This window comes from Fringilla coelebs (assembly GCF_963513975.1).
Source record: "Fringilla coelebs genome assembly, chromosome: 1".
NCBI lineage: Eukaryota > Metazoa > Chordata > Aves > Passeriformes > Fringillidae > Fringilla > Fringilla coelebs.
Window position 1 is genome coordinate 18805162 of NC_140028.1, and position 72089 is coordinate 18877250.

General features: G+C 38.7%; 1 protein-coding gene across 1 annotated transcript; it reads right to left on the minus strand.

The window, feature by feature from the left end:
* Window positions 1–22403: 22403 nt before the first annotated feature.
* EMC2 (ER membrane protein complex subunit 2) lies at window positions 22404–58269 on the minus strand (the record flags this gene model as incomplete). The annotated part of the gene is made up of 11 exons (XM_084221616.1): window positions 22404–22812; window positions 28745–28849; window positions 29735–29845; window positions 30992–31073; window positions 33523–33582; window positions 33753–33838; window positions 44415–44472; window positions 47240–47325; window positions 51510–51574; window positions 52222–52335; window positions 58182–58269. 11 exons carry the CDS (start codon window positions 58267–58269, stop codon window positions 22726–22728), a joined length of 942 nt encoding a protein of 313 aa, XP_084077742.1. The 3' UTR covers window positions 22404–22725.
* Between the last annotated feature and the right edge of the window lie 13820 nt (window positions 58270–72089).

Sequence of the window (72089 nt, forward strand, 5' to 3'; positions counted from 1 at the left end):
GCATCTGAGTGTGCAAAAACATTGTATTTGAATGAACCACCAAGAAAACAAAACTATCTTCAGAAATATCAAAGACTTACCTAAATATTCTCTTTTAGAAGCAAAAAGAAGTGTTTTGAAGGCTTCACAAAAAATGCCTCATGGCAAGCTGGCTTTGGGTGTGTGATTCAAATCAGTACAGGGGAGACCAAACTGTTGTTAAGCTGAACTGAGCCATAGTTTGATGTGACAGGTTTTGGGGTTCAGCAGGTTGTCTCTGCAGATACCCCCAACTCCTTCTACAACTGGAGGGAGAGCTAGAATAAATGAGCATGGCTTTTGGCCCCAAAATTGGAAGAACCCTAATTCTTGCTGTGGATGAGGAATGTGGTCCCTGGGGTGAGGTAAGTCATGGCTAAAACTCTAAGGCAGAAACACTGAATGTTTCAGATGCTTCTTCTGTCTGTGACTATCTGTGAATACAGTAAATGATGTGCTAGCTAATGATGCAAATAGGCCTGGGTGTGCTCTCTGGCAATGAGGCAGTTCCACTTGCACTATCAAATTCTGGGCTGTGCACTGGGGGTGATATCCAGCCTTTGACACTTCCTGCATCAGCTGAAGGGGCCTCCCAAACTTTTCTGAGGCAGGGAGAGCCTATTTACCTTTTCACTTGCACAGAGACACATGTAGACACAATATGCTGCTCCAAAAACACAGTGTGGTTCCCTTTGCAGGAGACAGGGCTGTGCACACCTGCTCACCAGTCAGTTCCCTTGCAGACACACCTGGGATCAGGGAAAATCCAGGCAGGATTTAAGGCAGCATCACATCAGGAGTCACACTGCAATCTGGGTGTCCTCACGCTTTGTCTGAGCCAACAGGTGCAATGTGATTAAGGGATGTAAAGTATCGTTCCAAAATGTGAGTGCCAGCAGACATGGGGCAGCCGAGGAGCAGCAGAGAGGAGATGCATCGCCCCTTCTGCTCCCTCTCAGTCCTCAGCCCTGTCTCTGTGGGACCCAAGCAGGTGTCCATGCTGTGCAGCTGCCAGGCTGCTCCCACCCCATGAACACACACCCGGCAAGGTCGGGTCACACTGTGGGGCCAAGGACTGTCCCAGTAGGCAGGAGTGGGGGGCATGGAAAGAGCCTGCCTGGACACAGCCTGGGGCTGCTGCTCACCCTGGGATTTGGTTTCTCAATGTGCTGTGAGGATGGGATGCAAGGCACTGGTACAGCCCTGCAACCTGTAGGCGAGACGGGGGTGGCACGGTTGGGACGGACGGAGGCGAGAGATCTCTGCAGCCAGGTCAGGGAACTTGGGGTTTATTGCAAAGGGCCTGGGTGCAGGGCCCTGCTGGGAACTGCCAGCCACAGCTTGGGGCAGGCCTGAGAGAAGAGAGGGGTAGGGAGGATGAGAGGGTAAGAATGTAAAAGTCAAGAGCAAAGAGCATAGAAAAGTAAAGAGTAAGAGAGCAAGAGTAAGAGTAAGAGAGAGAGAGCGAAGTTCCCGTTACAATACAATAAAGCATCTTCTGTGTTGAATATTCTGACTCTCACTAATCAATCCGGTACAACATACAAATCCTATAGCATTTATAGCCTATAAAAATCACTACATTACCATACTGTGCTACATTTTAAACCCTAAAAACTACTCTTCAGACCCCTTCTGCCAAGCTGGCAGGGTCTGCTCTGACCCTTGGACCTGTCTGCAAGCAGAGGCATTGTTTCATCAAAAGGTGATCACCTTCAGCCAGCCACACCATTGTTTTCCTGTTGTTCAGTAACTAAAGGATCTCAAAGCTTGCTTTCATTTCAATCTCACTTATAGTTCCTATATTCTCAAAATCTTTTGCCAGGCAATCATATTTGTAAGCAACCCTCCTGCCTCTGGGCCCCGAGCCTCTTGGAATTCCAGCCCAGGGAAGAGAAAATGCCCACCTCAACATCTACAAGGAAGTCAACTGAATGTCTTCAAATGCTAAATGCACTTCAGCTTGGCTTTGCCAGTTGTGCAGTGCTGGCACAAGGCAGGTTTTTACAAAGTAACATGGTTTTAAAAAAATAAACTTTATCCAATTAGTCTTCTTACATTTATTAAGGCCTTTTTCTGAATAAATTGCATTTATGAATTTTCTGAATAAATTGCATGACAGAATGTTGGATTTTGGGTGAAAAACTTTAAATGAACCAAATACCTTGGAAAACTCAGTGATTAATTTTTTCAACCTTTGGGAGCAAAAACAACGAAAACCTTTTTCTCCCCTGTTATAAGGCGAAGTTCAAATATTGGAGCAAGGTCACTTTTAAACAGACACATTCCACCCAATCATTGTTTAGGTGAAACAAAATGTGAAAGTCTTTGTAGATTTATGCAGTAGCCACCAATGAAATTCTACTCGATATAAATCAAAGAAATTGGATCTATGCAGATTGATGGGGATAGGGGTCAGGGAAGCATGCCCGTTCCTCAGCAGTCAAAGTGACAGATTGTGTAGGTTTTCCACAAATCTGACGTGGTTTCTTAATTGGAAACATAAAGGAAGCGGATATACAAATCCCACTGGTATCCGGTGGAAATGAGAGGAGAATGCCAAATGATAAACCAATATTTATAGGGGATTGTTTCCAAGAATTTATTGCATTGTTTTTCCATTTAATTACCTTGAACTGGTCCTATAGAAATACTATAAAAAATATAAATGTGCTCTTCTTTTAAAAAAATACTGAAGTCCAGTTAAAAATGAGCTAATTAGTCTTATTTAATGCATTTGAGATCTTCTGTAAAATCCCAAGGTTTAGTTTGCTCACAGCATAATCACCTTAGCTGACATCTCTCAATGGGAAAGTCTAAGCTTTACAGGGCACTGGGAAAGACGATCTCATATATTATTCAAACATTTACCAATCTCTAAGGCAACTGGTTACATTTTTAGCAAAATAAATCATATATATTGTATGATTTGTGGTTCATTATTTGCATTGAAGAAATTAATTGTAATTGCAAAAGAAGGAAGCAAGCAGCAAGAAATCCACTGGCCACAAAAATCACCTTTTTTTAAAATAAATTTTTTGGGTAGATTGGCTCTAGATTTTTTTTTTCTCTCAGCAGTCAGATTTAAACAAGAGAAAATATGTACCATTTCCTCTCAGTCTTATCTTTGAACCAGATTCTGTTTGGATTTTACCTTTAAAACAGACATCTTGGGAAATTGTTGGAATCAATACCCATTTTGAGATCAGAAATAGTAGTCAAGTGCTTCTATTCCAGACCAACAAAAGTATAACAGCACATACAAAACCATGCAAACACTGTGAGGCAGCAGAAGATAGGGTATATTTCCTGCAGAATGAAGTAGGGTCAGGTATTTTTCCAAGCAGTGCTATTTTTTCAAAATACTCTGTGCTACAACAACACCTTAGAGTTTATTCCTAGACCTGTCTGATTTAAATAACACACCAACCCTCTTCTAGAAGAATTTAAAGCCAAATTCAGAAAAAAAAAACCCCATTGAGCTTCATATGTCCTATTAAAACGCATAATTCTGACAAACTTTTGCAAACCTCCTTTTTTTCAACCAAATTTAAAGCCAAAGGCAATGGCTTGATATAGATTGGCAAGACAGTGTAACTATGAGGTATGGATAGTCAGTGACACTTGACATTCCTCTAGTTTTCCACAGGCAGCAGGTAAAATGAGGCTGTAAGGAATGGGGCTGGGGATAGGGCCCTGCCCGTGCTGCAGCACAGCAGGGCAGAGAGCTTGGCAGTGTCTGCCTGAAAACCTCTCACAGGGGTCATGGGAGTGGAGTTCATCCTTTCTGCTGAGCAATGGGCAGGATGAAGATTAAGTTTGGAAAGGTTTTACGAGCTGAGGGAAAGGAGCTTATTTTCAAAATGCTAACGAGAGACCAGGGAAGGATTACAGAGAGAAGTGGCACAAAGCAACAAGGCTGAAGGATGACCCATGCAGCAATATGCTGATGGAAGCGATGAGCAAGGCTGTATTCATCACACTTAGAAAAAGCATGCAGATATCAAGACATGAGCTGGTGAAAGCTACAGGTTGAGCTTTAGCCTTGTCTTAGAGAGGCTAGGCATCGTCAACCCTTCTTTCTCTCTGAAAACTCAGTCCTCTTTCCAGGAGTGAAAACTCTGAAAGATGTGGGGAGGTGATAGGTCAGTTAGATGGGTGACAGCAGTGAGGTGCTGCTCTCTGCAGAAGTGATGACCGAGGGGAGACTCAGAGCCTGTCAGGCTCCTTTGTGGTATAAAGGGGATAAGATATCTCAGCTAAATACAGTCTAAGTGAAGAATCAGGTTACAACCAGAGAACAATTTTTTGTCCCCAAATGTACACATATCTGTTGCTTATTTTATTGCATATAATGTGCCAGAGTGTGTTCTGACTTTGCACAGCACAGCTCATGTCAATGCAGCTATACCCTGCCCCTCTCTCCTCCAGGAGGGTGCTCTCATCTCTTCTGGCTTTTGGAACAGTTCCTTGGCTGCCCTGTTCCCCAGACTGTTGGGGTTGTCTTTTCTGTGGGCATACTTCCATGGAGAAACAATGGTTGTCACAGCCCAGGTCCAGCTAGAAAGTTCTACCATTCATACTGTCTGACTGCACAGCAGCGCTGTGTCTTGTTTAGTTTAATAGGAGTTGCTCAGACTAATTTAGTTTGCCAGACTAATGTTACTGTGCTAGAGCCAATCTGAAACCAACCCTGTTGCTGGGGAGAGTGGAGAGGGTGGAAGTAAACATGTAGAGGGGGGAGTTTGCAAAAGAAACCTGCTGAACAAATCCCAAGATTAACTAACTCACATAATCTCAAGAAAAGGTTCCCCCATGGCATATGCACTCCTAGTTGGGAAAATTCTACAAGGCCAAGTTTCTGCATTAAGCTGTGGGCCTGGCTTTACACCCACTGCAGGCTGGGGGGCTGACCACATCCTTTCAACCTGTCCTATAACACATCATGCATATGAATCAATCAGTACCAGGGAGACGCGTGCAAGCCCATCGCCCATTTTACTGGACAAATCAGGGCTGGCTTGTTCTGCAAAGCTGTCTGCTCATTGCATGGTCCCACCTTAAAGCTCTCCTGAAGATTAGTGTTTATTATCTGCACCACAGTACAGCCTGTGCACCCTGAGCCTCAGCATATGAGGTGCTACATACAAAACCAGCACGAAAAGACGTTCCCATGCTCCAATGAGCATATTCCGATCTGGCTGCTTAGCAATATTGAAATGTTTTGTTGAATATTAAGATTGAATAAGCAGACAAAGTATGTGGCATGTACTCAAATATTTTTTAATGAAAATTTCTGACCCAAATGACCTTTGAAAGGTAGAAGCTGTCATTCCAAGAAATACATAGGGACAGGCGTCATCTTTTATGGTGCAGAATCTGACACGCTTTCAAAAAGCTGGCACCAAAAGGGAGACTTGGGGACAATTTTTGGCATAAACTTTAAGAAAAAGTGCCTAAACACTGGAAGAAACAGAAAAGCTCACACCTTTTTGTGAATTTAAACTAATCTATGGTGCTTCAGGGTATTTTTCTCTAGAATAAGTATTTTGTCTTCCATGGAGCTATACAGTACGTACAGCAGGGAATACCACTTTTGAGAAGCAAAATAAGCCTCATGACACAAATCCTGCTCACTGCACTTAAGCAAACATTCTTCATATTGAATCCAATATGACAACTTATGAAAAGTAGAGGAGAGAATTTGGTCCATTATGTGGCTATCAGATTTAAATTACACCAATAACTGAGACGCACGGGGTATCAGTGACAGGAATACTGGACCCAGAGTGTATGATTACTCAATTACTTCAATGTCTGTTGGATGCTTAAAGGCTAAAACAATTTTGGGTTCCTTCCAGTCAGTGCATATCACTGTCAGCTCTTCAGACAGTTTACCTTTCCCAAGAAGCTTTTGCTTACCTTATCACCTTCCCAGATCTGCTGCCTGCATTCTCCAATTACTGCACTTAACTGCAAGCCACGTTACATATACTTTACACTTCATCTTTATCTGTTCCATTTCGGTGATGTGATATTAGGCAAACATCTTAAACTTACAGCACTGGGCTTCAAGTCACTGACATCTTAGATTTATTTTTCCCAAAGCTTTCAGCTTTAGCAGGAGCTCAAATGGAGCACTGAGAAAGTGGAGCAGGGAGCTTGTAGCCACAAATGTGAAGGCAGCTTGGGAAATTCTTGAAGTGCAAGACAAAAGGAAGCAAAAATCTTCAGTACTCTGTAATTCTGACTCATGAAGGAGATCACAAAATTTAAAGTTGAAAAGAAAGTTAAAACAGAAGATAATATGAATCAAAAAGGAGAAACATGAGAAGCAAGGGGTCTAATTAATGTAGGTTATAAGAAATCTATAAAAGAAAATATATTAGCTGGAAATATTTCTTAGAACCGTTGTTATTTCTATTTTAAAATCTGAAAGAATAGAAGCTATTCACAGAGTGAGACAGAAATATCTACTTCCTTCATTAACCACTTTTATCTGATTTAACTTTACCCTGCAGTACCACTACTTGAAATGTAATGGATCATTCAGGGAAATAACAGCCAAGACATAGATTACTTTATAAAAGGAATGTGTTTAATACCTAATATCAAAATCAAATGTTTATTTATTCTAATTTGTCACACAGGTCTTGCTTATGTGTGCTGACAAAATGAATTCATAACCAAGTGGCTGCTGTTTCCATCAATTTCACATTTTGAGCATCAGTCATCACTTTTTACAAATTCTCACTAATATTTTTCTTGGTTTGTTATTTCTCTGAACTCTTTCCTGACCCAAAACTAAAGGAACAGTTGTGTAAGACAAATAAAAAAATGCAGCAAAGACAAATGAGGTAGTCAATATATGCAGAAAATTCATACCAGTATAAAGGAAAATACTGAGAAAATCAGCAATGACTACAAAATAACCAAACTATTAAACTTTCTATTTTTGTCATAATAAAATATGGTTGTAATAGGAGATAATAATCCATACATTGAAAATACTGTCTAAAGAAAGTGGGGCTCTCCACACAACTTCATATTTCTTATCCTTCTGCTTCCAGGGCAAGGGCTGAGGCTTACAAAGTACAAAAATCCCCAACAGAGGGCTAGTAACCTAAACAGCTCTTCAGAGTCAGCCTACAGTCTGAACCAGGGCTCTGAAAGAAACTTTACAGGCACTAAAGCCCCAAATTTAAAACCATCTTTGAGTGACTGGCATCTTCAGGGAAGCACTTCAGCATCCATTTGATTATATGCTAATGCTTAAGCAGGGCTGATTCAAAAAATTTGAGAAACTTTCTTTCTTGAGAGGGTTTCATCAGCACTGCCAGTTGCTTAGCAAGTCTGTAAATCAGGTTTTTTAAATATCAAGTCCAAATCATACACACATACCCCACCCATGTGTACATAAAACAAAATCATATAAATTCATGGACTGCCTTCCTCAATAAGGCCATATAAACACACTCCATTATTTAAAAATTAAGAAAAAAACCCCTCTTTAGGTAATTATATTAATCATTGATTTGAACTTTGCATAATTCAGAGCTAGTAACCCAAAACCTGTCTCAAATTAGAAAAAACCCCATGATATGGTAGCAGTTATTGTTAAGGTGGAATTCTTGTGATTGAACTATATATCTGGTAGCGTTTCAGATAATTAAACTGACCTCTAAGTAATATGAAAGGGTACAGTTATGGTCAGTTTTTATCTTCTAGCACTGCAGGGCTGTTGGGACTTGAAAATTATATGCAGGCAGGTTTGGAATGGGTCCAAGGTAGACCACACTGGACTAAGTAACATCTGGTGTATACGGCTTAGGTTTTTCAGAAGTGTGTCTGGACAGCTGTAAAATAGAAATTACATACATCTCTGACTAAAGGCTGCATGTAAAGCTGGCACAGTTTACTGTGTGTTGCTTGGAAAGGCACTGCTCTCTTCTCAGAGCTGGGTACAACCATCCTGGAACACGTGCAAAGACATTCCAGCTATGCTGTAAAGAATTTATTTTACATCAAGTGAATGAGAAATACTTGTAAAACCTTCATCTTTGACTAACATTTCTCCTACCTCTCTTTCATGTTTAACACGTTGAAAATAAAACAGAATCAAGACACTTGTAGGAGCCTGGTCCAGCCTCAGGACCTTACTGACATGGACAACGTGCAGATGACTTCAGAAACTGTTCCTGTGGTATCAAGGGCTGCAGAAAGCCCCTCAGCCATCCCATGCCTTGGGTTCTGCTGTAGTGACACTGTGCAAGCAGGAAAGAGCATCTGACCTGGCATAAGCCTAAGAAGGTTTCTCCATTTAAAAAGAGGTAGAGGGAAGAAAAACGATGCATCTAAGAAATTAAAGAACAAACATGTCAGAGTACAAGTCATGATTCTTTTTTTAAGATAAACTAAATGGCACAAAAACACAAAAACCATTTTTTTATCATTTGACATGCAAATTTTTGTTGGAAGAAATATTTCGGCAGAAAAAATGTAATTGATCTTTAGTGAAACAAGTAAAAGGCAGGAAAGCAATCATATATCTGAAATCATAGGCTGTCTTTAAAACAAGCTAAATATTTAGGTCATTTTTACCATTCCCCTAAGAGAGCTGTTTGCTCCTGGGAGTGGCCACAAGACAAATGGGGCTGTAAGGGACAGCCTAAACCTCAGCTTTCCAAGATAAGCTCCCCCTCCCAGTTCAGTGTGCTGAAGCCTCAGAATTCACGACCACATGGTTGGTTGTGTTTGTTTTTTGGTAGAAGCAGCTGAAATGCCTGTTGATCAAATTTGACCTCTCTGTGCCAGGATGGGGATGCTGGCTGCTTTGGAGTGACTGTAAGAGTGTGGGAACCCAGCACATCACTCCGGATGTCCAGAGCTACCAAGAGAACCCCTGGGGGGCTCAGAGGTCCTGGAATGTGGCTAAAAGCTCCTGGTGGCTTGACTTTGACCCTTCTAGGGATGTGCCACCTGTGTATGAGGACATGGGAGTCACTCAGGTTTGAATGGTGCAGGAATGATATATTTACAGGGAAAATATAGATATTAAGGTTTTGGTACAGGGGGGTTATGGAGACAAGATGGAGGAACCAGGGCCGTCTTGTGGTTCTTCTTTCTTCTTCTTGTCATCCATCTTCTGTGTGATGTTGGCACTTGTGGATTGGTTCTTGGTGAAGGTACACTTGTTAACAAGGGTGAAAGGTATTGGTAATAAAAGGTAAATATAGTATACATAATTTTTACTATAAAAAGACACGGCTGTCCCGTGGGCCGTCAGAGTGCCTTTGGCTGCCTTGCTGGTCAGATCCCAGCTGGGCAGAGAGAAAATTCTGTAGATAAGAAATAATAAACAAATTCAAAGACCAAAAATCAAAGAGTCCAGACTCGCCCTTTGAAGCCCAACCTTCACCAAAGCCATCCTGCACATGTCTGGGCAGAGACAGACAGCCCAGACCGGACATTGGAGCAATGCTGGTCCTTGATGGATGAGCTCTCCCTCCACCAGATCCCAGTGTGTCAGCCACTGCTGCTGGGACTGGAGGTGTGAGCACAGCATGGGACTGGGCTCTTAAGGAGGGAGAGGTAGGGCAGCGTGGCTCACACAGAGGGCTCTACTTCTTCAGTTGTAGGGAAAGGAAAACACAAGAATTTCTTCTAAGGATCACCACAAAAAATATGATTTTTCTTTATAATTAAGCTCATAGCTAGCCCAAATGCACGCGCGAGACAGTAAGAATAATATATTGTTATATATAAATAAATAATAAATATGTGAGATGGTGGTGTCCATGGGGAGCTCCTGCTAAGAGCAGACCTCTCCCATTAGTTTGGGTGCCCAGCAAAGTTCCAGTTGCAGTAACTAAGTCCAGTCAATACTTCAATAAGATCAGGCCACATATGTTCAACATGCCAAGCCATTATTAGTCTTTGAGCCTTTAAGATCTGAACCCTTTTCCTTCTTCTTTGTACCAATACAACACATTTTTTCCAAAGGGATATCTGAGTGGTGTCTCCTGCTGCAGCCACCCCCCAGCATGGTGAAACACTGGGCTGGGCAGGTTGGTCACACTCTGTCAGGGGGACTGCAACACCAGCAACTTCAGCTGTCACTCCTGGCTGGCTGGAAGCCACTTCAGGAAGGCTTGTGACCTGTTGCTTTCACAAAGAGTCATACTGTAAAACTCCAAGAGACACCCCAGGACAAAGCACCTGCAAAATTCACTTACTCCAGAAATATTTTTTTCATTTAACAGCATCTGAAACCACTAAGTAAGAAAATAATAGTGTTCCTGAAAGTGAAAAAAAATAAGCCAAAGCATTTTCCTTCCAAAGTCTGAAACATAATTCCTAGGCTATGAGTATTGCCAACTTTTATCCCTCAATTACATTTTTGCTCATTTTAAATCTAATTCGAATGCAAAGTGCAACTGAGATTTTACAGCATATCACCTCCATATTTAAAATTCTGTCACTAATTCCAATATGTCAGATTTCTTGCAGCAGGAAAAACGGACCTTTAAAAGCAATGGTTTATATTAAAAAGGGCTGGAAGGGCTAAGGAACTCTTTACAATAGGAATGCTCATTGTAAAGCAGAGAAGTTAGAGTGCAAGAGTAAGAAATAGCATGATTTTGTCTGCAGAGCAAAAGGCTGTCTATGCAAATATGCCCCTTTGCCTAGCAAAACATTCAAGGGACCAAGGTAAAGAATGAGAAAAATTTTACTATCAGAAACGAGACCCACTTACCGGTCCTGTGGATGCTGAAATGACAGCTGAGCCACCATGTGTCTGAGAGGTGGGGAAATGCTGAGAGGTGAAGGACTGAAAACATGAAAGAAGGGGCACACAAAACTTTGTGCTCAACAATGTCACTTCCAAGTTTTTTTCTAAAAACTCTGCCTTGCTTGAAGCCATGCTTCCACTTCCTAAACTGTTTCGCAGCCATTTCAGTGTGGCAGATGTTAACACCACAGCCATGCAGCAGTGCATACTGACATGCTGAGCTGCAGTGATTTGCTGGCATTTACTCCTGGTTCACCACCTTGCACTGTATGTTTATGCTAGATATCCTAAAATCCACTCAGCTCAGAGTCTTTAAGCAGAGATAGCAACATCCACCATGCTTCAGAGCTACCCACCTGCCTGTTTCTGCAGTGCCAGTGCCATAAAATACTTCCCTCCAAGCTTCCTTGGCAATAGCTGCTAACCTGGGGGGGAAAATTAATCCCTCCTTTGTGCCTCTCAGATATACACCAGCTCAAAGAAGTCATTCTTTAAAAAACTAAAACAGCTTTGTATTTCACTACTTTTTCACTTTTACATGGAAAATACTATTACTTGCAAAGTACTCTCAGCTTTTCTTCTGCATCTGAAACTATTCTTTCTGATTGAAAATACAGGGAGCACAGAAGAGGTCCAGCTGCAAACTGAAATTCAGACAAGCTTCTAAGTAACACCATGGCTTCACACTGACCTGTATTTCAATAACAGCTTGATCAATTTTCATAAGGCCCAAATACCTAGAAGGTCAAGAAAATGGCAAACATACTCTTTATAATAAATTTTGGAAGTTTACCTACACCCACATCCCTGGGTGACCTGTAAGTGGATTCACTCAGGAACTGTGCGATGTAGCTGTGGACTACCGGAGGAAAACCAGCAGGCTTCTGCAGCAGAGGTCCAAGGCTGTCTGAACCTACTCATTCACTGGAACTTGCCTCACATCCATGCTGGGTGGACACAGGCTAGGAGGCAACTTTGGTTTTTTGTGACTGAATGTCAGGAGCAAAACCCCTGGCAGTGTGGGTCTAAGCACACACCAGCGTGTACCCACCGCACATGGAAACATCAGGCAGGCACTTGTCCCATGCTTCCAGGGTCCCTTCATTTGTATGGAAAAAGCATGCAGCAGGTGACACAAGGAGAACCCAGCAACATCTCTGACTGACTTTTGCAGAAATACTCTCCTTATAATTGAAGCTTGCTATTCAATTCCTGCTAAAGCAATATTCCCAATAAAAAAGTGCAGGAAAGGAGGATGAAGGCAATACAACACCAGAAATAATGCATTGTAGAAGCTTATGGTTGCACCAATATCTATACAGTATTCACAAAGAGGTGGTGAAGCTTAGCCCAACTTCAGCCCAAAAAGCGTAAGGCCTGCGCTCCACTCCTGCTGAGTGGAACAATCCAGTTCCCAGTGGATTCTCTGAGATACCACAAGCAGGCACAAAGAAACATCCCCAGCCCAGTGTGGCATCCTGGGCCACCACGTGTTCCATGCACCCTGACAGGACCTCTGGGGCACGTTCCCCATTGGGTCTGAATGTAGCAGAAGGCTGGCAGTCAAAAGTATCCCGAGCCTCTGCACTTCACAAATGCAAGTGGGATTTGTCCTCCAGACAAAAATCTTCTGTACAGTCTGGCTCTGGGGAGGGCTCTCTCACAATGAACAGGCACAGCAAGTTTGGATACACTTTCCCTCATCAGGTAGATGGTTTATCAGGACTTAAGCCTGACTATACCTCATAAACATGTCCTTTAAGGAGTCACTCATAAACTGGAAACAACACATCCTGCGAAGGAGAAAGTGTGGCTTACAGTTAACTTATTTATTCCTATCTAACATACCACAGACGTCCTGATTTTTACAGCATTACATGTTTTGAACCTTTTCAGTGAAGTGGAGGTTTCTCATTTCAGCCTAACTGCTGTTAATCTGTTCCAAATGTTAACATTGCAAATAAGGTCTGGTTACCATCTCTGCCCCAAGTCGATAATAGGAACAGAGCTGATCAGCATCTGGTTTAGTTCAGAGTACAACTTGCTGCCTAATGCTGCAGAATTTGGGTTGGAAGATTGTTGCATTTCATGAACACCACAAAAAAAATTAACTAACAACACTCACATACAGTCATGTGTCATTATTTATTGCTCTATACTCTTGCTAAAGATGGAATATCACATTACCAATTTTGGCAAATTTCAGCACACATAAACAGGCCAAAACTTCTTAACATAAATTTTACCGGAGCTGCCTAATGACAATAAATAAAAAATTCAGTCACTTACTTTTCTGACTTGTGATGAAAAAGTAGTTTAAAAATAAGAGAAAATTTTTGATCAGTTCCTTATTTCATCATGCACTTTAAACACTTGACTTGTTATGTGTCCCATTCATTACAAGGTATTTGGCAATGCAGCACCTTCAGTATAGAGAAACCTATGATTATAAATGAAAATGGTATAAAAATTATTTACAAAATATAAATTAGTATTTTAATGGAATAATATTTGACCTAAAGTTCAGAACAACAAGTTCACATTGAGATCAAAATAAAAACTCCTGCTTAGCTAAATCAGAGCTGATCAAATTCTCAGTATACAGAATAATTAATTTCAGGATTAGCTGTGTCCCCACTAACATTCAGAACCACTTCTCTTTTTTTTTCTTTAAGGTCTTTTTATACTTAATTCTACATCCCTTTACTGTATGATCTATCATTTTGCACTTGATCATATAAAAATTCTGCATACAACATGTTTCAAATATATTTCTCTTGTTACTCTAAATGGTAGATTATCTTTTATAAATGAAGTCATGTACTCAATGAAGATTATCTTTTATATATGAAGTCCTATAGTCAATGAAGACTACAGGATCAAAAGCTCTTGACAACTACAGAAAATAAACCATAGATAAATAAGAAAACTTTTAGGTTAGCAAGTCATGCTAATTTATATCCCTCAAATACTCACAGTAAAGTTCAGTTTGAGCAGAAAAACTAATAACTACCTCAACTATTAAAAGACCATTTGTAAAAATGAATGCATAGAATGCTTAAAACATCTGGAGCTGGTATAAAATGTACATGAATTCTGCCAAATTTACCCTACACTCTCCTGTCACTTGAAGCACTGACTGGAATGACCCACATGACATAAATTTCTTGTTACCTGTGAGAAATTACTTCTTTCCCCAGACAGATTTAGCTTGTTGATCAGAAAACCGGTAATACAACATTTATGAAGTAAAGCAGGATGAAACTGATAAATGCTGTATTAATTTCATAGCAACACCTGTGAGCTGAGATTTTTGGGAGAGCAAAAGATTTCATTGATTATATTTTGCATTTGAGAAATATGAAGGAGAAAAACCCTAAATTACTGAATTGAACCATGTTGAGAGCCCAGTCAGTAACAAAACTCAGGAAGTGGGAGGTTGCTTCAAGCTGGTTACAGAACTCTACCGTTACCCACAAGATTTTTGTTATTAAAAGAGATTAACTCCCACTACATAAGGGAAAAATCACTAATCAAAGAAAATTTCCAGTGAAGTTACCTATTTTCTACATACAGACTTCGTCAGAGATATTTTAAACTTCTTAGGGAGGGGAAAAAGGAATAACCCCACAGACTGAATGACTGGAGAAAAAAACATTACTAATGTAACAAAGAACAGCATTTACACGTGTCTTTTATAGAGGATCAGTACAATAAGGAAATTTATCTACATAACCCTGCTAAAATAATATAAAAAATGACAACCCACCATACTTAAACAGGTAAGAAAAATGAAATTATGTTTAAAAATGTCTTTGCAATGGTATGCACCTTCCTTGCCAGCACCAGTTACATCACTTGAGGTCTGAAATGTGCTAAGTTAAACTTAAAGATTTGAGGATGCATCTGTATGTCTGAAAGATAATTTACTCTATTAAAGCTCAGTTAACCTTTCAGTAGTTTGCTGATACAAGGCAAAGTTTGTCTTTTCAAGCTGCCAAGAGAAGTTGTCTCATACTGAGTTCTCCCTTTTTTCCAACCCTCTCTGGGCCAGAGACTTGACTCACACATGATGGATAGGTCACTTGCTGGGAATACAAGAAACACAAGTTCAAATTCTCCTGTAATCAGGTAGACAATATAAACCCTCACCTCCTACCACACAAGGAAATGACTCAGTTGTTGGGTTACTGGTAATCCAGTGTGAAGTAAACCTTGCGGGTATGGCTTTTTCAGCGGTGAAAAGGTTTCTTTTGGCTTTTTCTTTTTCTGCTATGGAACAAAAGCAGCAGTCAAACCTCATTTTTTTTGTAAAATTAAATTCTTGCATGCTAGCCATTCCTCAGTAGTATAACTTCCCATCTATTTAGTCTTCTTTATTCAGGGCATTTGTGCTCATCTTCCTTCTGCTCCCAGGGTGGCACTGAAATGCTGGTCCCACAGACTTCTTCTGATCACTGGGTCTGCAGCAACAGACAGACATCCTTCTGACATTTTGATTTCCCTGGCTCATACACCTGAAATGACCAGAGGTAAGTGAAAACAGCCAATACACGGTGTTTCTTCTGGTGTTTCTTGTTCACTGCCACAGAACACACTCCCAGGTCTCACCCACCACTGAAAAGGAAACAGGGCAAAACAACAGACAAACCACCCAGACATCATCCCTCCATCCTCATTTGTGTCACAGCTGGCCACAGCACATGCACAGGAACCTGACCCAAAGAACCACCACAAAAGATGTAACTGGTGGGAGGCAACAGGCAAGAGACTGTGGGAATGGACATGGAGACATGAAGAAAAAGGACTAGTGCTTCTCCAGAACCCAGCAGAGCACAGCCTTTGTTACACCTTCCATACTTCAAGCAGACCTCTAACCTCACAAACTCCTACAATTTCCCTTATCTGTAGCCTTTATGCATTAATTTCGTTTAAAATATTGATCTTATTGCTTTAGTCAGCACTCACTTTCATTGCTTTCTTTCTCCACTTGAGGTGCAGATGGCTGTCTATGAAAAGTTACTCTGCACATGCTTACAAACAGAGAGCCTGGGTGATTCAGACAACTATCTGTTCTGCTTCCACTTAGGAGTCTGGCAAATGAAGGACACAAAATAAAATATTTTTTTTTAAATGGTGCCTAAATTTAAGAATAAATTCCATGTCTAAGCACTTAAGCACTTAAATATGTGGTCTGATTTAAAAAAAAAATTGGAATCAAGAAAGTGCCAGCAAGGCCAACTGGGAGGTGACGACTTGGAGAATTCCATCCCTAATTTTGTTGTCTAAATAGGAATCCAGGAATAGGGCCCAGGATCTCATTTTGAACAAAATATTTGTATGTATGCTGCCTAGAGCTGGAAGGAATAAATTGGATCACTGATCTCCACTGAACTGGGAAATCACTTGAATTTTTTTTAAAAGCACTCCTCAGGTTATATGGGCATTCAGAAGATCGAATACGACGGTTGGGCATTGAAAAGACACAAGAAAGTTTGTTCTCATCCTCAAGACAGATGTTGGAGCAGAGTACCAGGCCCTACTGCCTTGGCATAGAAGGCACAGGTGTTACCAACCTGGAACCAGCGTAAGACACTGCTCCTTGCACTGACTCCAGCCACCCACCAGCCTGTCAGGCTCACAGCCCCAAAATTCACTGCTACGTAGTCAGCTGAAGCACCAAACTTCCTTTTTCTTCAGCAAACCTCACACTAAAGAAAAGGGTCTAAAGCAAATCAGATGTAAGTCTCTTGCTAAGCTTCTCCATCCAATTCCAATGATGGTACCATGTATTGATTTGCTCTCAAAGGTGCTCTCAAATGACCACACCTACACCTCCACTGAGAAGATGGTTTGTATGTGGAAAAGCCTTGATTTTCCTTGAAACTACTCTGATAGTTGTAGCTGTTTCTTTCATATGGCTCTCAGGCTCAAAATTACCTGAATGTGGGAGCTTCCCAAGAGGAGCAAATTATCTGCATTAGCAAAGGCTCCTTTCTAAGGCTGGGTGGTGCCTACACTTAACTAAATCAAATTTTACTTAAAAGCTTATTAGAGCTTTTGGCTCCATACAGACATCAAATTTCTGGGAAGTTTTGATCAAAAAGCTTGGCATGACTACAATTACAGTATTGTTACGAGGCACTAAATGGTATTGATATGTTTAAAACAGAAATTCTGTGTTCATTTTATACACAATTTATCTCGATTGCATAAATACCAGGGTATTTATAGATTTATCAGAGTTTTCATCCTCTCCTTTCAAACATTCAAGCTTACAATAAAGCCTAATAATGGCCAAGCAGCCTAAAGAATAATCATTTAATTTAAAAAAGGAGTAGCAACACTGATTTCAGAATTGAACAGAAAGCAGCTATTGACTTTTAATAGATTTATAATAAATTTTTATGGTTTTCATTCTTGATTCTAACTTAAACAGAATAAACTACAACAGCTGTCCAGGGAAAGAGATACATTTCTACTGGGTAGTTTTTTTATACTGCTGCCCACCTCATGATCTATCCACATTTACACGGTTTTCAGTGTTTAAACTGAAACAAACATTCTCAGATGGACAGTGACAGCTATGAGTGTTGTATCTGTATTTAATGGAATAAAAAACACAAACCAACTTGTCAGACACACCATGGTGTCAAGCTCAATTACCTAAATAAACAGAGGCAATGGTTAATTTTACTTGCTGCTCACTTTTTTGAAACTGCTTCACTGTTGATTTTTGCAGTCTCTTCCTGGGAGGATTACATCTGCCTCGTTTAAAATTTCACTTCCAAGCATCATGTCCAAAATCTAAAAGCTGCTGTATAAATTTGGGAAAAGAGCTTTCCTTCTCTGGGGAAAATTAGCCTGGATCCTAAGAGGAATATTATTTAAGGAAGCCCCATCTATGAGACAAGAAGTGCAAACAGGTTGTGGCCTGCCATGATGGAAGCCCACCAGAAACTTTCCATGTGAGCAATCACTGTAAATGTGTCTTTCTCCACTACCCTGAGGTAGATGCCTACATGCTACCCAAATGTCATGAGGAATCATAATATCAAGTTCACACTGAAAGCAGTTAAAATGCATGGATGATGAGAGAAACATTTTTGCACAGCCATTTTTTAAATTTATTTTAAACACAAGCTAGCACCTATCATTATTTTGGCAATGCAAAAGTGCAGCAGATATTGTCACCTTCTACAGGGCAGAGAGCTAGTGGACCTCTGCTCACTCACTCAAGCTGAAAAGGTGGCTCCTCCTCCTTCCAGCCATCCCTTTGACTTGGATAAAGAGAGAGCCTCCCAGCTGGAACTGCTTTCCTGGAGTGATTCACCCCATGCTGTTTCACACACACACACACAGAAAGGCGCAGTGACTGTGAGACCCAAGCTGCAGTCACCTCAGTAACACTGCCAGGTCGTTCAGCACGGACCACATCCAACCCCAGGCACTCTTTGTCAAGCACCCACAAAGGGTTTGAGCAGACTCAGTCCAAGGCAAAAACTTACACCCTGACCTTCAGGGGTGCACTGGTCACCAATAATGTTCTCTGATGCCAATAATGTGCAAAACCTTCACAGAGCCAGCATCACTCCAGCAACTGATCCATCTGCACCCTCACCTCTATGCCAGTCCCAAAGCACAGATAGATCTTCTGCAAGATTCTCCAGCTCTGGAGATGGCAATGGGAGAAGAGTAAAGGACAGAACAGTCCTTAGCAGAAGCAAGATCCTGTGGGGAGACTCAGGGACCCATGGCAAAGTGCAGCCCTAGTGGCAGCTGGGCAGAGCTCAGGTGCTGGGTCTGTGAGCACATGGCCCTGAGCACCAGCTCGCAGGCTCTGGGCTGTGCCAGGCCAGGCTCATTTAGTCCTTTCCACCAGGACTGCTCAGCTCTGGGGTCCTGAGTGCAGATGAATGGCACGTTCTTTGCAAGATGCCAGTGGAAACCCTACTATGGCATTGGCCTGAACAGGCCTGTGTGCTTCTCCAGCCTTTCTTCCGTCCTGATAAGCACTGAAAGGATTGCACTGCTTTGTACAGGGGACTTCCTCATCACAAGGCAAAATAAATTCACCCATGAAATGCCCTGATTAAGGTTTTTCATTTCACATACAGCAGCTGAAAAACAACTTCACCACGTGATGTTGGTGGGGGTGATTTCTTTTTGTCTTTGGGTTTTTTTTCTGTCTTTTTTTGTGTGGTGGGGTTTTTTTTTCTTTGTTGGTTTGGTTTTTTGGTTTGTTTTTTTTTTTGGTTGATTGGGTTTTTGTTGTTTTGGTGGGGGTTTGGCATTTTTTTCTATGTTTTTTGGGGACAGGGGTTGGGTTTTGTTGATGGGGGTTTTTATCAGTTTATTTTTAAGAAGCAGACCCATTTATTCCTGGTAACTACTCTCTGGGTAGACTCAAGTAGTCTGTTGTACTACTGCAGACAGTAGTAGAGTAGACTACTTGCTGTAGTTAAGCAATAGTCCTGACATTCTGCTCATACACTGAACAAGTACTAAGCAATATTTTGAGAAATAGTAAGCCACATTAATTTTATAGACAAAACCACATCAAAAACTGTACAAATGCTCCTCTACTCTGACACCAACTTGAAGGAGGGTGGGTGTAGTCCTTTCCTGCATAGAGGTATGTGCACATCACATAGCACTGTTTCACTGGAATCTCTATGGTTTAGATTATAACAGAGTTTTGAGTTTAGAGCTGAATATATAGAAGCTCTTAAATTACAAGAATTATTATTGCAAACCTGACTGCAGCTACAGTTGGTGTTCTTGGAAGATGAGAGTGCAAGTAACAAGAAGCTAACAAATTCATGCCAGTAAGTCAAGTTTAATTTGCTTTCCTTTTCCCCTCCCTTCTAAATCTGGCTGAAATACAAGTTCCACTGTAAATGCAGTGACTAGCAAAGAGGGATGCCATTACAAATACAGCACTGCCAAGAGGAAGTCCTTCGTTGACTAATAACAGAGTTTCCAATAGCAACTGCAAGACATTCTGGGCACTGAACTGAAGAGATTTAGGGATACATTCTAAACAAGATGTGCTTTTTGCAGCTACAAAATATGAATTGTATAACATTTGGACAGAATGTTTTGAAGAAGTTACCAATAGCTTGTATCACAAAGGCAGAAGTGGAGGTTTTGGTGGCTCTTCAATGACTTTTACCTCATCAGGTAGCACTGAGCTCTCCCTGTGAAGCCTATTACCAAAGTATGGTTGAGAAAATAAAGACACAGCCATTGCTACACAACCTGGCATTGCAAAGGTCCCAAGCTTTTGCTGTCAACTGAAACAATATGAAAACATGGCCTTTTATTTTGGAAAGAGGAGACTGAAGGCTTGATAATATTTTTGTGTAGCATTTGTCACTGTCAGAGCACAATACAGAACTTAATGAAGTTCATTTGTTAATTAAGTAACCCATTCTCTGAAAACCTATTCTTTAATGCAACACAGCATCCGTAACATTACAAAATCATTTACTAGAACTGGAAAATTACTTTTACAAAGATCATATTATATGACAGCTTCTCTTCTCAGCAAGCCCTTTCTTGCTGAGAGTGCAGGACATTTCAAGCAGATACTTCCCCTGCAGAGGATTTTTAAACTTTATTTTTAAATTTCAATATGAAAAATACTCTCAATTTCCATTGCTGCAATTCAATAGTTCTGTTGGAGACTGCCCATGCATTTTCATTGGAGTAATTTATTTAACCTTTGAAGTAAACAAAAATTTGTCAAAAATATTTGAAAGGTTGACTTGTAAGCTCTATGTTGAAATTTTGCCAAAATAAAAGCACAAATCAGAGTGCTAAATAGTAATTTCAAAGAGACGCTAAACAGTAATAAAAATAAGAAGGTGCTAAGCAGCCCTATGACATGAAAATTGTCATCAGATAACTGAAAACAAGAAATAGAACAAATTTCCATAGAGAGAAACTGATATACTAAATACCCAAATCTGACACTGCTACATTAAAAACTGCCTCTGAACAAAGCTTTACAGCATATTTCAGCAGCAGGTGCCTGCTACACAAAAATACTGCACTGCTGGTTTTGAATAGCTTGGAGGTAAAATGTTATACACTAAGTAATTTTAACCTTCAGTACAACTTCCCACCATTTTTAATTTTGAAATGCAACCAAGTTACATGAGGTGTAGGCACAACAGAAAAAAATACTAATGAGGGCTTAAAACTCTAGATGGCACACTCATACAATCAAAGGCTACAGCAGAAATACACAGGACCAAGTATGATATGTTTTGACTATGATGTTTTCCACCCAAAGCATATATACTCTAGCCACACATACTGTTCCAAGGCCAGTTTGTGAATTATTATTATAAAAGGATGTGCACTATTTCCCCAAGTTAGAGTTGGATGATTTAATCTAACACTATGCAGTACCTGCAGTTTTGTATTTCAACAGCAGTGAATTAAGCTATTTTATGATTCCACATACAATTAATTCTCATGGCATGGCATCCATTCTGTCACACTCCAACTTACTTCATGAATAAGAGTCAGATCCTACATGTTTCTTGAAGGCCCAGTCTCATGCAAAAAACAGCTCAGTTATACAAATTTACAAGCTTTGAAGGAATTTTTTGTTGCTGGTTTGATTTTAAGAAGGAGCTCAGCTGTGTTTTATTACATCAAGTCCAGGATCATAGGATTTAATACACAGCCTTTAACCAATCCATCTATATAGATTAGGCAGTACAAAATCTGAAAGTCTAATCATCTTGGATGTTGTAGCAGCCATGAAAACAACATTGCAATACTGGTACTAGAATTTGCCAAGGGTATGCTGATGCTGTTGTGCAATCTTACTGAAGCTGTAGTAAATGAAATGATAGCTGTAAAACTGAACTGCCACAGTGCACATCTGAACAACATCCAGAATGATCAGAGGTGCAAAATGCTTGAATAAGAATGTTTGACTCATTGTTTGAGTAAATAAAGAAGTGCCTGAAGACAAACAGAACAGAGTTTTACAGTGTGCTAGATGCTTCATGCTGATGGTATAGCAAACACTTATCTCCCAGTAAGTGCAAGGCAGCTGAACAAGCTCTCATGTCACTCCTGCAGTGCAGAACCCCTGCTCCACATGGAGAAGCCAAAGCACCACAGCGGGGGTCCCCATACCAGGGACACACAACAGGAGAGACCAGCAGAGAGTCCCAGCTGAAATTCACCATGTGGAACACACGGAGAAAAAAGGACACAAAGAAGGAACAAAAAAAAAAGGGAATATGCATACCAATCAGAGAATTACGTGGACATGGAAGCATTTGCCCACAAAGCCACGTAGAAGAATGTCTTTGCCCTTAATCCAGTACAACAGCACCTCTGAAGCAAAGTCCATGAGTATGTTTTCTCCATTTCCACAGCACTAGATACGAACCCATTAAGAAAACCCTTAACAAACTTTGTTCACTAATAAAGTGTACTAAATAATCACTCTTTGATGTATTTTCCAGAAAGTGTACCTCTGTAGCATGTTTTTACTCTTAAATGTGCAAATAAGAAAAATACTTAGCATATGCTATTAATCTACATATATAAATTTAAGTCACTGCATTTTCTTAATCATTTAACAAGTTTATTTCTACAAATTATGGCTTAGAAGCAGATACTGTATATACAAAAATCTGAGGATACTGATGTGCAGCATCATTTCTCCGTGTTGTTTATGTGGATAAGTTATTAATTTCAGTGGGTATTCATCACATTTCTTATAGCAGCAATAAATAGGCATTTTACTTTTCATAAAATGTTATTTTATATAGCACGTAATCAATACAAAATTAACTTTTAACAGCACGAGAGTAACATAACCCACAGGCCATTACAGGTTGAGTGTGGTATTGGAAAATTTCGTATTAGATCTCTGTGCCAAGCTAAGACTGAGTGATTTGCAGGGTCTCCAACATGTCTTCCACTGCCTTCAAAGAGTATTTAGTTTCTTTCTTACTGCGACCTGCAAACTAAACAGGAAAGAAAGGATTGTTATTTGTCATATATCTGAAATTCTATGTCTAAGTCCTGTGAAAATAACAGTTCTACACACCAAATACCAATAATTAACTCTATTTACTAAAAACTTAAAAGCACAAAACTAAACCCCAGAATTTTTACCAGAATACAAGCTATATCACCTTCTTCTACGAAGTAAAGAAAAAATACTTTCTGTTAAAGTAAGACAAAAAATTCTACTTATCAAAATTTACTATAAAATAATCCAGACAACATATAATTATATTTTATGGTTGAGTAACCATGTGGGATGACATTGTACTTGACTGTAGCTACCATTAAAACACCAGTTTCAGAGAACATTTGAAATTAAGTCTGTCTTGATAGAAGGAAAGATACAGCTAAAATACTACCAGTGGCTTTAAAAGGGAAGGGGTAGAAGGACAGGAAATGTTGACCACCCCATGTTGAATTCAGAGGGGTTTTTCTAATGACACTGACAATTGCCATCACCCGTAAGCCATACCTAACAGAGGGGACTCACTGACCAGGTTGGTCTTCAGGCAAATGAAATTCCTAGCCATTTTTAATACACCTGCACTAAAAAGTTTTGCATTTCAGGTTGGGAGGGGTGGTAAAGAAATCACAGAAACAGTAACTAAAACTTGCTTTTAGTAAAACAACCTATCCTCTACTTAAATGTGAACATCTAAACACTCAATAAATTTTCAATTTGAAGTTTTTTATTTCAAATACCACTGGTGTCTTGCATAGTTAGTACTTGATTTATAATGTGTCCCTTCTCTCTTATAATTAACTTAATTTAGCAAACTCTTCATGACCTGTTAAGAAAGATTAAGTCATCAAACTCAGGTAATATCACACCAGCAACAAGCTGCAGGACCTGTTAACCTGCTTTTGACCTCTAGGCTACAATCTAGCATTGCAATTCCCAATCAGCATTGAGGTTTTTTTAAAAACAGTTTTGGCACAGTAAATAATAAAACTATCTCAAATCAAAGTTAGGAGAAATTTTGTTACTGTAACAACACTTTACAGCTTAGAGATGTACTGAAAACACTGTATTTTCATGTTTTATATTTCCTGGTCATTAACTGGTGTACCAGGTTTTGATTCTAGTAGTATATAAAAACCCATTCTTCAGGGTGTGCAGTTTCCAAAGGGACATGCAACAGTCCACTTCAGAGGAAAATCCAAGATTTCTTAAGATACTCCAAGGTGAAAGCAGCAACTTATGCTTTTATCTGATTGAATAAAATATCCTTTGTCCACATTAAACAGACACTTGGAAATTCCAAATCCTTTCACAACAATAAGCAAGTTTAAAAAACACAAGTCAAAAGTTTAAAGTGAAAAATTATTTCAAACTCAAAGCATTCAGCAATTTCAATAAAAAACACAGAAGCCTAAATATACTGCGGCCAAAAAGCACTTGGCAAGACATGCAGAAAGCATGCAGAGAAAAGCTTCAAAAGAAAGAAATATTTTACTTATTCTTGACATGGACACTGGAAGCAAAATTGACATATGACATTAGTTTAAAAAAATGCTACTTGCTAATTTCAAGAGCAGTTGCCTTCATGATACTGACATGTAGTTTAAACTGAACAAATAAAACTGAACTCTACGTCATAACAACCAGAAGCACACTTGGAAATGTAATCACTTCAAATTTGCCCTGACGAACAATTATTTTGTCTATTCAGCCATTACACAGCAATTTGACTGATTGAGCTGGAATCCATTTCTTAAATCATGACTTAATTTTCTGTTTCCCAAATGGTTAGTAACAAAATCACCTCTCTCCAGCCATAAATAACATGTAGATTGCTAACACAGAAGAGTTTAGCAATGTACCCAAAAAGCATGTATCTGGAAAATTACTGTGAGTAGGATCACATTAAAGATTTTTGTGAGCATTAATCAAACTTGCATGCCTCTGCTGAAATGCTTCTACCAGAGGACATGCTAAACCAATTACCTAATTGAAGAGGACCAGGTAGCCTTGTTTTGTTTTGGTGTTAAAGTAACAGTGACTCATGTCCACAGTTAGAACAGACAGAAGTTTTCCTCAGGGTTTGCATATGAAATGATCCCGTTTCCCAGTCATAAGGCAAAACAAAGCTTATAATAATAATAAACTTAAAAACTAATTCTTTGAATAAGGAGTACTTCTCTAGCTTCTGAAATAAAAGATTAAAATTAAATTTTATTTGGGTCTTTTTTCCACCCAGTCAATTAAATTAAAGAAGCCTGGAGCATAATGACTTTTTTTTTCAGAGGATGTGTTAGCAGCCAGGAATTCCAGCTCCATACATCAGCCCTAGTTACAAAACCTTTCTGTCTTCCTAAAGAAGTTTACATTTCTCCTAGATTAGACACAGATGAGAAGTACTAATCAGCATGGATGGTTACATATTTAACATCAAAATAAGTATATTAACTAGCTGGAGTGTCAAATATCTGTGCATTTCAGAAATTTTTTTAACTATTCTTTATCACCATGTTTTCCTGTAAAGACAGTGCTGCACAGTCTAACCAACACTGTTGAAGTAAGATTTTCTTTCTGTACTCAAACACTGCTTCCTTTAAATGACAATAAACTAAGAAGTTCCTCTGCTTTCATAGAGGAATGCACAGGAAAAGCAAAACTCAAGTGCCAAAGCACACTGCTTGAATAACAGAATAAATTGAAAGAAAGGGACCAGTAAAAACATTTCAAGTAAACTGCATGTAAAAGAAATTTAAAAATAGTTACACAATTAAAAAGCAAAAATAACGAATAGTCTGAAAAAATAAAGGCAGTTTTCTAAAATTACTGAGCAAACTGCTGGTAATTCAAATTCAAATCCAAACTGGAAATGGGGAATAATCTCACTGCAAGACAATTGCTCAAAAGTAACATTTTGCATTAATAACTTGGAAATTAAAGTCAGAAATTCATATCATTTGTATAGACATCCAAATCAGGATTCTAAATTCATCTTGCTCTCTAGAACATGACCACCAGAAAAATATCATTTAGCAGTATGAGAATGTTCAACCAATAAAACAAGTCAATGTCAAACCCAACAAGCTGTTTAGGCTCTTTACTGCACTTTACAGGTGGATAATGCATGGAAAGTGGGGCGAATTCATCGAGATCATTTAAATATCCAGCTTAAAACCTGTCTAGACATACCCTCCCACTAAGGCAGGAACACTGTAATGGCTTCCCCTGGCACAAGTGACCAAGGTTTCATCCTCAGGTCCAAATGGTGACAATTTCCAACTGCTCAGCTCACTGAGGGAGCAACAAATCAGCACTGACTCACAGGGTGACTGCCACCTACTGCATCATCTAACACCCCTGGCTGTAGCTGCTGGATGTTCGAGTCTCTGACACAGAGACTGGAGTAGCCAAATGCTTCTGCAGCGCTGTAACAACCCAGGGGGGTTGGGCTGGGGATGTCCTGCCCAGCTGTGCTCACTGGAGCTTCTTGTGGTTCTTCTGGGAAGGGGAATGGGGGTATTCGCCCCATTTATTTGCCAGATCCTGGCTGGAGCTTCAGCACTTTCATTTTCTCAAGAGCTGAATTTCCCCTAAGATTCTCATCACATACAGTGCTCCTCACTTTATATCCCAAACAGCTAACAAGAGCAGAAAAGGAGGCTATATATGTATGTGTGGTTTTTAATATATATATATATATATATATATATATATATATATATATATATATGTACACACACACACACACATATGTATGTATGTACGTTAGTTGTATTAACAGAGCCTGTTCTGGTAAGCAATAACCAAAAATGCTTAATGTAGGATCCAAAAGAACTCCACAAAAACAGTAACAGACATTTCAAATGAAAAGAAAAACAAACAAACAATCCCCCCAAAACCCCTAAAGCCCCTGCACATAAAAATGCCCCCATCACCACACCACACCCAATAAAATTCATGTTTTATTAGAGACATTATGAGGTCAGCAGAAAGCCATGAGGAGAGAAAAGAAAAAAAAAATCCAAAACCAAACAGGTGTGCTTATCTGGATGGGAATCAGTTAACTAGAAACTGTCATAATTAAACATCCATTATATTTAGAACCAGGGGATGCCTATTTCCAGGTCTTCTAGGCCATTCCACAGCCCTCTCTGGTTTTAAATTTCCACCCTGATGCACCCTGCAAGGGACTGTTTCCCAGAAGGGCTAGCAAGTCTCTACCAGTACTTTGAACTCCAGTCAAAATATTCACTTTAAACATATGCAAATCCACTCTAAACTAAGCAGCTGATTTTACTAAGATGTAAAACATGGAATACTGGTTTTCACTAAAAATTCACACTTCTTTTAAAACTTGTTTTGTTCTGTCAATTATGAATCCATGGTGTATTCCATTCTTTAATTTTTTTTGTAAGTGGTTGGTTGTTTTGGTTGGATTTGTGTTAGGGTTTTTTTTTTTGTTTCTTTGGGTTGTTTTGTTTTTGTGGGGTTTTCTGTTGTTGTTTTTGGGGTTTTTTGGGTTTTGTTTGGTTTTAATCCTGCAATACTTGAATTTTCCATCTGCACTGTGCTTACAGGAATGTCAGGCATACTTCAAGTCAAAAGAAGCCCTGGTTATTTATGAAACATCAGACAAAGTAGTTAATTCATACACACCTTACCATCATGAGTGGGTAAAGGGTTTATTACTGAAAAGCAGGGCGATTTAAAGAGCAGAAGAGAAACAAACTTTAGGCACATATTAAAAAATGCTTCATTATATCCCCAGGGATACAATGCTCTTCACTGTACAGTCAGAAGCTACAGGGCCAATTAGGAGAAATGGAAAATAAGTTGGAATATATCAAAAACACATCAGCCACAAGAAGCTGCACGCTTGGCAAGGAACTGAAATGCAGTTAAGTATTAAGAAAACTGCACTGTCTGTAAAAGGAAAATCTAATTTAATTCCATAATAGATGCTGCTTGTAAAAAGGCCATTTGGTAGTATTAACTGTGAAATAGTAGCAAGAAGAAAAAAAATTCAATCTTGGGTTCCAATACTGAAATATTGCAGGGAGAAGAAAGAAGAGCTACAAAGTCTTTGCATTTAATACCAATACTTTTGCTCAACAAAAAAGCTGTGGGGTGAATTGGACAGTAGGATGTTGATGTCCAGGATTACTTATATATAAACTTTGACTGGCAGATCAGTCAGAATAGCTGTAAGGGAGTTAAATAGACATATCTGGGATACACAGACAACAGACCCCATGAGCTAAAACATGTTTTTTCCTTCATTGTTAAAGAAAGAAATAAAGGCATAGAATAAAACAGGAAATACAAAAGCTTACATATAACTTTTCAAAAAGTTGGAAAGACTCCCAATGACTTCAGCAAGCCTTGATTGTGTTCTACAAAGTCTATGTTTCCACAATTCAGTGAGCATTTCTCTACAAAACTACACAATATCAACTTCAGTCACAAATATTAGGGCAATTAAATATGATTTTAAAAGGTTAGAGTAAACCCAAGAAAAACAAAATTCCCAGAATTTTCATTTGTTTTCTAGTAAAACAGAAGTGGATAACAAAGTCACTCTAAGAATTAAGACATACCAAGTTTTACCAAAGTAGCTGTAGAGCCAAGTCTTGAAGGTCAATATTACAATAATGTACATTCAGTTAATGTTAGTAAGAAAAATCAGTTTAAAGCTATTAAGTAAATGATAGTAATTAGTAAATGTAAAATTATTAATTAACGTTTCCAGGAAACCTTAACCTTTTATTAATTAAGGTTTCCAAAAAATCAAACAGAAGCAGAATGTGAAAAATCCAAGTAGATTATGCTGATTTACATGCCATATTTAACCTATTGAACAGCAGCTGATAAAACTGCAGAAAAGAACTATAGAGCATGTTAAGAGTACCATAAAGCAAGGAAGTACTAACCTGGTATGCTCTGTTTATTTGGTTTGCTGCCCAGCTGGCATATTTCATATTATCTTTTTTCATTTTTGCACTTGCTTTTGGATTGGAAGCAATATGACTGGCAGACTAGGAATACAATAAAATAAGAACAAAACTCAGTGTAATTATAAAATTTATATGCATGAAATAAGCTGAGAACATTGAGCATTCTTGTAGTCCAAGCCCCATGCACAGTGATAGTGGAAATAGATTTAAAAAAAAATTTAAAAGCTACCAGCAAACAGCATCCACACAAAAATCAGCCAGACTTTTTTAAACTATTGCTTGTTCTATTTAAAGCTACAACAGACTTCAGTTCAGTTTTGTACTGAGCTAAGAACCAAACCTGGACATGATCAGCTAATCCAATTTGCTTCTCCTAAAGTGAGAGTTATGAATTAGTTTTCCACATTCCATTTTTTACCAGAGACAATACAAAATACACCACTTGCATGTCCAAGCTGCCATTAAAAACATGAAATTTTTCCCTGTAGCATCAGAAAACACATTTTAAAAGCAGATAAGACTCTACATAAAATATGCCCACCCTCACCTGAAAGAAGAAAAAATATTACTTAAAAGCCAAAAAAATTTTTTTACTTATATAAAGAAATCCGCTGTGCAAGGAATCACTACTACTGTGCTGGTGTTTTTCAGCAATTCATCATCTTCTAGAGAGGATGCATAACTTTAAATCCTCTTTCAACAAGTTACCTTCCAGTGCCAATAACAATAATTCTTTTGAAAATACAGGCAAGATTTAAAGGTTAAGAGAACTTCAGTAAGGAGTAGTTACTAGCACAAAATTATCCATACTCCAAACGTATGAAAAATACCCCATATTTTAAAACAGTGTTAACAATCTGAGCTATTAAGCTAAAAATCAGGGGGAAACCAGCAAATAGCAAAGGATAATATACATGCATAAACATATTCAGAATGATAACATGGAAAATACATAACCATGCTTACCATGTAAAGTCCAAACAGAGCTCTCATATTTCTGTTGTTAAGCTTCAGCGCTTGTGCAAAATACTTTCTTGACAGCTCAAGGTTTTCAAGCCCCCCCTGAGTGTATTTAACCTGTAAAAATGGTAAATGCCTGACACTTGCATGCCATTCATACCTCAGGCAATCACTTTGAAGTAATGATATTACAAAAATTCACCCCAAGTTTGTTCACATGACATTTCAAATCAGGTGAGTCCTATCAAAGGCCAAATACTGGCCTGGGAGAAACCCAAGCTCTTAGCAGTATATACATTTAAAAATATTTAACTACAGGAGAAAAAAAACCCAGCATTAATTTCATTAATGCATTGCTACAAGATTAAAAAGTGATTATTTTTCACCTATAAATACTTGAAACCTTGGGATTGTCTCTTATGAAAAGTAGCACAAACTTGAAATCCAAATTCTGACTATTAGAAATCCATACTGACACTATGCTCCCACAGCATGCTTGAAAACAGTTCACAAAACAACACAATACCTTTCATTATGTATTCAAAGTAGCACACAAAGTTTCGAGGATTACTCCATTGTTTTTCTATTCATTTTTCCAGATATTAGATCAACAAAAAGAGGGGTAAATACTAGAAGATATGCTTCAAAATCTTTCTATGAGAAAGTTACTTAGGCTTTCAAGTTTTAATGTCAACGCAATTTTACCCATGTTAACTAAACAAATTAAACCCATTCTAAGCAGTTAACAGTATAATTTAGGAAAAAAAAATCTGGAAAAAAAAAGACAAATTCAAATGGCTAAAACCTTGAGCTGAAACTTCTAACTTCACCTGCAGCTTTTACCTCTCTTCCACCAGTGCTCCTTCAGGCAGAATTTAGTACATGGATTTCAAGATCTGAGTCCACAGTGACAAGCAATATATCATAACTGCCTAGGCAGCACTGTTGTAGAAAAGTTTAGCTTCTCATGCACTTAATTTGAAAAGTGCATAAAAACTTCAATAAGAAGAGTTCATTTAAAATTAGCTTTTTTTCTTGAATAATTCCTCCCTTAACTCTTATATTTAGCTTAGTCACACTGTGACTGAGTCACTGAGTAAGAAAACACAGTTTTCAGAACATGTTCAGTTCTATGAGATGTTAGCATTCTCTGTGAACTCTTAAAATCTCCTAGGGAAAAATTAAAGAAACCATTTTCACCACTTCTCTGACAGAAAAACAGAAAATGTAATCAAACGTAATTGATTTTTCTGAAATACCTACTTCAGCATATTGTTGACAATATAAGTGGTTGTGTGGATTAGTCATCATAAGCTCCTCTAAGCAGAAGGCTGCCTTTGCATAGCTGAGGAATAGAAAAAACAGTGATAAAATGAAACACAAGTACACAGCTCTTTGCTTCAGTTTCTTTACAGCACAATACAAGCCTTACTTTTCCCCCCATAAAATCACATTATTCACAATTAATTAAAATGCTTCATTTTAAAATAAAGTTTAGAACCAAGTTACTTTTTTTATATCATAGATAGGGGAAAAATACACAAAATCTCATGGCCTAGGTATAACTGAAACAGCTCATGAAAAGCACAATATACAGATCTACAATTAATAAGTGCCATTTCTTATCAGCACGAGTGATGAGTAGAAACAGGTATTAGGTACTGTAAGACACTGAACTAAAACTACAAAATAATTCCTTTTTTTCCTAAGAAAATTCAACTACCTGAGGATTCATAAATGCAGCTACTGATCACAGCATTTACACTGTCAATTAACTTCACCTGCCAACAGTCAACCACAGAATTGAGACAAAAAAAACAACATGCTAAGAACAGTTCTAAAATTCAAACAGTCCAAATCTAGGTATGAAAATAGCATCAGACCTCTCCAAATAGGCAAATCCTTATCATTTGAGAAGGCTAATCCTTGAGTTTTTTAGTGAAAACTTTCAGAAATAATTAAGAAGTCAGGCTCAAAATGCAGGTTTATTGAGAAGAATCTTAGCTTTGTAATCTTTCAAATAATAGAACTGTCTGCAGAATTTGCATCATTTAGTTATATGTGATAGCACTATTGCACAGTTTATGTCATAGGATTCCAAATTTCAGAGATACAAGGTTTATAATGACAGCGTGGGTAGATATTTAATATTGCAGTAAAAGTAATTTAGTAATTATGAGACCATATTAAGCCATATTATCTGTAAAATCTTGTATCCTAAAATAAATATGCTGTGGTTTTCTTCAGTGCATGTTATGATTGTCATGTATCTGTATCATTTATTAATCTGGAGATAAAAGGGCAGCCACCTCATTCTCCAAATGCAGACGCCAGAGTCCTCATTGCAGAACAGGGCAGAACTAAGAATTGTGTAAACCTTGTACATCTACATGTGTTTATGAACCAAAACGAGAGCATGGTGATTTCACAAGCCCTGTGACTTGTGAGCCTGATAAAACATATAAACTGATGAACTGCCTAATTTTTAAAACTTAACTTTTAGTTGCTTTTAGCCAAGAGCCTGATTTTTCCCTATTATCAAAATAATAATAATGATGCTTATTGGAAGTATAGTGAGGACAGTGAATTCTTTCCATGAACTGAAGTTCTACATATTGCTTTTTATTGGAATTACAGACCACAACAAATACAAGCAAAAGCAATTTCTTTCTCAGGTTTTATTGCACAATTTCATAATAAAGATTATATCAAAAAAACCCCAACTCAATAATGGACTACGTATGCTTGAACCACTCTATCACTCACTTTCAAACTGACAGATTTGACAAGCTTAAATATCTTTCCAGCCAAATTGGTTTTTTAGTAGCTATTTTCTTGGAAATGTGGCTGGTAGATTTCCCCAAACAAATGGAAGTCTGGGTATCAAAATTCTAGTTTATTCCTGAAGTCATCATTTAAAAGAGTTTAATAACTATTTTCTTTGAGAATGGGGTGTAAGGAGAAGTGATTGGGGAACAATTTTTTCCTCACAGTGAGAAAGGCTATTTCTTCCTTGACAATTTGATTCTTTTACCACCCTCTGAAAAGGAAAGAAGGAAACAATGTGATATAATTCAGGCTGGCCTGAAGAACCAAAGAAAGAGGGGAAAAAAAAAAGATACGCCTTTTGGTGGAGGTTTGAATTAATGCTGTGATATTAGAAAACTTGCACTAAGGCTTTGGAGCTAATCCTCTCACACTGGGATTTCCTCCTGTCACTACAGCAATAAAAAAAGCTAACAAAAACATTAAATATCCAATAAGCAAGTTACTACAACATTCAGCATTCTTCATCGCATTGGGTTTTGTACCCAGGCGACCAGATGCCTCCAACACTGGATCCATGTTTTGCTTTGTGGGCTTTTTTTAAAAGGTTACTAAAAGTTCTGGGAGAGATAGGCTAAAAGAAAATTGGAATATTGGTAGCTGTGATCAATTAATTTTGGAAGTAGAGAATTTAACATCTCAAACAAGCAATGAACAAAAAACGATGGGAAGTATGTGCTGTTCTCTGCTGCACTCAAACCACTTCTTTTAAATATTAGATTTTTAAGAAATACTGAAACATACAGATAATTAAGTAAGCCTCTTTTTGTTTGAAAAACAAATGCCTTCTTAAAGTATTTGGTAGCCAAATAAGCTTGGTAATTATTTCCAGTTGAGGCCTAGTATATTGGAAATGAGACAGCATACTTTGTAATACTAGTCCTTAAAAAAGATCACTGTGGTTTTTGACTTACACAGAGTGGGTTTCAAATTAACATTTTTTTATGCAGACTTAGCAAACAACTTACTCATGTTCATTGATGTAAAGTTCTGCAAGTTCATGCCAAGCTTCTTGGTCACCAACAAATCTGTATAGAGAATACAAGAGAAGGAAAAAGGAAAAAAAGAAAGAATGTGCAAGGGATTCTGTAAATGACTAGCACTGAAGCAAGAGCGTAAATTAAATGCAAATTCCACTTTAATTAAAAAGATTTATCAGAATAGCAAAACACAATCCGTATTCTTGTAAGACACTCACTGTTCCAGATACTCATTCAGCTCTCGGATGGCCTCGAGATTTTTCCCCTGGGCTTTTCGAATGGCAATCTTACGCTTTCTTGCTGCCTATGGGTTGACATTAATAAAGGATTAGGCCTCATAATTCCCTGGGTTTTTGTAAGGAAAGCAATTTGACTGTGCAAATTATTATCTCAATACCAGTGGAATTCCACTGCAGAGACACTGCTAGGTTGAAGTTTATAAACATACCCTATCACATCCCACTGAGAGACTGAAAACCTCTTCTTACAATCACATTATGTACGCTTTTCTTTGGAGGCACAAACTGTATGCATTATTTCATTCAAATAAATGACTGTCCAGATTCTGATAATTACAAAACAGCAGGGGATGCTAATCTTCAGCCATTCCAACTACCCCCACCTTGTCATTCACAAGATCTATGACTGTAGAGGAGAAATGGTGACTGAGTCCTAGAGAATGCCACAGATGCATATTGGCTGTCCCTGTGTAACTATGGCTTTCAGCCACTATAAAATATTCTTGTTGAAGTGCTGAATGGCACCTTTCACTAATGCTAAATACACACCAATTCCCTAAACAAGTCTCTCATCATTCTTGGAGCACAAAGTAGGCTCTGCAATGTAAAGGGAATACAAAATCTCTATTTCAATGCCAAAAACTGAGCAGGACTGTGATATGTGGGTAGAAAATGTAATTCAACTTAAACAACATAAAAATGAGTTATAACAATTATAATGTATTTAAATTTTGAAGTCCATAAAAGTTGTCAGAGACTAGAAGGAGGAAAGATATAGAGGATTGTAATAGCTCATTATTCTGTACTTTAATCCAGTATTCCAGCTTCTGAATGATGCTGGTTACAGGATTTTATTGAGTCCAGCTCTTAAAAGAATGGTCCTTACAGAGACTGAACCTCTGAGCTTCATGTTACCAAGGAGCACGCTCAAACCAACTGAATATCAGCCTACACCTGAGGTATGATTCAAAAGAAAGGAATCTTCCCAGCTGAAAGCAAACAGCACACCTCAGCCAGCCTGAAAGTCATCAGATCAGAAATCTGACCAAATGAAAGGGAAACACAATTCCAGCAGAACAGAACTCAAAAAAGGAATGCCATCAGCCTCCTTCCTTGCCTCTAATCCCAGTGCTCTTGGGTGACTACAACCACTGTGGTCAGACACGAGACAACACAGAGTCTGGTGTCCGTGATGTCAACATGTACACACGCCTTCTTGTTTGTCATTTCTCCATGATGACAAAAAATATAAAGCACACTTCTCTGGTAATTAAGTCCCACTGTTTATCTCCTTCATAGCTCTCATTCTATTTCATATCTTGTAAAGAGTACATAGTTGGGTATCATCTTTCAGAAGCCTTGACAAGACAGCACTTCAACAAAATAGTGAACTATTTTAATCTTTAAATTTCAGACAGCTCTGAAATCACTTTCTTCATGATGTACCCTAAGTTCACAGTCACATGTACCCTACAAGAGTTCTTGTATATCTACAGCATTTTAAACATAATTACTGTCCTAAATAATTTTTTATCCTTTAATCCATTATGAACAAATCAATTGCTTCCAAAACAAGAGACTGGTAAATTAGTTCAAGCACCAAAACAGAAAAGCTAAAAATGCTTTTGACATTTAATTAATTTCTTTTTAATTCATCCCCTTTATCTCCCTCACAAACAAGTATTCAATGGAAATTCAGTGAAAACAACTCAAGTGAGGAAAAAAATATTTCACCCTTCTGACTAAATGTAAGACACAGACAGAGAGAAGGCTAATCAGAGGCCAAATTAGAAGACGAGTGTGGTTTCCATGGCTTCTTTGTCAAACTGTAACCTGTGAAGTTACATACATCATTCTACTTTTACTGGGAGACATATGGCTAAAAGCCATAACAGGAAATTTTAACTGCTGACACATTTATTAATGCAACAATAACATACTCTCTATTTTATTTTTGCTTTTCTAAAAATAAAGATAACAGCGTAATTAAACTTATTTTCTTTAAATTCAAAAAGAATAATCCCACATGTTTATCATGCTGCTACAACAAACAAAACAAAATAACACCACAAAATGACAACCAAAAAAACCTCAACCAAACCATTGTTTGCTGTCACGTTTTATGGAGTTCTCAAAGCATTTGTAAAGCAGGTCACCCCCTTCTATGGTGGGAACACCAGGGGGGTGTTAACCCACTACCCAAAGCTGACATTATACACAGCCCAGTGACCTGCCCACTGAGCCTGAAACATGAAAGAGGAAAAGTGGGGATAACAATGTACACAGCCAAAGGAATGCATCAAGCAGTTACAGCCTAGGAAGACAGAAGGGTTTTTGCAGGTAACAGACTATTGACTTTATAAATGCAGCTTTTTAAAAGTAGCTCTTGGATTAACAACTCAGTTATTTCCAAAATTTAAAGACATCAAGAGCCTGATTAAAGTAAACCCTTGAGAACTAAAATAATCTATTAAATATATAAAATCAATCAATGCATATGAAAACTTAATTTGCAATGGCAAACAGAAACAGTCTACATAAGTCACTCTCCTCTCTGTTTCTAATGCAACTCCTTCAATTGCATCCAAGTCAGTCCTCCAAGAGAGTCTGGAAACAGATTTTTTTCCATAGCTGCTTTATTTCTTAACCACAGCACTCACAAGTAACATAAATCACAGGAGCCTCAAGACATTAATTTATGAAAAGCTACAACTATTTCTAGTCACAAATATAAGCTGATGTTTACCTATAGCAAGCATGTAATCTAATGCAATCAAATAACAAGGACAAAAGCATTAGATACAATTAACATATTCTGGTGGTAGCACTTAGGAATTAAATGAGTTACATTTACACTCAACAGAATCTCCCTGCTGCACCAAGTCCCAAGAAATTTCTTCAAAATTACACTTTTACAACTTTTAAAACTTCCTTTTTTTGTCTACCTTCCTCATCACCAAAAATATAGCAGCATCTGGGCTTGAAATCTGCACTCTCTTCACCCTCAAAATGTTGGGAGATAAGTTTATTTACACAGAACTCCAAGTTTACAAAAGAGAGTCTCAGCCTCTCAAAACAGTGCTAACATCCTGAGGAAGAACAAAACGTTGTCTAGTAGCACAGAATTTCTGAAAGTCTTTTTAAAAGCACTGGGAAGAATTCAGTGAGGATGCAGAGTTTTTTTTTAAAGCAGATTCTAACTTTTTCCATCACATGAATAAAATCATAAAGCCAAGAAATATGCACAGAGGTGTTCAGCAGATCTGTGATTCACAGGATTGATACGACAGGTGAAAAAAGGAAGACATGAAAACCAACTACTATTGCTTTTAATGGTATTCACTACTCTCCTATCTGACTGCCTATTCCTAGTTTTTCTTTCAATCATGAAGTCGATCAGTTTTTAAATAAAAATAAAATTTAATAATTCCAGTAGTTGGTATGTTAAGAAAAATATATACAAAAAGGCCTGCATTACAAACAAAACATGGACCACAGTTTGTGAGCTGTAAACTTCTAATTCTAATGTTCTCATTTATATTGCTCCTGAGCTCACTGTGTGAGTCAGCTTAAGTGCTGCTCTATGAGCTGGAGCTCACACAGTTTCCTGAGCATCCTGAGGACAGCAGCATAACTAATGGCAATTTACACTCATGGCATCAATTTTTCATTATTCCCATACAAATGAAACAAAATGCTTTACTGCACAGAACCACTGCCAACACTAATAACCACTTTAGCATACAAAAATAGTTATTTTTTAAGTAAAGCCAGACTCACACCAATTCTTCAGAAGCTTTACCTAGCATTTATACCATATTTCCTATTTATCACCTGCCTTACAATCAGCTGATTAAAAAAGCAAGTAATTTCATATTCCAGTATGTTAAAGGCTCTCTTTACCAAAAACCTCACATCCCAAAATACAAACTAATTTTTAGTGGACCTATTGCAAGATACTAAAAAACTGCAAAATGCAGAGTATAAATTTGTTCAATTATTAATTGCAAGTCCATCAAGAATATTCTTGAGAAATTATTTTTTAAATACAGGGACTTGAAATTATTTTGAAGTCTAAGAAGCCTACTAAAATAGTCACAAACAATTACATTGATAAAGATTTTAAAAATAGCATTCAAGGGGTACATTTCAGTTCTTCACATCACAACAGTAAGACTTCCTAGAACAAGCCTCAACAAAAATTAACTCAATCTTCCTTCTCCTTCCACCTTAAGTAAAAAGGAAAAGGCAAAACCTCCAGTGCTGTAACAAGATCTGCAGAATTTGACCATGCAGATACTATGACACAGATTTCCCCCTTAATTTTCCAGAGTTTAAAGCAAAACATTAGAATGGTTATTGGCTAATTCTGTAAATCCATAATTCTTTATGGAAAGATATATGCATCTTAAAAGAAATACTTAAAGAAATACTTAAAGAATCAATATCATATGGAGTAAGCTACTTCAGTATGTACAAATTTATTAAGGAGTGAACCTTGCTAAGGTATTTCTTTAAAGACTAGTAATCCCCAATCTAGCATAAGAACAAATCCTGCATTTGTCATGATTCATTTTAATTAGCATTAAGTAGACTCAAAATGAAGTGAGGACTTGAACATTTATCAACTTCTGCATTTCATTAGTAAAACATACCAAGAGAGAGTCTAACATTGTTCGAAATTTCATGGCTCTAAAGAAAGTATTAGTAGGAGAATTTTCAGTGATTGAGACCCCCTAGGAAAGAATTTCTTATCTGTATAACTACTACAATATTTAACACATGATACTTTTCATCTTAAAAAGAAATTTTTCTTTCCTTTTAACATTTTAGAAAATGTTATTTGGTCTAAGAATTTGATCCATTGAAACATTTTCCTTCAAACTGTAATATGCAAATCAAAACAGAAGCGTAAACAGCTACGACTGAGATACAGGGAAAAATTACACAGATGTCAAAAAAGCACATTATCAAAACCAGCACATGATCAAAAACAACCCCAATAACAAATTTATTCCTACCAGAATCCAGACTTTTTTCAAAGTTAGTCATGCAAGACAGTTAAATCTTGCAAACCTATGCAGACACAGAGCTACTGAGTTGGAGCTACTGAGTTGAAGCTGCCCTTTTAGGGATAACCTCAAAGCAAAACATAACTTTTTGTATCCAATAAATAACCTATAAAGTTTAACACCAGCATAGAGCAAATTGGTAGGAGCTGTACAGGCTGAAAAGCTAAAGCCTGGAATTGGTAAACATGAAAATATGTTATATACCAACAAAAATAAGAACAGTTTACACAGAGGAAAGTAAGGCTTCCATTATCTAGTGGAGTTCTTCAAGGAGTCCTTAAGTGTAGGTGAAAAACAATCCATGTAAAAGTCATCTTTGACTTAAAATACAATTTCAACAAGATGTCTCACCTCAAAGCTGAAAGCTCTGAAGGAAACTAGAGTTACCACAGCCTAACAAGGGAAGGTCTTCATATGGATAAATAACAAAGTCAAAAGATATAAAAGAGAGAAAAGAGTTCTCTGCGCTGAGAATCCCAGAATCACCTGTATTAAAAACTACTGCTCAGCACTCTTGAGTAGGAGATCTAACAAGGGAATTAATAGTGATATAAAGTTAAATGTTGATAAGGACTTATTAAAGTAAAAAGAACAAAAGACAACTGCAAAAGACAGCATTCACAATAATGAATCATAATGAATACTTTTACCAGCACAATAAAACAACCCATGAAATTTAATCTACATAAATGGCTGCATATAGAGCCAAACAATACTAATTTAGTGTACACAAAAAACCTGTCTGAATTTGTCTGGTTAGGAGGGAGACACTGGACTTGCAATTAACAGGTCTATAAAACACCAATTCAGTGTTTAGAAACCATCTCAAAAAAATCAAAAAACCCTGCCCCAAAAACCCCAAACTGAAAATACTGTGGTATTGGAGTGATCGAAAAGAATACAAAAGAGACATATCTGTGGCATCACTTTGCTATTTGTAAGTCCATAATGCTCCTGCATTTTTAATACTGACTGCTATTCAGTCCTCTCATTTCTCAACCAAATATAGAAAAACCACAGAAATGGCACAGAGAACAGCAGCAGAGTTTTAAGGTACAGAATGGCAACAAGAACAGCTGAACATTAGGACTTAGCTTAGAGGGAAGAAAAGTGCAGAAGATCCCTAAGTCATGAGTATTAATAAAGTGAAAAGAACTGCTGACAGTAACAGATAAATTCAAAGGCATTAAATAAAATCATTAGATTGAAGGTGGGGGAACGGAAAAAAACCCCACAAACGGGAGATTTGCACAATCCATTTAAAAATTACAATATTTAATTTCTTCATTATGTTGCAGACGTAGTCATGGCAAACTTAAGCAAGTTTAAAAATACATCTATGCAGAAATTTCATGAAAAGCTATTAAAAACAGAGTTAACACTTCTGGCACAGGAAAACTGCAACATGAAGATGACTAGAAACTGGCAGAACAGACCACAGCATACTGTCATTGCCCTGCTCTTACACACTTCTGGCATCTGCAGTAAGTCAAAGCCAGACACAGGACAAGTAAAATGGACTTTTGCCACAACTGCCGTACAGCTGCTCTTCTGTGCTCAAATACTTAATTTAAAGAGACAAAATCTCCATCAACATTTAAAAGTGCCACGCTATGCTCACAAAACATGGGACAAATGGTGGAATGCACCCTGCTCTCTCACTTCACTGATCATGACTGAACGAGAAGCAAAAAAACCTTGCAATGGCAAATTACACTCTGTCAAAAGCAAAAAACCCTTTTTTTTTTTTTTTTTAGGACCACAGAGTGCATTTCCATCAGTTCTCACTGGGAACTAACAAGTAGCAGCAGCCGTTCTTCACAATTCTCACCAACTCCATCCTGTGTCAGTCAGTGCCAAGCTATCTTTCAAACTCCCTTTAAAACTATCACTGTATAGACCTATGTTTAGGTCTAGTTCTGTCTTTCCTGGCAGTGTGGCCAATATATTTAAGGAAACACACATGTCACCTCAGAAAATTCTGCCCATTAGTAGATGCTTCATTTGGTGGAGCAGTTTTCCCTTTTTCAACTTAGATAAATTGTAGATAAATGTACAAAGCTCAAGATCTTCATAGGAGGTTCCTGTTAAAAATTAATTCACAGCTACTGCAGCAGTTCAGATGATAAACAGATATCCAGTGCTCAAATTCAGTGCTCATTATTCTCATCTTATTTAGTGGAGACAAGGAGGTAGGGAAAGAAAGGTTACCTATACAGTCTAGATGGCAGTAATGCACAGTCAGAGAAAGAGATTAACTCAGATATTCATGGTATGTAACTGCTGCCTATTTACATGATACTAAGTACTAAGATACTGCTCTGGATCCTTCCAGTATTCTGGATTCCCAAACGTCTTCAACCACCTCCTCTGCATCTTCTGAATTATGTCCAGCTCATCTATAAAAAGAATCTCAAAATAGTAAGAGAAAGGGTAACTTCATGTGGTCATATGCATACACTTGTTCCTGCCTACTCCAATAAACAACAGAGTTGATGTGAACACTGTCTTACTACAAAAATTTTAAATTATTCATTCACACAATTATATTACTAAACCCATGATGGTAATGAGACTATCCACATGTTCAAAGCTAAGGAAGCAGACAGAGTGTCTTGCATGAAAAGCTTGGCTGAAAAAGCAGCAAGAAAAACAGCAGAAGAATTATCTTAATAAAGATTCCAGATTCTATGGATTAGAATTAAGGCAGAACTTTGTGCCTTATCTCATTTTCCCCTGGTGTTCACCAAGTGCTCTGCAATCTTCTTGATGGTTGAGCTGAATAATCAAGAGAAACTGCAGGTGCACTAGGATGACAGTGGAGTGGGTTAGACACCAATCTAAGTCTTGAATATATGAACTCAATTTCCTTTCTCATCAACAAGCTCCTCTGCTCTGCTGAACAGACCACCTCAAAAAGAGCCCAACTGATGAAAAATATTTAGCTAACTAAAAGGTTTTCCTCCAAAGCAGAGCAGGATAAGGATTTCTCAATGAAATTCATAAAGAGCAAAAACAAACAAAAAACCACTTTCTACCAACACTACTAAAAAAACCAGTAACTCTCTTTTCTTTTGTTCTGAGAAACAGAACAAGCATTTTATCTGAAGATCTACAAACGAATCAGTCAATGTTCTGCATCACTGTAAACATTTTCAGTTGGACACTACAGGAAATTTTAATTAATAAAAGAGCCCTATGATAGAAAATAATATGCAGCCTTAATAAGAGGAATCTGTGAGCTTGACCTCTAACATGCCATCATTTCAACCAAAACAGACACGAATGGAAAAGATTCCAATTCTTACCCTACTGAAACATATGCAAGCTATGCATTTCACAAGAGACACATTTCATTCATTAGTCTTTAGAAAAGAGACTACAACTCACCATCTACATGCTTTGAAAAATGAAACAAAATCTCTGAGGTGACATTAACACTGTTCCATTGTCAAATGAGTCATCTTTTACAGAAAGGAAGCGCACAGTGAGAGAAAACTTAGATTTTAAAAAATAAACACTATTTCGAATTCTATCCTAAGAAATTAAGTAATTATTGTTAATGCAATTTCAGCAACAAAACTTCACATCAAAGTGTAAATGTCCATTATATAATTTGAGTTCAAACTTTACTTTTTATAAAGGAAAATTCTGCTATGTGTCTAAAAGAAGTAATTTTTTGGAAAAATCTTTTTCCATGCTACTTTTTGATCAGTCAATGCAAGCTATGATTTTTACATGATTTGTGTGAACAAATGTCTATGTTTCACTTAAGGCACTTGCCAAAACATTTAATGCATATAAGCAACTCCATGTGTCAGCAGACCAGAAGAAATTTCTATAAAGTTGAATGCCAAGACAAACACAGCAACAGTTGCTTTTCTAAAACCTTGAAATATTTATTTTCCTACAGCAGCCACATGTGTGCATGGAAATGATTAACAGGTAAGTGACACAAAGAAATCCACACATGACAACTTACCAAAACTTTTTACTTAACTTTCACTCCTGACATGCAAGCCTTACCCAACAAATTCTAGTTATACAGGAAGGAACTTTCCTTTGCATTTAACATTCTCCAATTCTATTATTAGAATTAAGAACTTCAACCACACAACTGTTCTAACATTTACAACTTAAGCTTTTAAATATTGCAAGTTTATGGATCTTCATGATTTGGTTACAGAGAAAATTCAAATAAAGAAACAATCATGCATTTTACTTATTTAAATATATAATTTTGTTTTGTAATGCCATCCAACAAAGCACTCAAGATGATGTTAGCTATGTTGAGATGAACAAAAATGTATACTTCAAAGATCTGTGGTCCATAAAAGTCACTGTAATATGGTGCTCCATTTTCCACTGGTGTCAGCAAAAAGTCATAAAACATCTACAAAGGTGACCCATTCTGTGATTTCACTGCAAATGGGTCCCATATTGGTCCAACACGACTCTGAAGATTTCGTGTCAAACTCTTTGGGCCACACAGTGATAAAATCCACCATTTACTATGGACACCTATGCATCTTGTACTCAAAACTTATTGAGCTCAAGCTTCTATTATTTCAGGGAGAGTGAAAAAGAAAGTGAAGAACTGAAATAGTTCCTTTTACCCTTGCATGAAATCTGTGAGTTCTAGCACTGCTAACAGACAGACTGCAACCTATCACTGCTGTCCAAGTGCTTAACGTTCTTCTGTGGATTTTCCCCTCCTGAACAGCAGACCACATAAGCTGACCAAGGAAAGGTAGAGGTTCAACACACACCTAGGAAGATTTACATGAGATTGCCAAAACATCTGAAATAGCCCAAGTATTACATTTACACAAATGTTCACCCAACAGACAGCTCCTCAAAACCAGGTAACACACCCTCAATGATTAATAATAATTTTTTATTTTCCAATAAATATCTAAGTTATACAAAATATGAAACTCCATAGTTTCTTCATATTTCAAGTTTTATCCTTGAGGGAAAAAATATCAATGAAAATATATTGCTACAAGTTTCTCTAGACTTCTATTCTGGCAGCTAATAGCTCACACTAGTTTTTACAAACAGTATTCAAAAAATGCTTAAAAGAACAGTACAGTCTGTCTCACATTTTGTTTTATACACTTGGCATGCTTTATGCATTTTGATTCAAGAGCTAGTAAAATGTCCCAGACATGGATCAAAATAACTGCTATTCAAGCACTACCTGAGTGTATTAATAGTTAATCCTTAAGTAAGATTACGCACAGAAGCATAGAAGACGTGACAGACCATATTAGTATTTTAAATACGCTATATTATGGGAAATGAAAGAGTTGAAAGGACCAGCTCTAAATACTACTAAGACTTCTGGAAAGATCACTAGCTATAATCCGTCTCCTAGAGTCAGTGTTTAAGAAGGTATTACATCACATCTTCCCATCATGAAATGGTAACATTGGTTATTATAACAGAAAACTAAAGGAAACAAATACAGCAATACAGACACACATTTTTCCACACTGAAACAGAAAATACAGTCACAATTTCAAACAACACATCAGTGCAGTTTAGAATTATCTTTTAAACTTACTGTATTAGTTGAATCTTCCTGTAAAATTCTGTCGTATAACTGGATAGCATCATCATACCTGTACAAAGAAATCATTCACATTTATTTCTGCTAAGACAAAACTTCTGATGTTTTGACTCTCCCTGCAATAGCTAATAACCCTCCTGCATTTTTTTACTGAAATATAATATACATATACTAAGCAATCTATATTTATAGAAAATTATTTTGAGAGTGCTTAGTATAAACAGCAGTATTTTTTGTCACCAATTAAGAAAAACACATGGAAATTGCTTCATGAAATACCATTTCAGCAGCAACTTGGATGTTTTACACACAGCATCTCACTCTCCTGCCTGTTCTCTTGATGTCTACCGAATAGGCTCAACCATCACATCCCTACTCCCCCCCTTCCACATCTCTCAAGAAACAGAAACTCCAAAACTTAAAAAGCCATCCAAAATAATGACATTCCTCTTCACTGTTGTAACTTAAACCTTCATGTAAAGTTCCTTTTGTTGTGACTTTAAAAAGTATAAGTAGTTGCATGCAGGTAACTAGAAAGATTCCTACAGGAGTCAACCACAGATTATAACGTAAATCTTGAAAGAAAATGTTTTCCACCATTTCCCACTTTTTTTAGTTGTTTATCAATTAATTCTGCTACCTGAAGTGTGCTTGAAACAGGTTACTTCAGGTGCTATGAGCACTTCAAACCTTCCGGGAAACAGCTCCATGTGTTCAGCCAGCTGTGTACACGGCCCCAACAAATGAAATAATTCAATTCAAACCACATTTCACTACACAGTGCTATTGCCACAGAACTAGGGCATACATTGTGTCTTCATGTGTAGTTTGACAAGCAGTTTGACAGAGATACTACTGACTTCTGATGCTCCACATTCCTTAGACATCACCTTAGACACTCATTTACATACTTGCACTGTTGCCTAAGCACTGCTAACACTACCATAGCTCAGCTGTCCACTCCAGCTACCGTGAGGTATAGGAACTACTGAGAAAGGAAGCACAAAAGCAGAAACGAGCAGAAGGCAACTGCTACAGACTTGAGCAGACATGCTCTAAAATGCTGTATTTGTGTTTTCTGTTAGTTTCTGCTTTGTTAAATGCATTTTAGAAGACTGAATCTGATGGCCATAATCCCAGCTTTAATGGTGAAGCTCCAGAATGTAATTCTTTTTATTAGTAAGTGTCTACAGGGATGTCCCAGTCTATGGGGATGGTCTTCATTGTTTCCTTTTCCTGTCAGGGAAAGCAGGATCCTCCCTAGATCCTACAAGTCACTTTGAATTTAATAAATTCACTTCAATTGAGGTGAAACATGATGCCTGCAGCCTAAATCTTTCTGGATTTCGTTTTTAGTCAGGGGAGACAGACATGCTTCTCTGGGGCAAGGCTTAGAGCACCTGCAGATGGGTTCCTGTTCAAAACAACCCCAAGCTGAAGCCTCTTTCTGCTCTGACTTCTAGAGAAAACCTATGGACATGAAACTTTGAGTTTTGTTACTTTCTCTGGTCCTTGATACTCTGATCTCAATAGTACTTCACTGCTGAAACCACACATGATGTTTGTGCAGCAGTTATCTCCCACAAAGATCAGGTCCCATGCAGTAACATCTTTAATACAGACACATAAGCCTGAACAGAATGATCCATTGTACTTCTGAATAGGTTCTGGGAAGGGAGAAAAACTGCTGTAATTCTCTGTCTTTCTACCCTATATAAAATAAAGACAAGAGAGCTAAGTTTAATGGAAATTTTTCAAAAATATGCACCTTATATAAAGTGAGTGTGAAACAGAGCATCTGGCTGCCCTGAGACAGCTCCTGCGAATGGAGTCCATTTATTCATTCTTGATCCAAGCAACAGACATTTATCAGTGTTTCATATCAAATGCCATTTTCAAAGCTAATTTTGCAAGAATGTAATGGATGAAAAACATATGCTAAGTAAGTATCTTTTAAAAAAGCATTTAGGCTGTACTTCCAATTCCTTTTTATCAAGATGGCCCAAAGGCTCCAAACTCACCAACTTTGTGCAAAATGCAGCATGGAACAGATTTCCTACCATTCAAATGCACTGGAAGTCATTCTTAACACCCAAAACAAGTGCTATAGAACAGAATGTTGACAACAAAGATGTATCCAAGATGAAATGCGTACAATAAAGCAGTAATCCTTAAGTCCTGAAGTCATTCATTTGGAAAGTTGCAAAATTTTTATCTGTTCATTATTTTAGTAATTTCTGTTGAACTTTAGTATGTTATAACCCTCCTACATGATACTTCAAAAAGGTCAGTCTGAATTTTATGTTCAGCCATTCCAATTTGTTTTTTGATTTGTTTCTATAACAAACTCTATAGATTTAATCCTTTTTAAGTTCATTTACCCACATTCAGGAAATAAGGGTAAAGAGCTGCACCCTGCAGCAACCGGGAGTACAGAAGAACAGCTGAAGCAAAAAAACCCAGTAGCACTGATTTTCATATGCTGCCCTAGCTCTCTGAGATGAAACCTAGGCCTCACAGAATTTGCCAAAAAACTGTGCAGTGTTCTATTGTATAATAGCTTATGCTGTGAAGTAAGAGAGCCTTCTGATCTATGATCTCTGATGGGAAGATTGCAAAAATTAAACACTGCACAGTACCTGCAAAAATGCAATACAGATGTCTAAAAATCTTAATATGATCATGGACACTGTTATTTTCTATAAATAAACTGTTCAGCATTATTTTGTTCAGCCATTTTGCAATGGCTGAATGTTTTTTAAGAAAGAGCAGACAGTTTTTTCAGACAGAAAGTACATTTTTTAAAATTCTGGTTTTACCTTTCCATGGCTTCAAATCTCATTCCAGTTAATCGTTTAACTCTGTGGCTCCCAGGAAACTGCCGCCTCAGCTCCTGAAGACAAAACTACACAAAGAACCAAAAATACCATTGTGAATATAATTATCTTCCCAGAAGCTAGAAGGAAAATCGCTCATAATTGAACTACCTGCCATGCCAGTTATGAGTAAAAGTAAATACCAATTTTTAAAACAAGCAATAAAATACATTGACAAATAGAAGGCTGGAAACTGAAATTCTGCCTGTTAGATGACCGATTTTAAGAAGTATCTTCCACACAGGGCATTAGATTGTCAGGCCCTCTTGGAAATAGTTATTTGCCCAGAAAATTACTAAAAACAGCTCTGACACTATTAAAACTTGAATTCTATTTAGCTGTCCCACAGTAACTAACACAAGACAGTAAAAAAAACAAAGACACTAAGAGCTTAAGTGATACTTCTTTAATAAATGGATATTTCACAATGGAACAAACTATGCTAACACAATGGTCTGTGTTTATTTTTAAAATAAAACTTTGAAATCCAAAGAAAATGTTTGCCACTGGCTTGGGTACAGCCTGCTGGCAGACGAGGCATAATTTTTAATTCCTGAAATCAACCTGGGCTGGATAAAAAGAATTCATCACAGGCAGATTTTTCTGGATTAGCAGAGGACATTTGGTAGAAGGACTAGGTCACAACTTCCCCACAGCAAGCTAACTCATAACCCCATCATGGATGTGGCTAAATAGCCCTGTGAAGTTCCTAGCCGTCTCATGACAGTGGGAGGCAGGACAGTCCACAGGCTCTCAAAACAGACCAGTGGTGGGCATCATGTTAAAAGTTTCACACAGAATCCTCTTCCAGGCACTTATTTATGCAACTCAATTTAGAAACTTGTTCTTCAGACATAAGGTTCTAGCAGAGGCCTATCTACATAATCTGCTCCATCTCCTCAAATCCACTGGTCAAAGGACAAAGTACAAATCAGTAACAATCAGTAGGATCCCTCTTTGTTTATGTAGATAAAGGACATCCAAGAGGAATATTCTCATCTCTCCCAGATGCTAAGCAACAGAAGAGTGAAAAGCAACAGTGACCAATGTAATGCTTAGCCTCAAGCAAGAACAGACTACTTTTATCACAATCAACTTAATTTGCAAAGAACCAAGATTCTTACAATGCAATTTCACATAGAAAGGCTCAGGTTTAGCACAGAAATTGCTTACTGGCACTTTGAGTGATGTCTAGGTGAACTGCTGTTGCTCCAGTCATAAAAAACTACATGTACCTAGCAGCATGTTACATGATGACAGAACTAATCTCTGACCATTCTTAAGAGACAGAAAAATTTACAAAAAACTCCAGAAAAGTAGATTCACTCCAGCTTTTAAAACTCTGACAACCTTGTAGACTTAAAAAAGAACTTTTGCATACAATAAATCCATCCTGTGGTCTAGTGATCAGTGAACCCTGAAGGATAGTGTTCTTTATAAACACGTGTACTATTTTTCTCAAAAACAAAGTACAAATAAAAAAAATTATAACATTTACAATATTAAAGTTCACAATCTGTAGATGGACTTTTACATCTAAAAAATCCTCACTGACAATATGAAAGTACTGCTCAAGTGCAGGAGTGATGCAAGATGAGAATTGTTCACATTAGATCTCACTACACAACCATTACTAAACCAAACACTGCAGTTCAGGGGCCAAAATAAACTGTAGATTAAGCTATCAGACACAACAGAGTGACAGGAGAAGTTGTAGGAAAGTCATGAACAACTCACTGTAACACGGATGTGACCAAAAGCACATGAATAAATTACACCAGCTATATCTTCAGAATGCTCTGGACTCAGCAGAACTGAATGTCCTCTTTTTAAACTGGGACTTGTAATCCCCATAATAATTTATTTTATTGAGGACTGGTTTTCCACCTTGTCAGTAATCTACTTGTGATGTTCTCTCAGAATTCTGTCACAATGGAAACACAATTTGCATGTGAAATTTCAGCTTGCACTTCATTTGCTTTCTGAGTTTTTAAACATCAGACAAAGGCAGAGAAATATAACCCTGGACTTCAGAAGGTAAAACACTGGTAATACAAGTGCTGCCAACAATAGGTGATTGCACTAAACCACCTGTGTGAACCAACTGGCTGGCTGCAGCAGAGGCATGCATTACACATGGGTTTTTGGTGCAGGACAGAAAGGACAAAGTAATAATTAAGGAAAGAAAAACAAAGGACGAAAGTCAGAGAAATTACTCTGAAAACTACCTCAGCTTCTCATTTGGAGTAGACAATACCTATCCCCCCAAGCAAAATGCATCCCAGCTGTCAAAATCCCACTGTGAACAAAAAAGAAGAGCCAAAGCTGTTTGTCTACTTTGGAGCTATAGCTCTAGTAAAATGCCACAGATGATGATAACTTGTTCAAATTAACTACTTATTTATTATAAATCAATCAAAATAAAAAAAAAAAAAAAAACACAACAAAAAACCCCCCAAAATCCTCTAAGTTTCCATCTATGCTTTTAATCTCATTTCCAAGCTTCATACAAAATGTTGCATTCTCTCATCTCAAGCAATACTTCTTAAAGAGCAGACACTGAAATTTAAACTCCCTGCCAGGGTTAGTAAAAACAAAGAATGTTTCACAACTGATCTTTCAACACTGGCTCCGTCAACAATTTTGTGAAAGTCTTCTTTAAAAGACCCTGAAAACAAAGACCAAATCCGTTTTACATATAAATCAGGACACAGAAATGTATTTATTTAAACACTAAGTCTATTTGTTTTTGTTTAAACAAACAGCTATACTACAACAATATTTTCTTCTGAGGGACAAAAGAGAGGGAAGTTCAGTGGGTTCTCAAGTTCAGTCTTGTACTACATTTTCCAGCATATTCCATTTCAACATACACACATACATACATACATATATATATATATATGGCCAGATAACCCTGTCTAGTTCTGCCTACCTTCACCTCCCTTGCATTAAGTTTTACCCAAATGACATCACACAAACCTCAAAGATTTTATGAGGTATTTTGTCATCTGATAGAGAACAAGGCTCTGGAGGAGTAGTTATGGTGAAAGACCTGCAGCCCTGAAAATGGCTTTTTATTTAGAATAAGCTCAAGCTTGATGGCTTTCAGGGCACAAGGTGTGCCTCTGTTTTCTTCTGACTGTTTTGTGAAAGAGCAGTGAAAAGACTGTTAACATTTTCCTGTAAGACAAACTTTTGCCTCTTCCTGATTTTGCCTTTCAAGGATCAGCTAAGCTGACTGAGTTGTTTTGTTTGTTTTTTTCAGTGGCTTTTTTTGGGCTTTTTTGTTTTAATTTAACAAACAAGTTACCGTTCAAAATAAGTTAATTCTATCTCAATTCTTATTTATATCAAATAAATTTGCATACAAATTGACTTAAATATCCATTAACAGTATTTTTATCAACAACCACCAAATAACTTGGATTGCAATGGACTTTTGGAGGTCACCTGCTCCAAGTCCCCACTCAAAACAGAGCCAGTTTAAAAGGGAGTGCAGAGCCATATCCCAATCTATTTTTAAGCATTTCCAAAGGAGATTCCACAGCTTCATCGTGCCATTTGTCACAAGCACTCACTAAATTTTTCATAATATGTAAGTGGAATTGCCTTTGTTCCAGCTTATGTCCTACACTTGTCTTTTGTTGCACACCTATGAAAATATGTACCGACCTTCTTTACACCTTCCTTCCCATCAGTATTCAAAGATCCCTTCTTGGCCTTCCTAAGATTTAACACACATCTCCCAGCCTTTCCTTATGCAGTGCAGCTCCTTATTCATCTTGAAGACCTGCTCCAATATGTGACTTTCTTTCAGGGTAGCCAACATGGCATATAATATATGTAAGATGGGTAATTTTACCTCAAAACATTCAGAAAACCAATATAATTTGAGAGCTTTTCAATAAACAAACATTCTCTGTACAATATGGCAACTTCAATATTATTCTTGACCTTTAGCCCATACCAGAATAGCTGTAAATATTTTCATGGCTATTGGAAGAGATGTGATCTGTCTAAACAAAAGTTATGCCTCAGAGGAGGTAGGTGGTGGCAGTTTCTTCATAGCTGTGCATTTCTTGATAGATATTCTTTTTACCAGTCCAAGCTACGGAGTTCAGAATATGCTGTAACTCCCAGAAAACTATCTGGAAGAGACACCCAGAATGAAAACATACAGTGTGAAAGAAAAGTCAGCTTGAAAACTTACCAATGCCAAATCATCTCGACTGCAGTCCAGGGCAGCAATCATCACCTGCTCATAAATTATCCAAACTGGACACAAAGAGACAATAAATGCAGATAATTGGTTTGGGGTTTGTTTGTGATAATAGGAAGCACCTATCATGTAAACAGGATTAATTAATTCTGTCTGTACATTTTTCCCCTTCTACTCCCACAGATCATGGCTGAAACACAAACAAATTAAGAAACTGCTGGAATTAATCAACAACTTATTTAAGCAATTTAGCGCTTTTAGTGCCAAAGTACTTTCTGACATCTTGAAAGGCAAAAAAGCTCTAATTCTCTACTTTTCCCAACACCATAACTGCCATGTTCTAGACAGATCCCTGTGAGGACTTGCTTCAATTTCTGTCACAGTGTTGAAGAACTAAAAAACATGCAAATAATATCTTAGTAACAGTTTCAAATGAAGTTTTCACATTGCAGTCTGAATACTAATAGAGCAAGCTAACAGTTCTATCATGTAATTTTTATGGCTGTTTTCACTGCAGCTCACATTTGGGAAAGAGAGAAGCTCTTGGAATTCTGGAAGCCTATTAGACTAAGAAAGCAATATATACTTCAGCAACATCAGCACATACTGGAAGACCATATAAAGGCTGTTAACTAAAATACAGACTGAAAAAAGAAAACCAAATCAGACAAAGAAACTCTTAAAATAATAATTGTTTACTTACTGTCATCTCCCAGTTTAGATGCATATTCATTAATTAACTCTTCTCCAACATCCACTATCTGTTCACTGTTTCGGTAGTTTTCTTCCCTCCATTTCCTCATTTTATCACGCATATCTGTGGGCAAAGGGGCAAAAAAAAAGAGATTTACAGATAGTAATGGCATTTGAATGTGCATATGATAGATAAGACACACATCTGAAGAATGGGATTAAAGAGCAACAGACTACAAAAGTGAATTCTACTAAAATTAAAAAATTACTAGAGAACAGATCTCTAAAATCTTATTACCCAAACTGTCCTCATGTTCTAACATTATCAATACAGCTTCTAAGTTAGCAGTCTCTCAGGACAATAACACATGAAGTAAAAAAAATGTATATCTAGTTATCCAATAAATAACAAAATTTATCCACTGCTACGTAAAATAGGCTACAAGAGATTTCTCCTGACTAGTTTCACACATTTACAAACAACACTAAAATTGCATTTCTGCTACAGGTAGATAAATTTTCACTTGCAATTTTAGAAAAAAACATTAGAGCCTCCACTCTGAAAGGAATATACACATTCCTAGAGAAAGGAGCTTCAATAAAAGTACGCATGGATGAGAAGGCTTTCTACACCAGGGAAGTGTCCAAAGGTATAAAAAATATCACTGTTTACCTAGGCAAGGTAGAAATGACAGTTTATTTTATTATTAAGATTTTTGTTTCAAGAGTACATTTAAGATCTCCAAGAGAGCAGGCATATTCATTAAGTCAGGTAGAGAACACTACCTTGCCTGAGCTTTATTTATCCTCTAGACCAGGAAATTTCTAGGAATGTGATTTTATATACACATACATTTATCTAAGTATAGCTGTTCTATACACAGAACAAATTTTGAGAAAACTTAATGAAAATAGTTTTCATTACTAGATAGTGGTTTTACTAATAAGAAGGTACCAGGATAACTGTTAACAGTATTTTTTTAAAACTTTACAACATCTGGTAAAACAAATACAGTGATAGATCTAAACACCGTCAGTTTTTCTTGCACTTCAAAACACAGAGTTAATGTAAATGACAGTTAAAAATAAAGCACTAAAAGTTGTTCCATCTACCTGAAGTGATCTCGGATCGCTCATAAGACTGTTTTTGTGCTACATTTTGTATTTTGAAATTCAACCAAAACCACCACAGGGTTACATTTCATATGCATGGGCAAAGTTAAATGGTTCTAGACATATGATGGTCCCTGGAAATTCAACGTTAGACGGCAAGAATGTGAGTGAACAGAAACATTCACAAAAGCTGACAAGCTAAACGCCTAAAAATAAATAAGCTGTCTGATTTCCACCCACTCATTTACTTGGAAATTATCAATGCCTTCATTCCAGTGTGATTCCAAATGGAATAGTGTCTGAATTATGTATTACCAGAAGGTACATCTACCATTTATCACACAAGTCCAACATCTACAGCAATGGAAAAAAACTTCTAGGACAAAGAATAGAACATCAGCTGATGAATGAAACATTTATTGATTTTAGAAATACTGAATTCTATGTAAAAGGGAGAAAAAAGCAAACACTAAGAACTGCAGTAAAATTATACAAGTCTTTTTACAATGTTGTCAAACAATGAATTTTTTACTAAGAAATCTATCAAAAGAGTCAGACAATAATAACTTGAGTCTTGGAGACATAATACACGGCTGGGGAGACACAACTACAGATTTTAGATGAAAAAAACAAGTAAGGTAAAGAAATGTCCACATTTTAATTAAAATTCTCCTGTCACCTATAGGCTGGTGCTGAGCAATTGATACATTTGTTTTAGATTTGGCTTTTTCCAAATTGGCACCCATGGCATGTGTAAATCAAAATGCTCCAAGGTCTAAGGAATGGAGGCACTTGGGACAATGTTTGCTTTTGCCCAAAACCACGTAAGCCAAGAGACACAACCTGTGTTTCATTTTTGTGTCCAGTAAGGCACCAGTTCATTTGGCCTCAGCAACCACATATGAAATAATCCTCTTATAATTACCTACACTTCCACTGATGAACTGGATCATAGTTTTCAAGTCCTTGATATCTAAAAGCACCTGATGAAATGAAGGAAATCACCACTTTGGTGCAGAAAGAAATTGCAAAGTCCAGAATGTCACCTTGGTATATTGCTGCTACCACAGCAGCCACTCAGGGACCCCGCAGCCATTATATTTCCAGAGCTCATCTGTATATTGATTCTCTGTTACAGACACCAAATCTTCACAAACAGCCCACCTCTGCCACCTCTAACCCTGGCAACTCTTCTGTCAAAAGGGCTTCAATTAAAAAAAAAAAAAAAAAAACAACAAAACAGCATCTCACCTTTGCCTGCTGTAATCCCAAAACCCCATATATAAAACCCAGAGTAAATGATCTGACCCTTTGATTACAACTGAAAATTAGGAATAGCTAAAAGAAAGCAAAGACAGCACAGAACAAAACCGCACAGATTGCACATAGATTATTTACAGAGATGAAATGCTGAACTGTTTCCTATTTCCTAAAGACTTGACATACAAACTGAATATGAATTCATTTTCAAAGTCACAGAAAGGGAGTTTGCAACCTAACATTAAAGACAGAAGTGCTCCATTTTTAAATTCATTTGGAATTTTCTCTTTTTGAATATAACATGCTCCCAGATACAAACATTTGCAAGAAATACACACACCGGTAAACTTCATCTTATAAAGCATTTTATGATATTTTCAAAAATGACAGAGTTCCTTGAAAAAAGTCTTACATGAACATGCTAATGAAAACTTTTGAAGTGCCACTATTGAAGGAGTGCAATTTTTAATACAGAAAATAGCAGCACTAATTTAATGTTACAGAGAACTTAAGCAAGAGGCATTCAGAGCTAATAAAAATCTTTAAAAAAAGTTTTTTCAATTTATATTAAAAGAAAGCTAAAGGATATGCCACTCCTTTCTCTTTTTCATTTTGATAACCACTTCAGAGAATTATTGACTGAAATAAGAATTGCCGTGACAGCACTCAAAGATCCCCAAAAAGCTCAGCAGTGACAGCTGAAAGGCACTGCTTCCCTTTAGCAGGCTGTGATGTGTTTAACACCATTATGCTGCTGTGCATAAGAAAAGAAAACCTGGCTCATTCTGTCCAATATGTCAAATGCACTTACTGTGAAAGTCAACTGTTATTTTAATAGTTCTTGAACTGCCGCCTGTTTGCAGATTGTGCTAATTTTACACCTGTGTACTCCAAAACCTGCTCCTAAAATATAGTTACACAGGTGTTTGCTTTTTTTAAATATTTCCACTCATGGAACAAATTCATCTTTAGTGTATCACTGAAAATATGATAAATATTTATTCTATGAAGTTCTACATAACTTAAGAAAGTCATAATAAGAGGCTACACATCACCAGGTACCAAGTGATGTGCAAACCTACTACATCACACTCCATGGCTACACTCACAGTTTTTGGTTTCCTGTCACTCCACATAGTTTCTAATTCTTTTATTTATGAAGGAACCAGGAAATATGCCATTTTCTCTAGAATAATTAGAACCAGTATTAAAAAAAGGAGCAACACATCACCTTTGTCTCAAGTAAATACCCTTTACTGTAAAATATGTTACATAACAACATATAAGCTTCTCTTTCAATACCACAGTACTCTGTGGTACTGGATCATCTAAGTCCATTGATCAAAGCCATAAAGTTAAACAAGATGTTTTCCTACACTTTAAAGCTTGAGATACAGCAACAAAGTAAAGAAAGAAAAAATAAAAACCACAACTTCCACACTGGAAAACACAGCTATTTTCAGTTATCTTTCCTAAGCATCTGTACCATGCATGTACCTAAAATTTAACTCCTACCTCTGTCTCAAAGAACCTGAGTGAAAAGCAAAGCAAGGTACAAACTATTTCATTTGTTACATGTTATTCTTTCCTAACCTTGAATTGCAGTTAAATCTTTAAGCAAAACGTAAGTATAAAATGTCTTGTTTAGAAAGGCCTGGGTATATAAAGGACATATGAAGCACACACCTAGTTTCACATAAATTAGGCATTTCAGAGAGATTCAAAATGAGCTACATAAAATTCCTAGAACTGCATTCAAGTTCTATGCTAAGAACTAGGTCACAGCACTGCTGGATCACCTCACCTGCGAAAAGCTACATTGCACCAGGATCTGTAAAAGCTCACACAGTGAAAAGAGAAAAGCTATCTTTTTTAAGAAGAGTCCTTGCATGGTCTATTACAGGACTCCTTTTTCACTTTACTTTTCATCTCTTGCAATAGAGAAAAAAACCAATTTTTCAAATGCATGCTTCCAAAGTGGAGACAGTCCCTTGTACCAACACACTTTCACTTGGATGAATACTTGAAGAGACTGAGAAGTTGATATGATAAAACTCATAAGCTGGTCCTCTGAAATTTCTCATTCAACCCCACCCATACGCAAAACTCTATACCTAGCACAATGCCACAACTGTCAATCAGAATTCTTGGAAACAAAATGTGGAGGTTATTTCTAAGAGTAGGAAGCTGACCTCAGTATAAATTAGCCAAGTCCAGAAGCAGTAAGTTTGAATATCCTACACCTGGCATCTAAGTTAGAGTATAAGCATTCACTCTGCAATACCCTGGGCCAAAACAATCTAAGGCTAAATGACAGACATGTCCACATGTGCATTACCCACTCTGTGAAAAAGTTCATTGCTCTTTTCCGTCATCGATACCCAAGAACATCCGGGAAAAAAAAAACCAAAAAACCCCACAAAAAACCCCAAACAACTAAGTCCCTGCATTTTGTAACAACATCTGCTCAAGAATCGTAAAAACTGGAAAATTTTTCAACACAAGGTGGTTTAGGGCAACTTCTGTGAAAATCTAACAGTAAATGATCTATGTGATCTCCACCCAAGTTGAGCTTCACAACTACTACAAGTTCAGTCAAGAGATATAAAAGAATGGTTAATCAAAGTCTTCCCAGTGTACCTTCTGTTAGCTACAAAATCAAACTAAGCATTAATTCATGACTGGGGAATTATTCTACTACTCAATTATTTCTTCACAGATTGGCAGTATGTAAATGAAAACCCAAGACCGCATAACTTCTCTCTGCATTATCTTCTCTACCCTACAATGTTTGCAGTGCATAGTACCTAGCTAAAGGTTCCCCCTTTATGGCCAAAATTGTAAAAATTGTAACTATACACCATTCATTTATTCTTGATAGGAGACTGGAAAGGGCTTGAGTGCTGTCTTGAGCTCACATTTTAATACCAGTTATGGAAAAATAACCACTGAGAATGTCAAGTAGAGCTTAGACAGTATTGCTATATGAAAAATAAATCACCATTATGATTTGACAGACGTGAAAGTTGTAAAGACCCAGGGGGCGGGATTCTCAAAAACTTCTGTCACTTCAGACCTTCTTGAAGTTTCCCCATAAATGCTTACGATCGAGCTTTACGAGAGTATCAGGGAATTTTCAGTTCACCAAAACATGAACTATGACGCAAACTGCTGACCCTACGAAGAGACCATTTTTGCTGGTAAGCGCTGTACCCAGGGGGAGAAGGCCGGCAAGCGGCGGCGCCGCGGCCGCCGCCGTGTCCTGGAGACGCGGGGTCCGGGGGAGGCTGGCCCGCCGCGCACGGGGCAGCGCGGGACGCTCCGGGCCAGGTGCGCGCCACCGCCCGGGGACCTGCGGGCACCGAAGGGCCGACGGCAGGGCGCCGCTTTTGCGGCCCGGCCGCCCACAGCCCGAGGAGCCGGTCGGCCGCCAGAAATGCCGCCCTTCGCTGCTGTTCCCCAGGCCTGGGTACGGCCGCCCGGCGCCGCCCCGAGCCCGCCGCGCTCCGGGAGCGCCTCCCCCTCCCCGCGGCCGGGGGCCGGTCGGGCCGGGCACAGCCCCTGCCCCGGGCGGGACCGCCGGCTGCGCGGCGTTACCTTCCCAAGTCACGTCGTACATCTCCGACACCTTCGCCATCTTGGCGGCCGCGCCGTGACGCAGCGCGGTGACGGCCCCGGCCGTCATTGGCGGGAGGGCGGGAGCGGGGCCGGCCCGGCGGAGCAGAGCCCGGCAATGGTGCGCGTCCGCCTGACGCCCAGAGCGCCCGCGCAGACCGGCCGGGGCCGCGCGGTGCTCCGTTCATCCCCTCCGTCACCGTTGCGGCGGCCAGAGAGAGCCTCGCCCCGCTGGAGGGGAGCTCCCGAAGGGCCGGATCTTCAGCCGGCGCCTGTCTCGCCGGGCCTTTCTTTGGGCTCTGTAAGTCCGTGCTCGCGTCGGGAGCGCGGTGACGGGGACACGCGAGACTCCCAGTCCGCGGCGCTCCGTTCCTGTCCCTCCCGCGGGCACCGGGGTTAAAACCTCAGAGCCCAAACTGCAGGTGGCACTAAGGGCTGCAGGTTAATTTCCTGTGTTACAGTCCTTGTAAACTGCCTAGGACCAGTTCGCATGGCATGAGGTTGTACCTTAAAGCCACGCCGAGCACAGAGGTGTCCGGTGTAGTTTGGCTTTAGCATGAGAACTGCCAGTGTTTTTCCTGCCCCTGGCATCCTGGTGAGGGGCATGAACCGTCAAGGCTGAACCTTCGGTTTCTCTGTGCGTGGTTTGACGCTGGCCCGTCGCCAGGCACCCCCGAGAGTCGCTCGCTCACCCTCCCCGGCCACAGCTGAGCAGCGGAGAGGGGAAAAAAATTAAAACAAGGTTCATGCGTGAGGTAAGGACGGAGAGAAACACTTCAAGGGCAAAACCGGCTCAGTGAAGTTTATTACTAACAGAATCAGAGGAAGATAATGAGACGTAAAATAAGCCCCGAAAACACCTTTTCCCCTCAGCCCCCCTGTCCTTCCCTCCGACAGTGCAGGGAGACAGGGCATGGGGCTTCGGGTCAATTCATCACCGACATTTTCATCTGCTGCCCTGGGAGAGGAGTCCTTCCCCTGTGCGGCCATGGGGCCCCTTCCACGGGAGACAGTTCTCCATGAACTTCTCCGGCGTGGGTCCGCTCCCACACAACACCTGCCGCAAACGTGAGTCCCTCCCATGGGCAGACAATCCTCCCAAAGCTGCTGCAGCGTGGGTCACTCTTCCATGGGGTGCAGTCCTCCAAGGACAGGCTGCTCCAGCCTGGGAGCAAGGGCTCTCTCCCTCCACCGGGTCTCCCACTGGATCACAGCCTCCTGCAGGCATCCACCCGCTCCGGCATGGACACCTCCCCCACGGGCTGCGGGAGGATCTCTGCATCCCCCGTGGATCCCCACGGGCTGCGGGAGGATCTTGCATCCCCCGTGGATCCCATGGGTTGCAGGGGCGCAGCTGCTTTGCCATGGCCTGCAGAGGAGGCTCAGCTCCAGTGCCTGGAGCACCTCCTGCCCCTCCTTCTACACTGACCTTGGTGTCACCGTGTTGTTTTCCTTCACATGTTCTCACCTCCTCTTCTTCTCAGACTAGGAGAAAAACCTCGCTTTGTTTTGATTTCCTTCTTAAATATTTCAATCAAAGAGCTGTTACCAGCCTCTCTCATTGGCCCAGTTTTGGTCAGAAAGCTTCCAGCAGCTTCCCACAGGAGCCACCTCTGTGGCCCTCATGCTACCAAAAACCAGGCCATGCAAAACCAACACAATCTTCATGTGCCCCAGACCCCCATGGGCAGTGAACAGGGATCATTTCTGACCATGGATCAGAGAAGCTCTGAGGGTATCTACAAACAGGAGTGGGGCCAGCCTTTCCCACCTCTATGTCCTCTCCACTATTTACCTTCTGGCATCACAGCTTCTGCTGTGGACATGAAGTGTTTCTTAGTAAATAAGGCTCTCAATTTCAATACTGTGTAGTTGGTAAGAAATAGATGCAGCTCTGCTGAAGATATTGAGAAAAAGAATGGTAATGGATTTTTAACTTCATGTATACTAAACTGGGTTTCAGAATATATTACCAGAAACTTAATTGTCTGACATTTTTTTCTGACAAGATCTTTCATTGGAAATCTCTCAGTGAAAATCAAAATCAATCCCCTAGCTCCATCAACAAATGAACTTTAGTATCAAGAATGCTTCCTGTATTTATGTTCCTCCTCTGACTACAATAAACTCTTAATTCTTAATACTATCTACAGTGTAATTACATATCACAACTTGGACAGCTAAAAGGCGTCATCTAGAATTCAAATGGTGGTCTAGAAAGAGAGGGGGGTGCATGATTTTTCTTCCCTCTGAAGTGATTTTTGATCTAAGTGACTACATTGTTTAGATCTAAAATTAGATGGAAGTATAAGCATATATACAGCATAGCTGTACTTCCATCTAATTTTAAAATGCCAGTGTCTGTATTATCTGAACACTTTACAAAAATATTTATATATTTGTTCTCATAGTATATGAGTAGGGAACTGATATTCTTGTTCCACGTGTAAATGAGTGAATACAGAATGATTATGATCCAGATGCAAAAAGAATTTAGCACACACCTGCTCTGCACATTATGAGTAACACTGAAATAGCTGAGGTAAAAAGAAAAATTAACTTGGAGAGTTCAGTGTTGCTGGAATGCCTAATGTGGGACAGACAAAACTTTTAGGCATATAGATCCAATATTTTTATCCTTTTAAAAGCTCCATCAGCTATCATCCAACACCGAAGGAGCTGAAATTTCAGAAATGTGTGTTTGAAGCGTTTGGGAGGGGTTTGGACTTTTGGTTCCGTGCTTGTGCTCCATGCTTGTGCACCTGCCCACGGCTTTGTCTTGGCAAGAGGCAGGCAATGGTACACCACAGGCACTCAGTCCAGTTACTGTTCTCAGTGACCTCTCTCCTAGCTAGATTTAGACAATTCCCCAGTTATTCACCTGAACTGTAAGAGGAGACCAGGCCCTGAAGTTATGCACTGTAAGTGTTGCCTGCTGCCTTTCTTGGACCATGTGCTGTGTTCTGCCAAGCTCAAAGCTGACCCTTCCACTGCATACCTCTGCTCTTACTGTGGAGCAGAAAGCCATCCACACTCACCAAGAGACGGGAGTTACTGTTACAATATCACATTATGCCAGATACTGTTATAGTGGAAACAGAAATGGTTTTGGTATTAAGCTTTTTCTTCTTGGAAACTGAAACAGTGGTTTTTAAAGCTGTTTTCTCATGCCAAGGAGCTTCATTACTTAATTCAAAGTTTAAACTGTTTTGTTAAATAAAGCTTAAAATGTTCTAAAAGTGTGTGAAATCTCTTTTCTGGATCTGTAATTTTCTGCTCATCTGTTTTTTCTGCCACTTCTACAGGAACCAAGTAGGAAAGTAGGGATCCTAATTTCACATAATAAGTTGTAAATGCACAGGTTGTTTGAGGGCATTATTTTAAAGCACAGAAAACTTGCCACCTACATTTGGTAGGTACCACAGCTAGTTCTTCATTTAACCAACTGAAAAAAAATTTTTGTTGTTGTTTTTTTTTCCTCAGTGTGCTATTAAAAAACCTTTCTCTTTATTGTGAAACCAGTCTGTCAGTTCAATAATAATCCAGTTAGAATTGCTGTTCAGACAAGTGATACTTGCTAAGGAAGAAAAACAGAATAGTTTAATTTGCAGCTTACCAATGGAAGCAAAGTATGGAAGTCTGCATCCTGTGCATGAGATATGGGGCATACAGAGACATTTGGGCTCACCACTAATAAATAGCATCTAGGACCCATTTTAGTTCAGTAATGTTGGGGGATTCGTTTAGTAATGTAACAATGGTGGCGTCCTTCAAGAAAGTAGGACATAGAAGAAAATAACTCCAGGACAGCCATGACACAAGGAAGAGTGTACACATGTAGGATCCTTCTGCGTTGTGATTGAATAAAGTGAGAATTTGTCCTCTGTGTCAATCAATGATTCATTTGCTTGTTCAGACCTTCAGACGCCAGATATGGACAGTCTTCATTTTATGTGAGGAGCTTTTAAAGATATTACTGTCTTGTTTAGTGATGCTAAAGATCACTCCCAGAAGTTAAATAAGTGGATGAAAAATATAGGGAATTAAAAAGTGAATAATGCAATTGAAGGACTTCATGCTTTAATGTAGGTGATTTTGAGTCTGATCCTAGTCAGCATTCATTTATTAATGTTAGAGCTTCAGATATTTTCTTACATCAAATTTAAAACTTAACAAAGTGAAAAAATATAGGTTAAAAAAATAATACATTTGCTTTAAAAGAACTACTATGATGGCTAATATATACATAACATTTTAACATACTTTTAGGTTTTATCACAGCATCGTCACAGTAAATGCGGCAAGTAAAATTTTTTCAGTCATCCTGAAAAATCTGAGGCTTTTTCATACCATTTTGACCAACACAAAATATTATATATTGAAACATACATAGCAAAGTGGTATCATTTTGAATTTTTAATCCAGCATTAGCATTTACAGTCAATTTAAAATTAATTCCCTGTTTTGGATTCCTAAGCTAAAGAACAAGAGGAGAGCATAGCCAGAGGAATTTTTTTAACCTTAGGCTATAAATCTTCCTGGCTATTGACAATCACAAATGGAGAACATGTCAGAATCACATCATTCAGTGTGCCATGAGAAAAGGCAAAGAGGACACAAATTTGAAAAGCTAGGGAAAAGAAATATAAATCAACTTGATGAATTGACAATGTTAGTGATCCTTAAGCAAGTTAAACGACACTTCCTCTATGGCTTGATACTCTAAACCGTACCCTGAGAGCCTTCTGAGACTGATTCTAAAAGGGCAGTGAGGTGAACAAACACTGCAGATCCAAGTTTCTGATTCTAAAGAGTAAGGTAGTGTAAGTTCGTGTTTGCTGGCTGAGTGTACAAAAGCTTGAAATTGCTCTCCTAGAGACACCTCTCTGCATACTTAATTAAGAATTTTTGCGGAGTCTTAACTGTGCCTGTGGGCATTAAAGAAGTGTAAGAATTCTTGAACGGTAATATATTGCCGAGGCTTAAATTTGGTGCTCGAAGCTGTGTTTTCTTATATCTCAAGTGAGCCAATTTGTATTTAGGAGAAGCCTTTGCTGGAGTCAGGCGGGAGCTGAGGAAGGGACATCAGGCCAGGGCAGCCCCCTTTCCCTGCCGGGGGACTCCAGGAATGGTGCCAGCCCTACCGGGAGGTGGCCGGAGCGCGGGCCTGGCACGGAGCGGGGCCCGGCACGGAGCGGGGCCTGAGCACGGAGCGGGGCCTGGCACGGAGCGGGGCCCGGCACGGAGCGGGGCCTGGCACGGAGCGTGGCCTGAGCACGGAGCGGGGCCCGAGCATGGAGCGGGGCCCGAGCACGGAGCGCTCCCCGCAGCCGTGCCGGGTGCGGGACAGAGCGGTCCGGGCACGCTGCAGGCCCAGCTGCTGCCGCCGCCCTCCGCCGAGTTCTGTCCCACCGCCCGGGCCGGGCCCCGCGCTCCTTACAAGTCCGTGCTTGCAAGCGGCAGTGCCCCTCTGAGAGAGGGCAGAGCAGGAGAAATGTCATGCCTGTGCGGCGGCGGGGACGAGGGCTTCGCTCCTGCACAAGAAAAGAGGACGAGCAGCGGTGGGACCTGAGAACGCCTCGCTGCCGGGTCAGCAGACGGGCCAGCCCCCGAGCCGCCAGCTGGGAAGGGACGGAGCTCGGGCCTGGGGCTCTGCATCTCAGCACGTCCCATGGATTTCCTTCACGGATGGCAGGGACACAGCAGGCAGCTGTCAAGAGGGTCTGATGTTCCGTCCTGCATTCACCTCTACAGCTCCCAGCCCAGTCACTCATCTCTTCATAGCTGCAGTAGTGTGTCATATACATTTGGGATCTTTTTTGACTGACTTGAAATAAATTGTACTGAAGTTAAGAGAATTACAGTACTCTCTCTGGGCCGAAGTCTGTTCTCTGAATGTTTCTTTAACGCCCTCCTGACATCCTGACCATTTAAAAATATTCTAATTTCTGAACCCTGTATCTGTCTCACAAAGAACTCTCATGTGCTTTTCCCCATTCTTATTTATTAACTTTGTTCCCTTTCTCCCTCTCTCCTTGTGTTCAGCTACATCTCATAATTTTTGTGGTGTTTCTGAGATTATTTTGTCTGGGCAACCACTGGATTCAGAGAGGAAATTATGTCTTTGTAGGGTAGCATGTTTTATTCATGGAAAAAGTGATTTGTGTTTTTATCCCTAAAAAGAATGAGGAATCAGTTATTCTACTTGCCAAGGCAAAATGATGGTGACAGTTTGTCACTGTTAGATAATCCATTCTTGCTTTAGCAGAGGCAGAAATTACTTCTGTGGTGTACCTTGAGCAAGGCATCACTTCCTACTGAGGAAAATAATCAAATTCTGTATACATGTTTCTCATCTCAGTATTAGAGATGAGAAAATTAAAATACAGGGAGCTCATGTAACTTATCTAAACTCCTAAAGCAAAACAAAGGACTTACTCCCAATTTATGCTTATAGTCTAACTGTTCAAATTGAAAGTCATTATTCCTGGTTTCAACCATATTGCTATTTAGTATTCACACTCATTTCTTTGACATGCTGCTCAAGTCGTGGTCATGCACTGCCAGGTCCTGCTGCTGTTTGGGTTAAGTTTGTGAGGTGTCAAATTTCAACACTGATTTTTTTTTTTTTTTTTTTTTCCCCCCCGAGGTATTCCAGCCCTTCTCCTGCCTTGACTTCTTAGAAATTTAGTCACAATATATATCTCATTATTTGTCATTTAATCTCTCATTTTTCCTTACAAACTGTTGGAGGCTGCTTGGCCAACCTTTATGAGCTTCCATACTGCCAGCTAGCTGCTGTTTTACCAGTCCGACCAGTTGCTCTATACTCAAGTTGCAGGTTAGAAAAGTAGAGTCCGTGTCCAAAGAGTGGGGCAAGTTTGGGGGAGCTGCAGTGAGCACAATCATTGCAGTAGTAAAGCACATCAGTATTAGTAGCAGCCGCCTCAGCTGTTTTTTTCACTATATCAGAGCACAACATCCATATGAAACAGCTCAGCTGGAAATTGAGTGAAATTCATTCAAGGGCCAAGAATGTCTTCAGTATTTAACCGGCTACAAAATTTGGACACTTGATGGCTCTCTCAATGCTGATCTACTCTTTGCTTCGTTCAGTTCTTCAGCCTGGGGCTTCTTTGTGGAGGCAGAAACAGAAGAGCAGTCGTAGAACATGGACACTGCAATAGCAGGTGTCCCTCAGCAAGTGCAAACCTCTGTGCTCTGAGCCTGCTCCATGAGATGGCCTGGGAAGTTTCTCTGTAGATACTTTTTGTAGTGCAGCCTAAGTTGCACTCTCTGCTACTAGGAAGGCTCAACTTTGCCATCTTTGCTTGATCTTGGAAGAAAGATTTTGGAGGGGAGGAAGCTTTCTCATGGATTCATAATGGAAACAGATGATTTTGACTCTTCTGGGGTGTCATTAGCTTTGATTTGGAATAGAAACTTGAGTAAAATTGTTTACACATCTCCCCCACCTTGCTACCATTCCCCCACCACTGCCCCATTCTTGGCAGTGTAGCTGCCAAATGACAGAAATTATATTTTAGAAACACAAGCAGAAAATGCTTCATAATAGTCGAAACTGTGATTCTAATTACCATGACATTGTTACACACTAGAGTTGTTATATAAGATTTAAAAAGAATATACAATACATCATTACAATCTGCATGAGTGAGTGTTAATGGACTGCAGCTCCAGAAAAAAGTTAATCAAAACAAGGCTGTGATTTTGCCTGCAAATAAAATTACTCCATCCATGGAAACTTCCTGTTAAAAGTCAGCAGCAGAAGGGTTCCTCTCACTTTGCTTTAAATCCATACACTCTACATGTCTATATTCAAGCTATTTATCTCAGGTTCAGTTTATACTCAGAGAAGCAAATTGTGCATTTGTGGGGTACATCTCATCCTACAGAAGGTGCCCAAGGCATAAGCTGAATCACAGCCAAATGCAACTCTTTCTTTCCATTAACTGTGAAGGGAATTGAGAAGATCAACTCATCTGCAGATGTCTTCATGGACAATGTCTGTGTTTAGTTAGATGAAGTACCTCTAGAGGGGTATATCCTGTCCTTTCTTAAGCCTTGCTACAGCCACTGAAAATGAGACAGAAGAAACTGCTTTTAGGAGATCTCTCTCTCTTAGGGAATAGGCTATTAAAGTTCTCAACACAAAGCTCCTGAGCATCTTCTTTTTTCACACTGGTGATGTTGTTTTCTCAAGTTACTGTAAAGAAGTGACATTTGCCAGTTTTTATTAAGGGGCGAGATAAAGAAATTATCATTCCCCTTAGTTTATGTGTAGCTTCTGCAGTCACCAGACTTGAAAAAGAGTGTCCTTGAAGGAAGTTTTTCACTGGCATGAAGACTCACCATGCTTTTTCTGTCAGGAACCTCTGAAATGTATATATTCTGAACAAGATGATCAGCTTAAAAGAAAGCTATGGAGCCCTGACTAGCAAAAGATATCTTTATATCAGTCATAACCATGTTCCATTTGCAGAAAAATTACAACCCACCATGTTAAAAAAAGATATGGAAGGTAATTAGGTGGTGTAAGAGACTGCTTGGGCAAACTATGGTGTTTTTGTCAGTGAAGGGTATTAAGAACAGACAAAATAGAAGTGAGGAGGATTGATCTTATGTTTCTGTGACAGCCTATATTACTTGACTGAAAAGACAATAACTTACCTTCTAATATGACAACAGCTGTTTTGCCTTTCACTGTTCACCTCTGCATTACCCATCTTGGATATTTGTAGTCTTGATAGAACCATAAAATGCAAACTGTAGCTTTATAATACTCAGGATGGGATACAAGAAGAAATAAGGAGATACTGTATGTAGTCAATTGAAAACAAAACACTGAACAAACTGTTATATTTCACACTGAAAGCACATGGGGGCTTGTGGGGTGAGTTGGCTGCTGCTCAGTAGGAGTATGGCAGTGCTGCTGCTGATGTGTATGGCAGTGCTGATGGTGCTGAAGAAGCTCAGCAGCTGCAAGGCCATGGCTTCCTCTTCTTCTTACACACTTGTTCATGGGAGAAAAGATGGGAAGGGAAAGAAAGCAAAGGGAAAAGACTGTAGAGTGCATCATTCCTAGGGGACCATACTTATGCCACACGTAAGATTAGGCTGCAAGGCAGGTGTGAAGAGTTGCCTCCCTTGTCCAGCTGTCATCCTGAGAACACAGGTGTCCTCAGTTGTGCTGGTACAACTGTTCTCTGGTTCCCAACCAGTCAATACAGACAGGTGAAAATTAACCCTAAAAAGCTTTAGAAAAGGAGGATCATTTCCTCCGGCTCAGGGATGGTACTCCAGTCTCTCAGGTAAGTTGAAGGATCAATACACTGTGGCCATGGATAGGAGAAAATGGTTATGGATTTCCTTACACATGGAATGATGAATCTCTGCTGTAGTGGAACTGCAGCTGGATAGTGTGACTATTATTCTTGTGAAATTTAGTTTTATACACACATCACTTTTGGAATTATTCTGCCTTTTAGTTTTGTTGAACCTCGTTTGTTGTTATTTTAGCATTTAAAAGAAAGCATTTGTTTATTTTTGGCACAGCTGACTGTGGGCTTGTTTAGCTTTCTTTATCACATATTTTGCCAGTTTAATAAAACTCAGTGTTTGTTGAACAGTTTATTGCTGTAAATGCAATTGCAATGAAACAGAAAGCCTCAAGGCATTACTGAAATATTGCAAACCACCAAGCAATATATACCAGCCTTAGGAAAAGTGTTCCATGATCTCAAAATTGGAGGCAGAAAAAGTTCCAATTAAATCAATACTAAATTCAGCAGAAAAATCAATGTTTTATACACTACCAGATTTAGAATTTTTTCAGGGATAACATCTGTCCTGCAGGTCAACATCTTCTTCAGTGCAGTATTGCAGCAGTAGGAGCACTTCCAGTTTGCAGAATAGCACAAGTTAGCAGGTGACTGCTTGAAAGGATAACTATGTGTGGCATGAATGTGAGCACATACATACTCTGAGTGCCATATGGGCTATATTTATTTTGTGTATATATGCAGAGGAGAAAGAAGTATATGTGTTACATTTCATATAATAAAACAGGTGGTGTTTCTTTTTGTAAAACACTTTTTGTCCTTCTCCTGCTTTTCTGTGAAGGCAGAAAAAGTAAGCAGGAAAAAAATGTGAAGAATTTCAATAACAAAAGGTGCTATAAAATGCTATTGACCATAAAGTGGTCCAAATAATTGTAATTATTTTGCACTAAAGTTCCAGTGTGACTTCCCTAATTTCCCTAGTCTCTTGAACTGGGACCTCCACTGCCTTTGGGAGTCCTTTCCAGATTTTCAGATCAGCTAATGAGTTCATCAGCATTCAGGTGTTATTGTGATAATAAACAAAATTACCTCCACTTTCTCATATGTTGTAAAAAGGTAAAGCAGATCATCATCATCATATGTATAGTATTTATAATATTGGCATTTGAGTGACTCTGGAAACCATACCTTCTTGCCTCCAGCTTTCCTAGTGAATTGTCCACCAACATTCTGCAACTGTTATAAGATGTAATAGTGTGCACTGGGTGGATGCACTTTGTGCATATTTGGCTTCTTAAGTCCTGGCAGTAGAAGCTAGATGGAATTCCTCAAAATAACAGGAGGCACCTGCACCCTATTGAGAATGTTATTAGTGGGAGAGAATAAAGATCTCAGCTTGTCCAAGGGTCTGTGTGTCTTATCTGCTCCAAACACAGATGTTGCATATTTTGCCAATGCCTCCCAGGCTGATGCTCATTAGCTTTCTCCCTGGTCCTCAGGGCTCTTAAGGAACCTCTTATGGCTCACTTACACACTGACTGCCTTGGTGAAAGGACAAATCATGAGTACATTTGTGCCATCTATTGCCTTACTGCAGTTTGTAAGCCACGTTCTCTGTAAGCCAAACTCTAGGACTTACCAGACAGAGGTTCAAAACTTCTAAACAAGCATCACAAATCTGTACTAAAACATGCAAGGGAGTTTTCAAGAACACATGATAGTCTTCATTGGCTGTTAGATCATGATCTTTTGTTGGCATAAACTCTCTAATTTGTGTGCTTCAATAACGGAGTGATGGGTGGACTTTTCAGGTTGACTAAGGGATAGGAGATCATCTTGGACAATGGATTTTCCAAATGTCTCCCATTTTGTCACTGTGCTGCAAATCTTCTGGCCTGGACATCTTGGAAAATTCACCATAGTCATATGGCTCTCTGATAATCTGTCTGCCCAACAAACATTTGGTCCACATTCTAAGGGGTGTGGTGGTTCCTTCATGCTACATGACTGGGCTTTTTAAAATTATTATATACAGCATTTCTGTGAATATTTTCTTTAAGTCTATACAATCATTTCCTATACAGGAACATTGTCATGGCATTCCTGAAGTGATGAATGGGTTGAGGACATTTTGTGTTACCACAGGGATCCTTCTGCCTGCTGGCCTACTCTTCTGAGGCTTGAAACTCACACTGTACTCCTCTTTCTGTTTTATCCTTCTGCCACTGCACATCTATTCATCTTTAACAAGGACTCCTCTGTAGGGCAGACCTGCCTTCTCTTAGCTTGGATCTGAAGTTCCACTTTTTCCTCTTCCAGCTTTCTGAGTATCCCTGTGCCTTTTGTTCTTTCTGATGATCTCCTAAACATCCTGGTGATTTCCACTGAAGATGTGACCATTCACAATCCCCACTATATTTCTTCTCTACCTCTTGATGCAGAATCTCCTCTTTCTTCCACCTTTTCTTTCATTTGATCATGTGATGGCTTACACAGTCACAAATCAATCTTTTGGATCTTCTCATAAGCCTGTATCTGCAAGCCTGATTTTTCCTCTCCTCTTCCACTGCATGCTTCTCTTGACTTCATGATGGACTCCAGACATATTTCTGGATATTCTCTTCCTCGGGGCCTATCAGATGACTGAATATGGCACAAACTTCTGTTCAAGGCTCAGTGGTTGCATTCAACCCACAACTGTATTGTGCAGATAATCCTTTTCCTCTGCAATTTTCTAGATCTCTTCCACTTCTCTAGCAGCTACTGTATTGTCTTAAAAGTAAAAAACCCACCACAGCAACCACAAAAACCAGACCTACTGCAACCTTTCCCTCTTTCTGTTGTTGTTGTTGCCTGCTGTTGTCCTTAATTGAAGGACTCAGGTATTGACAAATTTGAAATTTTCTTGCTTCAAAAGAAATGTTTTGCGATGTAAATAAAATATTTGATGATGCAAATCTAAAAGTTGCAGAGCTTTGCTTCCACAAGAACCTTAACAGTGATAATCATACTGGTTGAGGATGAAATTGGACAGCTGGTAACCTAAATTTCATGCCTGTTCTATGATGACACCCTGTTATTATAAGGAAAATACTTTGATCTATCTAGGTCCACTGAGAGAGTTTTCCTGCATTAAATCCTGAGGGAAGCTAATGAATCCCCTATGCCCCTATGGAGGTGATCCTATAAGCATCCCAAATGTGGCCTGACTAGCTTCTTCATTGCTTACCATGTGTGCACAGCCAGGAATCAAATCTGCCTTCTTTATTCCTCACACTATGCTTTGAGTAGCCCCACTTTATAACAGACAAGTTTCAATAATAGTAAATTGTATGAGGTGCTGTTATAATGCATTTCAGTGTATACTTCTTTGGAAGCTACTTTTAAAAGGATGTATATTATTACATTTTCTGTAGAGTCTGGTAAGCATGAGAAAGTTTTTCCTTAATTCTCTAACAAGCTACTTTATATGCAAGCTACTATATCTGCAAGCACTTCTTTGGTCTTATTTCTCATCTCACTAGTTTTTGGTAAAGGCCAGTAACACGCTGTTAAAGTGAATGTTATGCCTTTCCAAAACCCCTAAGCATATATCCAACTTCCTTGGAAATTCAAGAGCATAGTCTAACCAGGTATTTTCACACACCCACTACTTTTGTTTTGTGTCCTAAGTAATAAAAATTAATTTCATTAATATCTTTGTGAGAAGATCAAGCAAATATATGACCAAGACCTAACTAGGTTTTAATGGGATTGTGCTGGAAGTATGAGTTTAAAATGCATTATTTTTCCTTTGAAGCCAAGGATTAATTATATTATCTATTTTTAACTGAGTATTTCCTTCGCATTTCTTTTTTTATTACTCATTTGTGATTCTGTCAAACCCCTATTTTTGGAGAAGGCAGCAGTGAATATAAAAATGCATAATGTGCCCTTCAAGGTCAGTAAGTAGAACACTGGTGTGGGATCTTTAAAAATTAACACCTTTGAAGGCCACAAAAAGAAATGTATATGGTGATTTTTAAAATTTCTGCTCCAGTCATTTCTAGGTCTTAAATTTTAATCTCTTCAGATGATTGTGAGTGGCTTTGCATCCAGATTTATCAGGAAATCCAAAAACTTCTCTAAAATAATCAACTGTCTGTTGTCTAACGGTAACTTTTCTAAAAAGGACCAAAGAATAAGGGAAGTTATAATCTCAAGATGCACTCCAGACCTCCCTCAAACACAGCTTGACATCAGAAGTCCTTTCTTGTAGTAACTTGCTTATCTTAGAGCTTCTGAAAGCAAGTCACAGCAGGCAACTTTGACTAGGAAGGAAGAAAACTTATGGGCTGAAATTGCTTTCTGTGGAAACCCAAAGAAACTGTGCATATGTCTTTAGACTAGTTCTGCAGACAAGAAGGAAAAATGGTGAATATATACATTTTAACAACCTCTCTCTTGTGTAAGAAATCATGCTGTCATTTACACTGACAACATCTCTTGAAGAACTATCATCATAGGAATGGGAGGGAGAGCTAATGGCTAGATCACCTGTGACTATAGTAACAGCCATCTGGATGTTTTGGGGTAAGTCTCCATGATG